Source organism: Lycium ferocissimum, chromosome 12 (genome assembly GCF_029784015.1).
Source record: "Lycium ferocissimum isolate CSIRO_LF1 chromosome 12, AGI_CSIRO_Lferr_CH_V1, whole genome shotgun sequence".
Taxonomy (NCBI): Eukaryota; Viridiplantae; Streptophyta; class Magnoliopsida; order Solanales; family Solanaceae; genus Lycium; species Lycium ferocissimum.
The window spans coordinates 43,146,091-43,218,179 of NC_081353.1; the positions used below are offsets into that span (position 1 = coordinate 43,146,091).

Sequence of the window (72,089 nt, forward strand, 5' to 3'; positions counted from 1 at the left end):
ATTACTTTTAAAATTATTTTTGTAACTTCCACTTGCCTTCAAGAGAGTGTGTACGCTTTCTATGCCACGTCAGCACTCAGGGTGGTGTTTAAAATAGTTTAGGGTGTAATAGGACCCTGGAAAAGGTAAGGTGTGTCGTAGCAACTTTGATCAAAATTGAGGGGGGGGGGGGGGTGATTGTGCCTTATTCCATTTAAAATTTTGAAAGTTTCTTATAGTAAACATTTTAAAATCTTTAATGCCTACACTCATATAGTTGGGGTGAAAAGGAGAAGAAAGGAATATGAAACTTGGTTACTAAGAGTTAAAGGCCCGCAAAAACTTTGCTTTCATTAAATAATAAAACTAGTCATTTGTACATGTTTGTAGTTGTGCATGAATGTCTGCTTTAGCACTTTGTAGGTCGGATTTTTACTCGCGGAACCGGAAGGTGGAAGTAAAGAAGGGGTACAACAAAATTAGGAACAATTTGATCAAAGAAGGATAACTTGTAGGAATGAAGGTGATTTGGAGTTGGTTAATGATGGTTTTATGAACCTGTCCTTCAAGATTTTAATTTGAATGCAAGAACCATTCAGACTTTTCTTTGTTTGGCTCATATTGTATCTCTCTTTTTGGATAGGCAAACACTTGAGAATTTCTGAATTCTTTTGCGGTACTAACTTTAATGTGTTTAGGCCTTTTTATGAGTTCTTTCTTTTGTTAGTTTACTGGACAATCACACTTCCAACTCCCAGAGAAGTATAAAGCATCTTTTTAGTTGTTCATAATGGGGTACGAAAGAATGACAGAGCCCGAAATATAAATGTCAAATGATCTAATTTTCGGTCTTTATTCGGAAATTACTTCTTTAATTACACTTCCTAGAATATAATTTATGTATTTAGAGGTCGTAGGAAACTGCTATATGTTCACGAGATATTTGGTGTGCTGACATTAAAACTATTTTTTACATTATCAAGTTTAATTGGCCTAAAACGATATGCAACTCTCCCTATCAAGTCTGATGTTGTAATACCAACAATATACCCAGTGTAATCCCACAAGTAGGGCAGTCTAATATGATAATCTAGAAAATAAAGTGACAAGATGAAATATCCGTTAAATTACATTGAAGTGTAAAAAAATTGCACGTATATATCTTAAATCTCTAATTTTATTGGATATGTAGTAATTGGCGGATACCCCAAGAATGTCTGTCGGGGATTGTGGTGGGATGTATAGAAAATGTCTGTCGGGGATTGTGGTGGGATGTATAGAAATTCTCGACCCTTGCCTAGAGGTCTGAAGTTTGATTTTTTGAAAATCAAAACGAACTAGTCGACCCCGAATAAGGTACCAAATACCAAGTGAAAACCAAAAAAAAAAAAAAAAAAAAATCATCCATGGATTGGCACTGGTTCATTATACACAATTTCGACTATATCGAGCATGAGTTATTGTTACTTCGTCAAAATATTCCCACATTCTACTATACTAATTTTCTAAAGCGGCAAGCTTTAATTTAGCTCTACTTGCAAAAAAGTGTGAGATCTATTAGGCCATGTTTGATTCTGATAGGGACTCAAATGATCTTTTCATTATGATTTTTAAAATATTTTAACGTCTGTTTACCATTCAGATTTTGTGATTAGTAGTCTTCTTGACGCGATTACGGAATATCTAAATTTTATTTTGAAAAATATATAAAATGGAAAATCAAATATATTTTGAAAATTAGATGTCTTTGACGAACCTTCGACCTGACCAGATACAGAGCATAAGCTCCTAAAATACCATTCTGCTAGTCTGAGATAGTTCTGAAATGCAAAAATTCAGAAATGGTTGGACTATAGCTATTATTTGTTCACATATATTATGAAAAAGATTGTCGAATGGATCCGTATTCTGATCAAAACTCGGTAGCATGAGGGACAAATAATTGGGTTCATAAAGCCTTCTTTATAAACCAAGGAGATTACACCACTAGTGAATGAAGTTAGATTTATAACTTCCCCATCACTACACCAGAAAACAAACACTACCACAAGAAGAAAAAAGAAAGAAAAAATAGAAGGAAAAAGAAAGAAGACAAGTTGGGTATGAATGAAAACAACTCTGTTAACTAGCTACATCTAAAATGTAGCACATTAATAATAACACATGTTTTCTAGCTACTTGTGCCTCTTTGCAAAAACACAATATTTTTATTTCCCCTAACTTTGACTCAGCTAATAATTCTTCAATATCAGAAATTGGGACCTGCAGCCAGTATCTCCTCAGTCAAATTGTTATCAGCTCCAATCTTGTAGTTTGCGAACACCTCAAAGTTCTTCCTAAATAAACCTCCCAGCTTCAAAAGAGTTTCCTTGTAGGCATCCTTGTCAGGCCACTAGAACCAAAAAAAAAAAAAAAAAATCAAATTTTACAAAGGCAACAATATTTCAAGAATTTAGCAATATAATAAAGATTTAATTAACATCTATCGACAAAGAGTATAAAATAATTTTTACATAAACATGGTCACCATAATCAGTAATATGAAACATATGGCATGTCACGTTCTATAACATGTTAAAATTGTGCGTACTGACAGTTTATATAAAAAGTATAACATGCTAACTTACAGTGTTCACTGGATCCAGAATTTCTGAAGGAACTCCCTCAAGTTCAGTTGGGATTTCCAGCCCAAACACCTCAGTTTTTGTGTATTTTGCATTCAAAAGTTCTCCTGAGTGGATCGCATCGATGATTTTCCTAGTGTATGCTAACTTAATACGGTTACCTGATCCATAGCTGCATGTAATGAAGAAAATTAATTAGCTAATCAAGTCTAATTACATAAGTAGAATTAAGGCAGAACAAATTGGGCCCGCCTGAACTTGACGATTTTTATTCAGTGCGCACTTGAAATTTGGGATAAAAATATGGAGTATATATTTACAACGTAAAGTTTAGGTATGCACCGAATAAAAGTAGTCAAGTTTAGTGGGGTCCCGATATATTATGCTTAGAATTAAGACATGTTGTGGTTAGTACTTATACCTTCCACCTGACCAGCCAGTGTTGACAAGCCACCCAGTAGCTCCTTGTTTCTGCATTTTTTCAGCTAGCATAGCTGCATATTTTGTAGGGTGAAGCATAATAAATGCTGCACCAAAGCATGCTGAAAATGTTGCTGTAGGCTCCTTAATTCCATCCTCTGTTCCTGCCACCTGTTTGAATTATCAAACATATAATTTTAACCTTTTTTCTTATAGGTAACCTACGAAGTAGAGTTTAACTTTTATAAACTGAATTATGTAAAAGAATTCTTCACACTATCAGGTCACCTAAAAAATAACTACAGACAACTTATGTTGCTCGCACACTCCAAAAATATTGTAGGGTGCGTGTCAAATCCTCAAAATAGTGCATGTTCGGAGGATTTGATTCAGGTACAACATCATTTATGGAGAGTCCGAGCAAAATAACATATAACCGTCCATAATAAGTGCTACCTACTACAAAGAGGCTAGGATGATATCATAAAAATTCTTTACACTGTCAGAATTATATTATAAGTTCTTGTGTCTATACCAAAGCTGTATAGCCACTAATAAAGTGGTACATTGTCTGAGCCAAGTTCAACTTGCTGACTGGAGGAAGTACACCAAAGGCATCACAAGCAAGAAGAATGACATTTTTAGGATGAGGTCCAACACATGGTATTTTAGCATTTGGGATGTATTCAATTGGATATGCTGCCCTGGTATTCTCTGCAACCACAGCAAATCCATTAATTCCATAAATCAACATTAGCTGATTCAATATATTGGATATGCTGGGATAAGGAATCTAAAAATGACTTCAGTTGAGACATAATTGATGTTAGAGACCAACATTTTGCGTAATTTTTTCGCATGAACAACATAGCTATAGTTTTACCTGTTACAGATTTATCCGTGTAGTCTACCTCTCGAGTATGTTCTTCAAAAACCACATTTTCCAACACTGCACAAAACATGGAAACATATTAACTACTGGCTGACACTTGCAACAACAACTACTACTACTACGCCTCAGTTCCAAACAAATTGGAGTCAGCTATATGAGTCTGAAACAACTGGCTGGCACTTGCAGTTTTCCACTAAATTAATAATGTGTACAATATGATCAGGTAGAATAAGAACAATACCAGTGCCAAACTTGATGGCATTCCAAATGTCAGGCTCTTTCTCCCTTGACAAATCAATGCATTTGGCATAACAACCACCCTCAATATTCGAAACACCATGATCACTCCAACAATGTTCATCATCTCCAATTAGGTACCTATTATGATCCGTAGACAACGTAGTCTTCCCGGTTCCTAAAATAAACATGTCCACAAAGTAAAAACATGTCCACAAAGATTAGAAAAAAAAAAACTCATTAATACTGTGAAGTTCTTTATACTGGCAGTGTATATAAGTTAATTTACCTGATAATCCGAAGAAGAGGGCGACATCTCCTTCTTTTCCCATATTGCAGCCAGAGTGTAAAGAGAGAATTTGACGTTTAGGCATTAAATAGTGCATTACACTGAAGAGGCCTTTCTTCATTTCCCCTGCATACTGTGTGCCAAGGATGACCATTTCTCTCCTAGCAAGATTAAGGTCTATGCTAGTGGAAGAAGTCATATAATGAGTGTAACGGTTACACGGGAATTTCCCAGCATTGTATATCGTGAAATCCGGAGTACCAAAATTCTCCAGCTCTTCAGGCGTGGGTCGGATACACCTGTCACCCACAAAAATTATTTGTTATGACTGTTAATGTATAAGTTAAATCTTGTTTATATTCATGATCAGGTTCTTACATGTTGTGCATGAACAAGGAGTGATAGGCTCTGGCAGATACAATTCTAACTTTGATACGATTGTTTGGATCCCAGTTGAGAAACTGATCATTCACGAAAACCTGAAATATTTATGTAAATTCTTTAACTTATTGGCAGTCTAGTAAGTTGCAAACTTTAAATTAGACAGAACAGTGTATTACACAAATGTTAAATTGATCTCACAGTGTCTGTGATATATATACTAAAATCTTGATACTAATATGGTGGTTTGATTTGTGTAATGACAGCTCAAGAGGTCTTTTGAGCATTTAAAATGATTATGAAAAAGAGATTTCAATGAAGTACAATCTAGTATATAATCATGTAAATACCTTCTCCAGTGAGCAAAGATAATCAACGGCTCTTTCTCTGTTGACTAAGAAAGTCTGTTCGTCCATCTCAATATTGGGTGATCCCCTTTTGAAAATCATAACACAACATGAAGTGAGAAAAATGCCTAATACCCATATTAGTAGGAAATAAGTCAAGAATAAGTTTTCGAATTCAGAGTGCCAGAAATGGAGCTAGGATTATGAGTTTATGAATTCTGAATTATAGAAAAGGTAGCTTATTGCATTCTGAATAAATTATTTATACAGTCAGACCTCTCTATAACAGTCATCCTCTATAAAAATCATGTTTTCTATGGAACCAATTTTTCATATTACGTTATATTATATGTTCTCTGTAGCAGCATTTTGCTATAGGAGCCAAATAATGTTGGAAGAAATGACGTTATAGAGGGATTTGATTGTATAGATTAAGTGGACTGTTCACAAATACAGGGTCTGAGCCAAAACTACTGAGTTCTGCCAAACTCATAAGCAGCACTGTAGTTTCGCCTTTGGAAGCGCGCCTTTATCCCTTACCACACCCAACCAGTTGGTCGGGACAGTAAATTTCAGATGCCGGTGCATAAAACCAAAGAAAGTATTAGAGCTGAAGGAAGAAACTGAGATGGACTTACTTTCCCCACCAAAGTTCATCAGATGTGGTGTCATCCTTAACAACGCGTTTATCTCTTGGAGAGCGGCCAGTTTTGGCACCAGAAAGTGTGGCCAAAGCACCACTTGAAGTGATGAATGAGCCTTTTTCATACTGGATTGCTTGCTCATACAGCTCTACAAATTAAAGGCACATCAGAGGTTATTGTGTATTCAAACTTTAATTAACTGTCAAAATAATGACTAGCCTTTTGACTAATTTCAGGTACAGAACATGAAGAATTGAAGTTAAAATACTTAGTTGCAAAATGGTAGAGAAGTGCTAGTCAAAATTAACATATATAATTGCTCTCGAGAAGCAAATGAAGAGGAGCAACAGCTATTAAAGCCCAAATGAAAAAGAAAAGGCTTGACCCTCTAAACAGTACTGTGCTAATATTACGTCAAATGAAAACAGAGATACAATATTGTAAAATGGGGGAACTAAACTTATTGATAGGGTAAAGTTTTTTTATATTATCAAAGTGTTTTACCTATTACAACAAGTTATTTATTTATTCTCCGAAGTGCTGAAAAATATATCATCTCTAACAGTTTAAAATTTTAAATAAGCTGATCATTCAATTCGATATGCATGATAGCGAAGCAGATAGTGATCCTGAAATTACACCCGTACATGAGAAGGTGAGTGTTAAGAATATAATAAAGTAAATACTAGTGGAATATATCTTAATGCATCTTAAACTTTTAGATGAATGGTGACTAAATTCAACATTTACCAACTTTTTTTCACAGGTTACCTTTAACATTAACCTGAGTAATCATATATAAAATATCTACGCTATCAGTATATAAAAGTTAAACTCGAACAGGAGGTAATAAATTACCAGCAGGGGAGAGATTGTAGAGGATGTGAGTAAACTTGAGGGAACTGTCACTAATGTTAAGGTTAGGAGCAGTGTGTTGATGAAATTGAGAGGCATGGGCCACCTTGGGTGTCTCGGACTGTTTAGAAGGGTCTCCTTTAACTACCTTTGGCCCAGTCTCCCTTGTCAACGATGCCAATGATGCACTGTTTTCATATGCCATGCAACAACAAACCGCAAAATTTTATTAGCATGATCATTTAAAATAAAATAAGTTTTAAGGTTTTTTTTTTTTAAGGCATTAGCAATGTAAAATAGGATGCATTGCACTAAATATCTCCATAATATGACTCAGTTACAGATATACAAATATATTTTAAATAGAATATTTCTACCCCTTATGTTAGGGAAATCATATACAAATATTAGCTAGAGTAATATTTCCATTTTAATTACTAAGGTGTCAACGAGTGAGGAAATAGGATATCTTGGCCTCTTACAATTTGAATAGAAAAAAATGTCTTTTTCAGTTCTCTTTTGTGTTTTTTCCAGATCTCTTATGTGTAAAAAATGAAGATCTCTTGTAAAAAAGTCATAAGATATTTTATTCTATTCAAATTGTAAGAGGCCAAGAGCTCCTATTTCCTCACAGGGAGAAATGGATTTTTGGCCACTTACAAACTTTTTTTAGTCTTATGACCTTTTTTTTAGTCTAAAAAAAATTTGTAAAGGGCCAAAAATTCATTTCTCCATTAAGTGTTTAGTTTTGAAAAACATGAGGTATATCCGTAACCAGAGAAATATTTGGAATTTATGAGTTCTGAACTTGTCACCAAACTGATAACTTATTGTACTTATACACAGTTAACGTATTTCCTAATATAAATACAGAGTCGCTACAAGAAAGTATAGAAATGGCAACAAAAAATTTAATATTTGGCAACAACTTATTTTTCTTATTGGCAAATGAACTTTTTTGTTGCCAAAGAATTTAATTTTGTTGTCATAGTATTGATTATTGTTGTAAAAAGTACTTTTGGCAACAACAAAAAAAGTTGTTGCACATTGTTGCAATAACAGCCTTTGGGAAAATTCTATGCAACATTTTTTTTTGGTTGCCAAAAGTACTTTTTGCAACAATAATCAATCTATGGCAACAAAAAAAAAAATTTTGTTGCCAAATATATTTTTTCTTGTAGTGAGTGTTAAGCAAAAGCTACTGGATTCCTACTATTATTATAGCTCTACCTCTGTCCCTAAATAAGTCTATTAAAATATAATCACTAAAATACAAATTAATTACAAGTAAAAAGTTCATATATTGGGCTAGTACTTTATTCTATGTCGAAGAGACATATTTTTCTTGAAAATTTTCATTCACATTTTTTATCGAAGAGAATAAATGTTTTTTAAAATATAGTATATCTCTCAAAAATTTCACTAAATAAGAAATGACCACATATTACTTGATTGGATATACCAATGTTACGACGTACTCTTAATTACTAAATAACTTATATAGGATTAATCTTACCTGATGGATTGGAGCTGTTGTTTATTTCTGTCAACTTCAGACCCAAAGGCTGTTTGATGATGGCCCTTGATAGGGGTATTGGGTCCTGATTTCTTCTTCTGTTGTAAGGAATGCAACTCATCCACTGTCTGAGCTTTCACTGGAGCTGAACTATCGTCGTGACATATCTCTTCTTTCATCTTTTGTGTCTCTATCTTTGCTAGTCCACTCGATGCCATTATATTCTTTAGTAATTACCTGCACATTGAGGCATATAAATATACTTTCTTTAAGGTATTAATTGTTTCCGTTCAAGGCACTATTATTAATCCTTTTTAGCGACAGATTAGCGTCTAGGGACGGATTTAATCCTTTTTAGCGACAGATTAGAGTCTAGGGACGGATTTTCACAAAAATTTGTTAGCTACAAGCAATTTAGCGGCTGATTAATGACGAAATTCATAGCTAATTCCAATCTTTTTTATAGTGTGGGGGCGGAGTTACATGTAATGAAGGGATTTAATCGATACAATGTAAGTAAGGTAAAAACGTTTTTTTCATTTTCATATATACATAAACTGTTGAATTAATTTACTTAACATAATTAGGAGAAGCTTATATAGCGATATTGAGGTAAATGTGATAGAAAATTGTTCTAGGTCATATGTTCAACTTTTCAGTTGTGAGTACACCTGTAGGATTTTTTTTTTTTGGTTTCACCATAGGACTACTATGAACGGTTATTGTTGGGAAATAACCATTAACCTTACAGGATACAAACAGAGCCTCAAAATTTATAAACCATACAGGATTGTTCTCTGTTTCTTTTTGTATGTCTTAATTTGATTAGGCATGGGGTTAAAAAAAGTAAGAATTTTTTTTTAATCTTATGATCTTAAACTAAAGATGTATGTAATGTATTAAAATACGCTTTGAATCTTGTGGTGTTAAATATATCATGGAGTATGTTGGATCTAAAGAATCACTAAATATAGAAAGTAAAATATCCTTTTTGAAACAGACTATGAAAGAAAGTAAGACACATAAAAGAGTACAACAAAACCTTCAAAAAATTTAGGCAGCAATTAGTGAAAATTTTCCGTCAAAACTTTGACTACAAAACAGATAGATTTAAGTACATATACAATGCATGTTATTGCATGCATATGGAAGAACTCAATTGTTGAATATACACAGAAAAGGGAATCTTGTGTTCCAATATAAATGAAAATGATGTAGATTATTCAAGAATCGCCGTCGATTTTCTATAAAAAGATGTGAAAGAAAACTAACCAGGATCAGTGAGGAAAGTACCTACAAGAAAACAAAAGAAATAAAAATGTCTGATCTTTAATTTGGGTAGTAGCTGAGCTCTAATTTATGGTCTTCACTCAAAAGTAGGCCTAAATCCTGGTCTAAGTAACAATAGTTAGCAGCTAAAAAAAAGGGAGTAGTTTTCAAATTAAGATGTCTTAAACCATAAAAAAAAAAAAAAAAAAATCGTAAAAATGAATGGAGAAGATTAATTAAAGGCCAAGTAATTAAGGCACACTTAATTTGAGATTATTATGGTAAAAGTGGATCTTAGTGGTAGCCAATGAAGCACTCCGTAACAGAACACAGATATTATAGCTTTAAAAATTAAATATATCATAAAAGATTAATTCACACAATGGAAACAGGAAGTAATTCGAAACGTGACATTTATTTCAGTCAATTAGATCAAGTGATGAAGATTGAGAATAGAGCATAATACATTTAGTAATGTGGTTAATAGGGTTTGATTTCTATTTAATAATTGTGTAGCATAATTATCACAGTATTGAGTCTTTTAAAAGGAATAGCTACTAGTAACTATTCATATAAAATAAGTGTAATTAATCATTTTGAAAGCAGGTAACTTGTTACAACAATATATAATTACAGTGTAAAATTCATTAGTATATAAGCTAAATCCGTGATTAATATTAACATCCTAAGCTCAACCTGGTATATGGCAGTGGGAAACACAGTGCCGTATCCCGTTACCTCGTGTACTTGACCAAATCATACTTATTTATCATAATTATATCATAAATTAAAGTAAAATTGGGCATCGATTAATTATGAATTTGTTATAAAGAGTAGTGTACGTATATGAAGACATATGTCATATATTCAATGGGTTGGTGTAATCATTGGTTAAGTATTTAAAGATGTACCTGCACTAAATATTTACACAAAATCATAAACCATCTATAAATTAAGTAGACAGTAATGGCCCGTGCCAGCACGGCCCAACATAACAAGTTGAAACTTTAAAGGGGAATTTTCACAAATGACTATTTTGGGATTTTTTTTAGGCATATCTATACTTTTACTAATTATATCTCGTAGCTACAGTAACATGTATTCAAATTCGGTCGTATTTCGCTGTATTTAATTCGAGTGTATTCAATTCGGATATATTCATTCATAGCAACTTTTACACTGTATTCAACTCATTGTATTTAAATTCAGTTGTATTCAAACAACATAAGTGCAAAAAAAATATAGGGATTCAGCTGTATTCAAATTCACTGTATTTATTTGTATACAAAAAAAAATCTCTTTTGAAATACAGGTGAAAAATACATAAAGAAACACTGCATTTTACACAAAAAATAACGAATTTACTGAAATACACTCAGATATGAGATACAAGAAAAAAAATACACTCACATCTGAGATATAAGAAAAAAAAATACATCTCAAGCAATAACAATGATAAGTACTCAGATTTGAGAAATACATTCAGATCTGCAAAATACACTTAGAGGCGGAAGTGGCGAAGATGGCGGAGGAGGAAGAGGCGGAAGTGGCGAAAATGATGGAAATTGTAGCATCGAAGTTGGATTCAACAAGCTCCAATACTTTCTCACTGCCGTCAATGGCGAACTTAGCCACCGCGATCAACGGTAATGACGCTGGAGCTAGGAGGAAGATAGAGACGGAGAGAAAAAGCATAGTATTATTTTTCATTGAATTGGAGCAGTTAGAGTGAAAATGAAGATGGTGGAGGAAGAGTTGCGATTAACTTAGGGAAGATGGGAAGAGGAATTTTCACAAAGATGATGGTTTAACGTAGATGTTGGTTTTCTTCACGGCTTTGTTGCTGTATTAGTTACCTTGTGTAATTGAAATATAACGTTTAGCTACTAGAAGTAATTAAAGTAAAGTGTAATTAATAGATGTAAATAGCCCTTATATGTTCTCTACTCCAAATAAATTCCCCAATTTTAAATTACCTTGGTTGATATGAAATTGTCACTAATAAAAATTAATACACAAGTGACTATCAAATTAATAAAAACAACATTGCATATGTTATGAATCCAATGTATTTGGTGGATGTCCATTCAATGAATGTTCTATTTATACATGAATGTAATCGATGTCCTAGTTAAGAAATGTAACTCTTGGGTAGTTCTTTCACCCTATAAAAGAGGCGTTCATCTTTTGATAGAATGTACACACAGAATAAAAGCCTCCTACTTCTCTCTCTCAATTCTTGTGTCAATAGTTTTGGGACTTTAGTTTATAATTGGTGCATTTATTTTAGGGAAAAGGGTTCAAAACACACTCTAACTTTGGCCGAAATTGCTCTAACACACTCCAACTTTGCGGGGGTCCTATGACCCCCCTGCACTATTTTTTTGTGTATTATTGAGGGTATTATCGGGTGACGTGGACAAGCAAGTGAGCACATGTTGGTTGAGCGCGCAAGGGTGGACTTAAAACTGAACATACCCGTCTCTATTTACCATGTTGAATTCCAAATAATCCTCCTTTATGTGCTCACTTTTTTGTCCATATCACCCGATAATACCCTCAATAATACACAAAAAAATAGTCCAGGGGGTCATAGGACCCCGCAAAGTTGAAGTGTGTTATAGCAATTTCGCCCAAAGTTGGAGTGTGTTTTGTAACCTTTTCCCTTTATTTTATAACACGTTATCAGCACGAGACTCTGCCATCTAAAGAAATTTTTGAAGGCTAAGGTACTATTTTTATTATCTCCATTTTATGGCTAACCTCACGAAACTTGAGTTTGTTGCCCTTGATATTTCAGGCAAGAACTACCTATCATGGGTGCTAGATGCTGAAATCCATCTGGATGCTATGGGTCTTGGAGACACCATTAAAGAGAAAAAATAAAGCTTCCAACCAAGAAAATGCCAAGGCTAAGATATTCTTGCGTCATCACCTTGATGAGGCCCTGAAGATTGAATATCTTACTATTAAGGATCCACTTGTTTAATGGAAAAACTTGAAAGAAAGGATGACCACCTGAAGATGGTCTTCCTCCCAAAATCACGGCACGAATGGATCAATCTAAGGCTACAAGATTTCAAGTCAACTGCGAAGTACAATTCTGAGATGTTCAGAATTACTTCTATATCGACACTATGCGGAGAGACGAATGGTGATTCTAGTAAGCTGGAAAAGATGTTCTCCACCTTTCATGCCTCGAATGCGCTCCTGCAGCAGCAATATCGAGAAAAAGATTTCACAAAGTATTGTGATTTGATGCTCATCTTCTTGTGGCTGAACAAAACAATGATTTGCTGATGAAAAATCATGAGAATCAGCCTACTGGGTTGCTGCACCATTTCCTGAAGTGAATGAGGTGTCAAGGAAGAAATTCTTCTTTTGGTGTTAATCATTCATCAAAGAAGAATCACTACCAAAGATGGAAAAAGAAGGATGATAGGCATGAATTGCCAGAAGCATGTGGCTCAGAAGATACATGCTATCGATGTGGTGAAAGTGGACACCGGTCACGTACCTGTCGTATGACGAAGCACTTGGTTGAGCTTTATCAGGCATTAATGAAAAGGAAAGAGAATAATCCCGAAGCTAATTTTATCTCTGACATCACACACTTGGATGTAGCAGATTTCTTTGAGCACCCTGAAGGAAAGATAGATCACTTGATTGGTGATGGATCTGTTGTTAAAGGTGACTGAGTAATTTTATTTTAATTTTTTCTAGTCGTAGTAACTAATGAATAAATGATCATGTAACAATAGTCATTTACATGAGTACTAGCTTTTCAATTAGCATTAATTAGTCTAGTCATATTATTAAAGTTAGTTATTAATGAAATTTGTTTATTCTGTTTTGATTATATAATGCTTGTTTTGGTGTTCTATTTCTGAATATTTTGTTGAAAAAAAAAAAGAGAGGAGGGTCACTGGTTAACTTCTTTGTTATTTATAGTATGAAGTATGAACTAGAAAAGAGTAATTTTCATTGAAAATGAGGAATTGGGTCCCACGTAATATTTGTGTTAAATTGTAATGCTGTAAACATTTGATTAGAAAAAAAATGGGGCATCATGTTCTGGTAGACTAAGAAAGGGACATGTATTGATTATTTAGAGTGTGAATTATGTATATTTTATTTACCAATAGTTAAGAATATGAAAAGAGTTCTATTACATGATGAAAACTTTTCTAGGCAGAGGACCTACTTCTCATTACATCACGTCTCATGTCATTGTTGTTCTTTCAAATACTACTCTTGAATTATTATATGTCTAATATTATCTAACTCATTAAATGACTTGTTTAATATTTGTGGTTCATATTAATTCGACTTAACTGTTATTTGATCAGTCTGCAACTAGTTTTAATAAGGAAATTAATGGGTATCACTGTAATGTAACATTAAATTATTACATTGACCTTGTAAATTAGACAATATGCCTACGTGATTATTGATTTGGATCATTAAATTGAAACGTTATATTTGAGTAAAGTTTCAGTTGTGTGTACAATATTATTGGTTTGTATTTATTTTTATTGGAAGCACTAATATTTGATAGAGTATTTATTTTACTTTGTGTATATCATTCCATTTGAAGATATGGATAACTCTCAGAGTAAGCTTATATTAAAATCCAGTTATGAAGACATCTGTTTGATTGATTCTGCTACTACACACATGATATTCAAAGACAAGAAATATTTTTCTCACTTACTTATGGGTAAGGCAAATGCTAATACTATTTCTGGTAGCACTAATTTAATTGAAGGCTCCAGAAGAGCCATCGTAATTTTGCCTAAGGGAACAAAACTTATTATACACGATGCTATGTTCTCTCCTAAGTCCCGAAGGAACTTATTAAGTTTTAAAGATATCCGTCAAAATGGATACCACATTAAAACAACGGATGAGATGAATCTTGAATATATTGGTACCATCAAGGATGTCTCTGGCCAGCAAGTTGCTACAGAAAAGTTTCCTGCTTTGTCTTCTGGCTTATATTGGACAAAAACTGATGTGATTGAGGCACACTCTGTCGTAAACCAAAAGTTTGCTGACTCCAATACATTTGTACTTTGGCATGATCGATTGGGACACCCTGGATTGATAATGATGAGAGGAATTATAGAAAATTCAAATGGGCATCCATTAAAGAACGTGAAGATTCTTTTAAATAATAAATTTTCTTGTCCTTCTTATTATCAAGGCAAGTTAATTATAAGGCCATCACCTATAAAGGTTGGGTTTGAATCCCCTGATTTTTTTTTTTAAGCAACCACTAAGTGAGTACTTAGTGGGTTATTTTATTAATAATAATAAAGTTGGTTCAGGCAAAATGCCCCAAACAAAAACAACAAAACGCAAATAAACAGACAATGCTCTAGAAGGTTCAAACAAGAGAAAATTAGGAAAGTAAAAAACTTGCAGCAGCAGCCGCCGTTCTTCAGCTTCACCGCCGCCGGAGAAGATGCTGATTTCTCCGATATGGAACAACTATTCGCATCCCTAAGCTCTCACCAGATGTCGTTTATCCATATCCACGGAGTTCAATCTCAGATCAATCAGAACTATTCCAACAAGGTAAACCTTTTTCCAATCTCTTGAGTGTCTTTCGAGTTAGTATTATCGTTGTGAACTTGTGAAGAGTAGCTGAACTATGTCATTTCCCCTTTTCTTGGATCGATATGGAGGTTGATTTTGCTGTACCTGTTCAACTCCTTTATCAATCTATTTCCTGTGCTCTTGTGTTGCTTATCTCGAGATTGATTTTGCTGTGAATATTCATCTGCTCTATCTTGCACTTTGCTCTTGTGATGCTTATCTGGCCTATGACTCCTTCCTTTTAATCCTCTGGCTCTATAAACTTGTATTGAATATTTAGCAACAATAATGCTAAATTCCTTCTACGATTTATTTAGCCTTAATAAGATTAGCAATGTTATTTCTCTTAAGAATCCACAAGAATGCTTAATGGCAGTATCTGAGCTTTATTTCTTAGTTATTGACACTTCCTCAATGGAATGAGCCTAAGGCTAATACCACCATTAGAGAATTTGTCAATATTTGAGCTATAAAGTCAAGCTTATGCATCATTATTTCCGGTATTCTTAGCATTTTTTATTCTAAGATTTGGTACCTGTGCCTTGTCCAGATTAAGAATTTTCCTCCCTACACTAGGCAATTTAGAAAAAGGTTGAAAAACTTGAAGTACCTGCAAAAACAAAAGCTAGGTTAGTTAAATAATCAGCTAGGGTATTCCCTTCCCTGAGCACATATTGTATTATCACATTGAATTGCTCCTTCATTGCTTTAAGACTTTCCACTTTAGTGATAATACACCATGGTGGCTTCCAAATACCATCTACAACCTTCTTCATTAATAGCAAATCAGTCTCCAGAATTAGAGATTGTAAATCATGTTCAACACAGTATTATAAACCTTGTAGCATAGCTCTAACTTCAGCTATCACATTTGTACTATTGCCCATCTCCTTACACTCTGCATACACAAGATCTCTTCTGCAGTCCCTCACACAAAATCCATAGGAACTAGGTCCAGGATTACCTCTAGAAGCTCCATTAGTGTTGCATTTAAACCACCTCTCATAAGGTAGCTTCCAGCAAACCACCTTAATGACTAAAATAGGCTTATAGTCTTCTAAGAATTTCACCAGATCAGGCCACAAAAAAGGAATATTCTTAAGCCATGGATACATCAGCTTAGCTAGGTAGTATAGATTATTGTTGATCTCATGTACTACTCTTTTAAAGCTCACCTTTCCTCCATGCTTTATAGTATTCCTTATTTTCCATAACTCCCAAGTGATCATACCTGGAACTGCATACAAAATAGGTTTGAACTTTTCAGCACAATCAATCTTCCACCATGTTCTGATTACCTGATGAATTTGCGCCAAGTTTATGTGTATCCCAACTGCATTTCTGAACACCTTCCAAACTTCTGCTGCAAAAGTACCTGTTAAAAACAGATGTTGTATTGTTTCTTGTTGTGGAATAGGGCAACAATAACAACCAGTATCACTGGGATCCTCCTGCTCATTAATTTATCAGTTGTGGGCAATTTAAATTTCCACAACCTCCATAGGAAAAAAGAAATCTTAAAAGGTACTCCTTTGATCCACAATTTCTCATAATCCTCTTCCTCTTGTTCTCTGTGCCTCAGAATATCCCAAGCACTATTCACTGTAAATGCACCAGTGCTAGTCGGCATCCACCATGGTCTATCCCAATTACCTTGCAAGTGACCAATATGAATTTCTGATTTAATGTGCTCAACAATCTCTGCTGGAAAAGTTTGTTATGGGAAATCCTCCTTCTAGTGTCCATCTTCTATCAAATCAGCTACATCTTCCAGATCTTCATTAAGAGGATAGCCAATTGGGACCACATAGCGTAAAGCTCCCAACTTGGTCCAGTTCTCATACCAAACATTTGGTGTTCCTCCTTTGATTTCCCACCAAATTTCATGTTCTATCTCTTCCCTCATTTGTAGCATCTTCTTCCACACTTGAGTCCCTCCTTTCCATTGTATCAATGAAGGAATCACTTTTTTGCAATATTTATTCCACATGTAATTTGCCCATAAGGTTGAAGTAGTTCTAAACCTCCACCACAATTTTGCAAACAAAGCATTAGATACATCAAACAAAGATTTAAAACCAAGTCCACCTTCTTGTGTTGGTAAGCATACAACAAGCCAAGTTGCCCAATGTTTACTCTTCCCCTCCTCCTTATTACTCCAAAAATATCTAGCAAAAATTCTATGTAATTCATTTATCACACACTTAGGAGGTGCCAGGACAGAGAGAAGATGAATGGGCATGCTCTGAAGAACACTTTTGATTAATACAGCCTTTCCACCAAAAGAAAGTAGCTTTTCTTTCCAAGAATGTAGTCTTCCTTTCACCTTCTTAATAAGATCATAATAAAAAGATTTCTTTTTCCTGGAATGAAAGATGGGACAACCTAGATAGGTAAAAAGAAACTGCCCCTTGGAAAACCCTTTAATCTCACTGACTGATTGTATAAGCCCATTACCAACATTTGAATGCATGAAGAAGGAGCTTTTTCGGATGTTGATTAATTGACCAGATGTCTGTTCATACCTTCTCAACACTTGCATTATGCAACTGTGAGAATATGAATCAGCAGAAGAAAAAATAATGGCATCATCAGCATAGGCTAAGTGATTTAGAGGATAAGACCACTTAGTCATTCCATACCCAACAAATCTACTATCTTCAAATAAGGAATTTAGAGCTCTTGATAACACTTCAGCTGAAAGTAGAAATAAAGCAGGGGATAGAGGATCCCCTTGCTTCACTCCTTTTGTAGATTGAAAGAACCCTGCAGGTTGCCTATTCAATATGACAGAATACCAATGATTAGAAATCAGATTTCTGATTAAATTAATCAGATGCTCAAAGAAAACCCATTTTCCTAAGCACATTCAAAAGATACTTCCAAGATAGTCTGTCATAAGCCTTAGCCATGTCCAGCTTAATCACAACATTAGCTGGTTTTCCTCTGATTCTGATATCTGATACTATCTCCTGTGTAAGCAAAATATTTTCAAAAATACTTTTTCCTTTCACAAAACCAGATTGATTTGAGGAAATCAAAGTTGGAATAATACTTTCCAATCTATCATGTACTACCCTGGAAATAACCTTGTTAATAAAATTGGACAGACTAATTGGTCTCATATCTGAAAAAGTTTGAACAGGTTGCTTTTTAGGTATGAGAACCAAATTAGTGTGAGTAATGGATTTTGGTAATTCAGCGCCATCAAAGAAGGCTAAGACTACTGCAAGCACATCATTCCCAACTATATCCCAACACTGCTGGTAAAATTTACCCGAAAACCCATATGGTCCACTTGCACTATCTACAATCAATGCAAAGACTGCTTTCTTGACTTCTTCCATTGAGGGATATGAGCACAAGATCATATTCTGCTCATGTGTCACCAAGCTAGGTACATGCTGAACTATTCCAAAGTCATCTGCTTCCCCTTCCTCAGTGAATTGTTTTTGAAAGAAATCTACTGCTTCTTCTGCTATAAGATCTTGAGATTCCAGCCACACATTATTGCCATCTTGAATTCTGTTCAGCTGTAGTTTCTTCCTCTTTCCAGTAACATAATTGTGACAGAAAGTAGTATTTCTATCACCGTCAGAGAACCAAGAAAAACCTGCTTTCTGCTTCCAACATTGTTCTTCCAAGCTCAGATATTTCTTTAATTCAGCTTGAGCTTTTTGAAGAATAATTCTGTTAATGATACTAGATTCTTCCTCAAATAGTTGTTCCTTCACTTTGACAATCTCCTCCCTTATTGCTAATTCCTTAAAGATAACCCCATAAGTCTCCTTACTCCAAACAACTAGTGCCCCCTTAAGATTCTTCAGTTTCTGCTTGAAAGTTAAGTAAGGAGATCCCACAAAATCAGTTTTCCAGTTCTGAATAACCAGGTTGTTGAATGACTCATGTTGAGTCCAGAAATTCAAAAACCTAAAAGACTTCTCGAATGTCAGGCGCCTCCTCCCCACAAGATGGGGTGCAAGAGTGAGCATGATCCGATCCTCGTTTCGAGAGCGCTCTACCTCTATTTGTGGGAATATCTTTTGAAAGGAACAGTTAACCACAATTCTATCCAATCTTTTGAATATACAATCATCAGCTGCTCTTCCATTCCACCAAGTAAATAAACTTCCTTTGAAACCCATATCAAACAATCCACATGAATTTATACAAAAGGCAAAATCTTCACATTCAGCTAATGTGACTGGCAAGACTCCCAATTTCTCCTCTTCAGATAGCACCACATTGAAGTCTCCTCCAACTAGCCATGGTAAATCCATAAGAGCTGCTAATTGATATAAATCATCCCACAGTTGTAGTTTATCCCTTTCATCACATTTAGCATAGACAATAGTTGCAACCATATCTTTACCAGTGTCTTGATGATGCAATTTCAAGGCAATTTATTGCTCTGAATTCATCAAAATATCCCATTGAACTGATGCATCAACAAAAACCCATATCTTTCCATTTAAGTTAGATATGGCTTATTCCATTCCTAACCTCCATGTATACTTCTGAATATGTCTACAGTTCTGAAAAGGCTCCATTAGAGCCACAATAAAACACTTCTGTTGATTTTGAATGTTGATAAGTCTCTGAAAAGCCTATTGTGTGTTAACAGACCTGATGTTCCAGATTAGAGGCTTAATCATCATTTAACCTTAGATGATCTTTTCCTCTTTGGTAGCACCCTTTTAGGTTGAGATGCTTCTTGATTTTTGTTCTTTTTCCCACTGATAGCTAGAGCCCTTGGAGATATATCTGCTTCCTTAGCAACTTTGTGAAAATTGTTTGATCTGTTCTGCATCTCTTTATCCTCCTCCAAGTGTTGTATCTCTTTTTTGGATTTTTTAATCACTGTATTAGTCACTTTGTGTGCAACTATATCTTGTAAGATAGCTTTGGATGATTGTTTTGGTACTGTTGATGTGTTTTCTAGTTGCTGTGAGTGCTCCTTCTCTCTTTGATCTAACTGTCCAACAACATCTACCAATTTATTGAGAATTGTTTCCTTAATTTCATCTATTTTAGGTATCTTATTAGGTGGATCAGTTTTTTAACACCCCGTACCTTTAACCTAAGTTTTGACCATGGTCCCAAACTTAGAAAACCCGATAAAGAATGTGGGAATTGGAAATTTCCTCTTCAGCTGTAAGATGGTGGTTTACGCCCATGAACAGTGATCGTATTTTAGTATATGGCCCGTATTTCAAGTCGTAAACTGGTACCAAAGATTTCTGAGCATTCTGAAATTTGACACTTAGAGGTTACATCGTTAAATATGGATCGTATTTTAAAATATGGCCCGTATTTCAAAACTTATTTGGAATTTGGAAAAACTTCCTTCATAAAAGTTGTAGAGCTTTGAAATACCTTTCCAACGGTATATTATGGGGGTCAAATGGAGATCTGTGCAAAGAGTTATGACCATTTTACTGAAGAGACGCAGTGCAGTCCATACGGAATACGGACCGTATTTCAAAATACGGCCCGTCTTTCAAAATACGGCCAGTATTTTGCTGGACGTAAAATTCAATTTTCCAAAACAGTAAATATTCATCCATATCAATTCAAATCATTATTTTTCATTCGTTCAAGCCTTAGAACGACCTCTTATCCTCCTCCATCATCAAGAACACCAAGGTAAGCCTACTCTAATTATTCCAACTCAATTCTAACATAAACTCTAATAATCTAAACAAGAAATCATCATTCCTTAACTAGGGTTTTCAAGAAAACCCATCTCAAGGTTCAAGAATTCAAGATTTTGGAAATCTTCTTCAAAGCTCAAGTCTTTAATTCAAGTTTTGGAGCGACTAAGGTATGTAGAGTTACTATCTACGTGCGGGAACATCATTGTTCTTCCCCACGCTATTATGATTCTCTACGAAAACTAGGATTTTCTATACCATGCTCATGACAACCCTAGGTCCATGTCCATGATTATATTATGTATGAATTGCTATTATTCTATCATTGTGTTCTTAATAATTTTATATGATTATTGAGAATCAGTCCGTAATCCATGAAAACTCATATCTTATATTCCATGGGTTTTTGCATGCATGTTTTTAACTAAAAATAATTATTTCATGAATATCCTACATGTCTACAAGTTTTCATGCAACTATATTATATAATTATTTTCATGCTATGATACAAGATACCTACATGCTAAATACAAGTTATTTCATGAAACCATGTTTACAAGTATTTCATGAAACCATGTTTACAAGTTATTTCGTGAAATCATGATTACAAGTCAAGTACAAGTTAATTCACGAAAATCATGGGCTTCTTAGCCAATTATATCATGTTCATGTTTTTGGGAGTTGCACGAATTACCGAGAAGGCTCAGATGTACTCGAAACTACGTAGCCACCGTAGGACAAGGATCGCTCCGCCCGCTTAGGACGATTCCTTAATTTCACACCGAACGGATCCATCGTGCACGTTACCACCTTATACCCTGGCAAGGTATGGGGGCTCTGCTGGTCCGGCGAGGTACCAGACTCCACGTACCCACGTGGTGATATTATATTTTCGGTTATGAAATGCTCTCCCTACCTACCATGTTTTACTCATGCTTTATATTATATATGTATTCATGTATCATATATATATATACTGTGTTTCGGTTTCACGTTTAGTTCTTATCTTTGTTACTTTATGTCCCATGTTATTTCATTCGGTTGCTTTACATACCAAAGACATTCAATGTGCCGACGTCCCTTTTATTGCCGGGGGCTCGCATTTCACGATGCGGGTCGATATACGACGACACACATTTGCTCGCAGGACAAAGATTCGTATCGGCTTATCGGTGAGCCCCATCTCATTCGGTTTAGTCAACTTTTATTTTATGATTAGTTATGCATCTAAGGTATGTTTCGGGCCTTGTCCAGATAAGTATGTTTTCCGTGTCGGACTCATAGTAGAGGTTTCATGACTAGACAAGTCAGTTATGTTATGTCAGACATTTGGAGTCGTATAGCCATTTTGGCTCATTCATGTTATTTCCGCACTCATGTTTAAACAAGTATTTTTATTAAGTATTATGACTTACTACGTTTTATAAAGGCTCATCATGCATTCACGTTATATTCCGCTCATGTTATGCCTCATGATGATTCAGTAAGCCATGTGGTTCGCTCGGTCACACGCAGTAAGGCACCGAGTGCCGTGTTTCGCCCAGGCGATGGTTCGGGGCGTGACAAAGCTTGGTATCAGAGCCTAGGTTCAAGTGTCTTAGGGAGTCTATGAAATCGTGTCCAGTGGGGTCACTTTTATATGTGTGTGCGCGCCACACATATAAACGGTTGACCACCAAGACATTTAAGATTGTCTCACTTCTTTCAACTCTAGATCGTGCAATAGAGCCGTGTTCTCGAAATCACTCCAACTCATGTGTTGTTTCCCATTTTACCGAATACGCCTAGTCTCGATGGATGAGGAAGATGTAAAGCTAGTCGTTATCGATGTGTTGCTTTCCGATGAGGCATCGAATTATTCTAACTCGTGCCATGAAGCTTAGAGCAGTAAATAACATTCTCTTTCCATCGAATTCTAAACGTATCGAATGCGTAAGCGGCGAGAAAGAAAATTCGATACCCAAGACTTACCAAATAGTGCATGGTGTGTTATTAGGTGATAATACCCTTTTAAAAACAAGTTTCGGCATGGCAGTACACATAGGTTATATACCTTACAGAATAAGTTTATTTGGATTATCTGACCATGGAGCTACAGTATAAGGATGATAGTTCTGATTTAAGACCCTACATAGTAACATGTTATGAAATTAGCTGCAGCAATCATAAATTGTCCACGGTAGTTTTGAGCAGAAATAGCCTAAGAGCCAACCACACTCGTAATACTAGAAAGTCTCGACATTTTTTTTATATATATATATATATATATATATTTGCCATATGATCTATGTACATGACTAGGAAGGGACCGATGCGATAAGAAAATCCATGAGCGACGATATTGAATTTTTTTGTAGGGTTAGTTTTAATTTATTTAAGCTTATTCGGATCGTACCTAGAGAGTATGATGTTAGTGAGTTACTACAAGAAGCGATATTACTATGAGATAAAAGATATGACAATTCCTCTTAGGTTATGTGATTAAGTATTTATCCCCGATATGTATAGTGTAATATAATTTTGAACTTGTATAGGGAGTTTGGGATTAGTTGTTCCAATTTCTCATTTGAGAATTTGAGACAGATAAAATTTCCCTAGGTGTGATCCGTGTCTATAGTTCAGAAAGATAGTATACAACCCCAGGATAGAGTCAGATAAGGAGGAAAAGTTAGAAATAACCTTATGCTTCACTTTAGTACTCGAGAGAAGAATTAGATAATGTGATGCTAGCAAGTGGTTAACGAAGCATAGTAAGTAAGTTTGAATAGATACGGAATTAGAAATTTCAGCAGTTAGTAGAAGTACGATTTGAGTACTTAGTCAAGTTAGCACTACTAAGGTAACTGTCTGAATACACCGAAGGCGTGTTAGAACCCAAAGGGTTTAAGTTAAATTTGAGGTATAGAAATTGGTGAAAGAATAAAACCATCTAAGCAGTAAGAGAGCAAGCTACAGAAGAAGAGTCTTTAAGAGTTATTAGAAAAGAGTTTTCCCCAAGATTGACAAAGTTAGTATGCCAGTTATGTACATTAGAAACCCGTTCATTTAAGTAATCCAGTTTTCCCAGTAAGTAAGACTTGCTTGAAGTAAGCGGAAGAAATGAGTTGTCAGTATTTTAGAGAAAATTAGCAGAGCCACTAGATGACCATTTATCGCTAACTCAAAAGGATCCACAGTTTTAAATGTCGGCTTTTGAACTAAAGGGGGAGATCGTGCGGTAAGGTGCTGATATAGATCATGTGTTTCGTAAGTTAATAGGTGTTAAGGAGATTATGTTAGAGGATCATAGTCTCATGTATCCAAGATAAGATGCGTAAAATGTGATTTTTTTCATGCTGTTGAGATCAAGTACTAGGTAATTATGTTATGAGATAAAGTTTTAGATTGAATAGCGGGTTTTAAGGGTATAATGGTTCGAATTCCAGAGTAATTCATGTACTATGTGGTACTAATGCCCAGACGTACTTTACTCGTGCCTTTCGTACCCATATCATGCCCATGTTAGAGATGGATACTCCACATTTAAGATACAAGAATTAAGACTTCATACGATAGTAAGTTATGCAAGGGAATGTCCTTTCATGTCCGGGCACTTCGGTGTGCTCATGTCTAAAGTTAAAAACCACATTCAGTGTCTCACGTATCTATCATGCTTTTATACTCATGTCCATGTTCTAGCATCTAAGTGCTTTTCAACTCGATGATGATATTCCACCCCTATGATTATGTTATCCATGTTACCACATACTCGTGCCCCAATTCATTTCGCTATGCATTCCACTTATAAATGTATCGTAACAATGATTTTGTGAGATAATAATGAAGGTGAACCAAGATGGATGTCCTACCCATGATTCTATGTAATTCGTGCTTATGTTCCTTTAGCTAATGTTTTACGATCATGATGACATGATTCCTTTTTCCTTTCGCTAAGTATCTAGGCCTCGTTATGTTCAAGGTGACTTTCTACCCATGTCTTAGATGCTCGAGGAACGAGTTATACATGCCTATAATCCATTCTTTCATGTGCCTTATTTATAACAAGGGCGTTTACTCACGGTGATAAGAGTAAGCTATGTTGAACCATGTCCTTTTCTTTCGGTATATCTAAATTCTAAAGGTAATGTTTTATCCATGCCTTACGTCTCTGAGTACCCAAGAGTTAGCCTGCAACTTGTGCTCTATGCAAGTCAGACTAATGCCTTAGTCTTACTTCAATACTCATGAACTCAAGTCCATACGCCCTGGTATGTAGGTACTCATATAAACGCCATATTTTTCATGGTCCCATGCCCCATGTCATGCTATTCACGTTTCATGCCATATGAATCACGTTCCCATGTACGCATGTTCCATGTTACGTCCTCCATGTACAATGCACCATGTCATGTCTGTTCTCTAAAGCAAAGTATCTTATATGAATAGTACTAATAATTCTTTTTCTCTCAGTCCTCTATAATTCGCTCTCGAGAATGAGCAAGATGAGCTAAGGTATTCATAATCATGATTAACAGCTAGCAAGATAATCAGAAGTAAGGTGCATTCCTATATTCAAATAGATATCTTTTCATGTACCCTATGGTACTTATCTCGGTAGTATTCTACTCAGATTCGACGTATTCATGTCATGCCTATGCTAGAGATTTATGAACATCTATGTTAGGATCATATTCTTGTTATATGACTCAAGTCTGTCGCACTCACATCGAGTTGCGCTTACATTTAAAGCCTAAGTCATACTCCTATCTCATATTACCATGGTGACATACGAACGTCTGTGATTAACTCTCTAAGTATCCAAATCCTACCCGCACTTAGTATTCAACCCTCATATTGTAACAATCATGTTTTCGACATTCAGATCCCATGTTACGATATCCATGTTTACACGTATTCGTATCTCATGACAGTTAGCACTCATGTATTCATGTCATCCAGTCTTCGTGTATTTATGTCCCACATTATGCGTCTCACGCCCAGGTAATCATGTCATGTTCGTGCCTATTTCCAGTACTCATGTCATTCGTGCCTACACATTTCTTCCAAACCCCATGTATAGTAATCATGTAATCATTCAGCCAATATCCGTGTGTTCAAGCCAGCTCAGTATTTATGTTAGATACATTCAAGATTCAGTAATCACGTTATGTCACATCATGTGTATTAAGATGCTATGTGAGTTGTGTGTTGGTACTTTAGTTAGTTGGCAGGCGTTTGAGAAATGTCGTGAGGGTCCGAATTATGAAGTAAGTCCTACCATAAATTTTGTAGATTCCAGAGTTAGTAACGATTCTTAACCACTAGTCATAAGTCGAGGACAAATGTTTCATGATTCTCATTCATGTAGGCGCTACTCAGTTTCATGTTCCCCATGTACATGTTTCCATGTAATCACGTATTTAGTTCTCATGATCCATGACCATGTTCCCACGTAACCATGTCAAGCTCTTATGTTTTACGTCATGTTTCTTTCATGTTCATGTATTCAAGCCATGTCCAGCCATGTTTTTAACCATGACCCATCATTCGAGGACGAATGATCCCAAGGGGGAGATATTGTAACACCCCGTACCTTTAACCTAAGCTTTGACCATGATCCCAAACTTAGAAAACCCGATAAAGAATGTGGGAATTGAAAATTTCCTCTTCAGTTGTAAGATGGTGGTTTACGCCCATGAACAAAGGATCGTATTTCAATATACAGCCCGTATTTCAAGTCATAAACTAATACCAAAGATTTCTGAGCATTCTGGAACTTGACACTTAGAGGTTACATCGTTAAATACGGATCATATTTCAAAATACGGCCCATATTTCAAAACTTATTTGGAATTTGGGAAAACTTCCTTGATGAAAGTTGTAAAGCTTTGAAATACCTTTCCAATGGTATATTATGGGGGTCAAACGGACATCTGTGCAAAGAGTTATGACCATTTTACTGAAGAGACGCAGTGCAGTCCATACGGAATACGGACCGTATTTCAAAATACGGCCCGTCTTTCAAAATACGGCCAGTATTTTGCTGGACGTAAAATTCAATTTTCCAGAACAGTATATATTCGTCCATATCAGTTCAAATCATTATTTTTCATTCCTTCAAGCCCTAGAACGACCTCCTACCCTCCTCCATCATCAAGAACACCAAGGTAAGCCTACTCTAATTATTCCAACTCAATTCTAACATATACTCTAATAATCTAAACAAGAAACATCATTCCTTAACTAGGGTTTTCAAGAAAACCCATCTCAAGGTTCAAGATTCAAGATTTTAAAAATCTTCTTCAAAGTTCAAGTCTTTAATTCAAGTTTTGGAGCGACTAAGGTATGTAGAGTTACTATCTATGTGTGGGAACATCATTGTTCTTCCCCACGCCTCATAATTCATAAATTATGATTCTCTATGAAAACTAGTGTTTTCTATACCATGCTCGTGATAACCCTAGGTCCATGTTCATGATTATATTATGTATGAATTGCTATTATTCTATCATTGTGTTCTTAATAATTCCATATGATTATTGAGAATCAGTCCGTAATCCATGAAAACTCATATCTTGTATTCCATGGGTTTTTGCATGCATGTTTTTAACTAAAAATGATTATTTCATGAATATCCTATATGTCTACAAGTTTTCATGCAACTATATTATATAATTATTTACATGCTATGATACAAGATATATACATGCTAAATACAAGTTATTTCATGAAACCATGTTTACAAGTTATTTCATGAAACCATGTTTACAAGTTATTTCATGAAACCATGTTTACAAGTTATTTCGTGAAATCATGATTACAAGTCAAGTACAAGTTAATTCATGAAAATCGTGGGCTTCTTAGCCAATTATATCATGTTCATGTTTTTGAGAGTTGCACGAATTACCGAGAAGGCTCAGATAGCCTGAAATTACATAGCCACCGTAGGACAAGGATCGCTCCGCCCAGTTAGGACGATTCCTTAATTTCACACTGAATGGATCCATCAGACACGTTACCACCTTATACCCTCGCAAGGTATGGGGAGCTCACGTCCCATGAGGTACCGTACTCCACGCACCCACGCGTGGTGATATTATATTGTCGGTTATGAAATGCTCTCCCTACCTACCATATATATATATATATATATATATATATATATATATATATATATATATATATATATATATATATATATATATATATATATGCTCATAACGAGTGTTTCATGTCGATTTCACGTTTAGTTCTTATCTTTTATTACTTTATGTCCCATGTTATTTCATTCAGTTGCTTTACATACCAAGATCTTCAATGTGCGACGTCCCTTTTATTGCCGGGGGCTGCATTTCACGATGCAAAATTGATATGACGGACGACACAATTCGCTCGCAGGACGTACGCATTCGTATCGACTTATCGGTAGCCCCATCTCGTTATTTCGGGTTTAGTCAACTTTTATTTTATGATTAGTTATGCATCTAAGGTCTGCTGGGGGCCTTGTCCCAGTAAGTATGTTTTCCAGTCAGACTCATGGTAGAGGTTTCATAGACTAGACAAGTCAGTTATGTTATGTCGGACATTCAGAGTCGTATAGCCATTTTGACTCATTCATGTTATTTCCGCACTCATGTTTAAACAAGTATTTTTATTAAGTATTATGACTTACTACGTTTTATAAAGGCTCATCATGCATTCACGTTATATTCCGCTCATGTTATACCTCATGATGATTCAATGAAGCCATGTGGTTCGCTCAGTCACATGCAGTAAGGCACTGAGTGCCGTGTTTCGCCTAGGCCATGGTTCGGGACGTGACAAGTTTCCAATTCTGAATCCTCCATCCATACTGTTTGTTGTTGGTTCTCCATAGTAAGACTATCTGCAGTATCTCCATCTTGGTCTGCTTCACCACCTGCTGTATCCCCACCCTGATTAGATGAATCAGATTTCAAGCCTGAATTTTCTATCAACACTTCATGTTGTTGCTTCTCTATGGTTAGACTATCTGCAGTCTCTTTTCTTCCCTCATCTTGACATGCTACACTATTTAAATCATCTTTTGTATCCCCACCATGATGAGTTTTTGTTGCTTCATAAGAATTAGTCAATATTTGCATTGATGATCCTTGGCTCACTGCTACTGCATAATCTGATTCTTCAACTTCATCTACACTTTCTCCCCAGCTTCTATTGACACTAGAGTCAGCATCTTGTATCAATTCTCTTTCCTGATTCAGCCTTGTATGTTGCATGTTTTTTCCTTCTTCTGCCTTATTGCATTTCCCAAAGGAGGATTTCACCCAAGGCTTTGAACTTTCCTATACTTTCTCCAGTTGATGTGCTTGCATTTTCCCCTTATCAACTTCTATGGTGGGAAATGTATTGTTGACTTGTATCTCTATAACTTCCTTTGCGTTTTCATCAACCCTTTGTGTTACAACTTTATCAGTAAGTTGTTTTCTTACTTCTTTACTGCACTGTTGGATTCATCATTCTTACCTGATTGTTCCTTCACATTATGTCCATCCACCTTTTTAACTTGTTGATCTTCCTTGTATGATACCAGGTCCTCTGCCTGATCATTCTCTGACAAAGCAACAAACTGATTACTGATCTGCACAACATTGTCTGTATTCTCCGGACTCTTGCTTATATCACCCGATCCGGGATTTGTGTTATTTGCCTCAGTATTATTATTCACCCTGTTATCTTTAATAGGATTCCAATGACCAGAATTGCCAATCATCCTGCTACTAGAGAGCATTCTAGCTGAATTATGGTATCCTCTATGCCTTTCCTTTTCATAATTATTTTGTTTTCCCCTGAATTTTTGGAAGGTATACATGGAGATATTTGTGGACCTATTCACCCACCTAGTGGATAATTATGGTCCTAATAGATGTTTCTTCTAGATGGTCTCACGTGTGCCTACTGTTATCTCGCAACTTGGCGTTTGTGAAATTATTGGCACAAATAATTCGATTACGGGCACAGTTTCCTGATAATCCGATAAAGTCTATTCGCCTTGATAATGCTGCAGAGTTTTCATCCCACGCATTTAATGATTATTGTTTATCAATCGGGATAAGAGTTGAACATCTTGTAGCTCGTGTTCACACTCAAAATGGCCTTGCAGAGTCATTAATTAAACGTCTGCAGTTGATTACAAGACCATTACTTATGAAAACAAGGTTGCCCACGTCTGTTTGGGGTCACGCTATTTTGCATGCAGCAATACTTGTTCGTTTAGGACCGACAAATTATCATAAATTTTGTCCGTTGCAACTGGTTTTGGGTCAAGAACCTAATATATCCCATCTAAGAATTTTTGGATGTGTCGTATATGTGCCTGCAACACTACCACATCACACCAAGATGGGTCCCCAAAGAAGATTAGGAATATATGTTGGTTTTGAATCGCCCTCCATTAGTCGCTAGCTTGAACCATTAACAGGAGATTTGTTCACTGCTCGATTTGCAGATTGTCGGTTTGATGAGACAATTTTCCCAAAATTAGGGGGAGAGAATAATGAAATAAAAAGGGAAATTTTGTGGAATAATCCATCATTGTCTCATCTTGATCCACGTGCTTCTATTTGTGAGCAAGAGGTCCAAAAGATTATTCACTTGCAGAAAATAGCAAATCAAATGCCAGACGCATTTATAGATTTGAAAAGAATTACCAAATCACATATCCCTGCAGAGAATGTCCCAATTCGCATTAATATCCCTGTAGGACCATCTACTAGTGTCATAGCAAGTAAGTCCAAAGCACACACAAGCGTGGTAGACCATTGGGTTCTAAGGATCGAAATCCTAGAAAAAGAAAAAAATAAATGGTCAAGATGACACTACGAAAGAACCTCATAAAGAAATTCAAGATTTGAACAATTCTGATATTCTAGAAGAAATCAATGAGCCTGAGACTCAAGAAAATGAGGAAATACCAATTAATCCAATTGATGTTGGGACTAATTTGAATCGATTGGAAATAAATGTGGATTATGTCTTTGCTAATAATATTGCAACAAGAATTATGCAAGATAGTGAGGATCTTGAACCCCAATACATAAAGAATGCCGAGAAAGAGGTGATTGGCCAAAGTGGCAAGAGGCAATTCAATCGAGTTAAACTCGCTTACCAAACGGGAAGTTTTTGGACCTGTAGTCCAAACACCTAAGGGTATTAAACCTGTTGGTTATAAATGGGTTTTTGTGTGAAAAATAAATGAGAAAAATGAGATACAAAGATATAAGGCACGACTTGTTGCACAAGGATTGTCATAAAGGCCTGGTGTCGATTATGAAGAGACGTACTCACCCGTTATGGATGCAATAACGTTACGTTATCTCATTAGTTTCACTGTCCATGAGAGACTTGAGATGCATTTGATGGATGTGGTTGCAGTACTATCTCTATGGATCACTTGAAAATGAAATATACATGAAAATCCACGAAGGATTTAAGATGCCTGAAGCATGTAGCTCAAAGACTCGAGAAATGTATTCAATCAGATTGCAAAGATCATTGTATGGTCTGAAGAAATCCGGACGCATGTAGTATAACCGTCTTAGTGAGTATTTGTTGAAGGAAGACTATACAAATGATGCCATTTGCCCATGTGTTTTTATAAAGAAAACAACATCGGAGTTTGTTGTACTTTTCTTGTATATGTTGACGACATAAATCTTATCGAACTCCGAGAGCTCAAAAAGGCAATTGATTATTTAAAGAAAGAATTTGAGATGAAAGATCTTGGAAAGACAAAATTATGCCTTGGTTTACAAATTGAACATTTGACAAATGGTATCTTTGTCCATTAATCTGCCTATACAGAGAAAGTGTTGAAACTATTTTATATGGATGAAGCACATCCATTAAGTACTCCCATGGTTGTTCGATCACTTGATGTGAATAAAGATCCATTCCGGCCTCAAGAAAATAATGAGGAAACTCTTGATCCTGAAGTACCATATCTTAGTGCAATTGGTGCGCTAATGTATCTTGCCAATAAAACAAGGCCGGATATATCATTTTCAGTTAATGTGTTAGCAAGATATAGTTGTGCTCCTACAAGGAGACACTGGAACGGAATTAAACACATATTGAGGTATCTAAAAGGGACAATCGATTTAGGCTTATTTTATTCTAACCAGAAATATCCGATCTTGTTGTTATGCCGACGCGAGGTATTTATCGACCCACACAAGCTAGATCTCAAACAGGCTATGTGTTTATATGTTGGGGTGCTGTCATATCTTGGCGATCTACAAAGCAGTCTATTGTAGCTACCTCATCAAATCATGCTGAGATAATAGCAATTCATGAAGCAAGCCGAGAAGTTGTGGCTGAGGTCAATGATATATCTCATTCGAGAAAAATGTGGTTTAAAATGTGACAAAATACCCACAATCTTACATGAAGATAATGCAGCATGCATTGCTCAATTGATGGGAGGATTCATCAAAGGAGATAGGACAAAACACATTTCACCAAAATTGTTCTTCGCACACGAGCTCCGAAACAATGGTGATATCAATGTGCAACAGATTCGTTCAAGTGATAATATGGCTGATTTGTTCACTAAGTCTTTACCAACTGCAACTTTCGAGAAGATGATGCACAATATTGGAATGCGTCGTCTCCGAGATATCAAGTAAAGTTTCTATCAGGGGGAGCAAATACGCGCTGTACTCTTTTTCCCTTAACTAAAGTTTTGTCCCAATTGGGTTTTCCTGGTAAGGTTTTTAATAAGGCAAAGACTAATGCGTATTACAAGATGTGTGTACTCTTTTTCCTTCACTAAGAATTTTTCCCACTGGGTTTTTCCTAGTAAGGTTTTAACGAACACACTATCTATGGACATCCAAGGGGGAGTGTTATGAATCCAATGTATTTGGTGGATGTCCATTCAATGAATGTTCTACTTATACATGAATGTAATTGATGTCCTAGTTAAGAAATGTAACTTTTGGGCTGTTCTTTCACCCTATAAAAGAGGCGTTCATCTTTTGATAGAATGTACACACAGAATAAAAGCCTCCTACTTCTCTCTCTCAATTCTTGTGTCAATAGTTTTGGCGCTTTAGTTTATAATTGGTGCATTTCTTTTACAACAACATATTAATTGTCAGATGTTATTTTACATACATTTTGAAATTACATATCCACTCTTGGATTTGTATGATTGTCAAATGAGACGTGGATGTAGTCGGTATTTTTATTGTGGAGTACAAATTTATGTAAAATCCACTAAAATTGCAACAACTAGTAAAGTTTGTCCTCATAATTTTTAGAATATAATCGGTTCAATGCTAATAACCTGAAAGATTGAACTTACAGCTTTTAAATTTTGGAACTGCCTGGAACAATAATGTGAACTAACATTGTGATTCTTTTCCTCTAATGTCTACGCTTCATTGAAATAAGCTCAGTAGAAATCCAAGAGCATAGACAATGACATAGAAAATCTTGGCATGATCACCTCTAATTGCTCAGATAAACACCCCTTCAGGTCAGTGCTACCATTTTTGTTGGAAATTTTTTCCCTAATAACAATAATAATCATACTCATATACACTGGAGTCTGGACACCATTTCAACAATGCAACTCCTCTCTACTTTATTTTTATTCTTCTGATAAGGAAATAACAATAAGCATCACTTGCAGATTCCAAAAAGGATGGCAGTAGACAACACTATTTAATCTGAAATTGAGTTGGCCGGAATACAGCCTTTTGCAACAAACCAAATAATATGTTGCAATATCTTCCCTTTTTCTTTATTCAATATCCTGGGACATTGTATAGACTTGGAGCTTCAATCTGCAATGCTTGTTCTCCCTTCTCTTTTCACTTCTAGTAACTAATTAGCCCCTTGATCTCAAGTAATCTAAACCATACGTGTGACAGTAAGGTAAGATGTATTGGAGCTTTCGACAACTAGGTTTCACCAAAGGTGAAAAATACATTTATTCAGAGAGTAATACCAGCTAATTCCACACACGGAATCAAACTAAAACTTGGTCTTAAGTACCACGGTAAAATTTCAATAAGCAATGCGCTCTCTCTAAACTAGTACTCTTTAGAGGAGAACTGAGTGCTCTACACAGATACGTTCCCGTTGAACTCACATATAAATAGTCTTTCTATCATATATGATACAGAGCTTAGAGGACATAAATTATGGAAAAATGACCAAAAGAACAATGAGGTAAAGTATCTACAGGAGACGCACTTCCAGGACCAACACCTGGTCACTGTAAATGCTATAATAAGGGCTCCTAGTTTTTGAGCTGTTCACCCTTTTCCCATTTCTTTCTTACCAAATATTGCTGGACGGACAGCATTAACCATGGGTAAATAGTGGCTAATTCCTGCTCCGATACTTTCCCATAGCCTTTGGGGCTGCATATGAATGTAAAAAAGTTAGTGGCAAAGCATCTTGGTCATCCAACTGAAATTGTGAAGGCAAAAGGAAACAAAGAGGAAAGAAGCAATATTGATCAGTTGTATGCTCTAATGCAATAGTTGGGGCAGTTGAAACTTGCAAGCAAGACTAGAAATGCAAGTAGATTCGCAGAAACATATACAGTGTTTGAACACATTCATGATTCCATACCAAATTCGTTATTAGCCTGCCCAATTATTAGCATGCAAAAGTGTAGCATTAGCTACGGGGACTTTTAAAGTCAATTGGATCCAAGAGAGGCACTAATCCAGGCTGCTGGGCCTAAGTAACAAACTGTGCCTATTCTTAGAGTCATCCAACCTTGCACATTCCAGTTTCTTTCATGGATAACTGACATATAGACACTCCCCATGATGTAGCCTAAATTGAGCCGCCTTCAAAACTATGCAACATTTTTAGATTTGTATTTTATCTTTTTCTTTTTGGTTTCTCAAATCGACACCCTTACCTCATGCTTCCCATCCTTCACGTGTGCCCTACAAAGCATGTCCACATGATTCCCCTCAGAATCCCAGCCTAGCTTGAACTTCTGTAACTTTTTCAGTGTCAATGAAAGAAATAGGTAATCCTTGAAGAATCCAGATTAACACTACAGCGGAAGGTGTTGCATATATGTAGCATCACTGATGTCAAAAAGAAAGATTGATGCAATATCTTGTCATCAATCATGTTCGTTAACACATCACCATCGAACATCGAAACATGCAAGGATGTGCTTGCTTCATAGTTTCATCTACATCTTATTGACAACCTGCTTCCTTCACAAGGTTTAAGCAATTTGCGCTTACTTAGAAGAAACAAGATAGGTAAACAAATTGGCAGATGCATACAGAAGGTAGTTTCCTTATGCAAGTGATTCTGTTCACCATAAGATTCCTTAAACGGATGGAATATCATATTAATTCAGTTAAAATCCATGATATAAAGCTGCCATGACAAACAATCCAACACCTCAAGTAGTTTCTTCCACATCCTGGTATGAGATATTATTCAGGTCACTTTTCCTTTTTACAGCTTAGCACTTCATTAAGATTCATTGAAATCATCCACAGAAATTGAAATGCTAGAAAACCCAATACTATATCTCTGTGTTTCATCTATATTCTGTTATGTTTCCAAGTTGATATGTTTGGTAAAAGACAATTTTAGTTCAAAAACATGTGAAAAACAGTGGGAAGGGGACCAAGGATGAAAAGGGAAGTCCCTTTTACATTTCAAACAAGTAGATCAAGTGGTCTAGTATTCATGGTAGTTTCAAGAGAAGAGATCCACTAACCCAGACCGATAGCGTCTGAACTTTTCATGATTCTCAGTCTCATACAGGTATCAATGAACATCCTGCAAGATGCCAATTAAAAAATTAAAAGCATGGCCACTATAAAAATTTAATCACACAAAATATATATTTAAATAAGATTCAGTTGCAAAGAGTTTACTATCATAAATATCATATGCCATAAGTGTAATGTGCTAAATCTAAACACAACCTCGAAACAGTTTACATGAATGTGTTGATTAAAAGCTTCCATGCACTAACTATAAGGACAAATTTATGCAGAACTAAAGGAAGTCCCAGAGAGAGATAAAAGAGAATGCAAGAGCTTACTCCCAAGGCACATCACCAACAAGCATCCAGTCCCCATCCTTATCCTCATAAGAGAGTACATACTCAGATCCATGAAGCAAATCCTTCAATTTGCTCTCATTTAACAACTCCTTCCCTACAGCTTCATGAGATCCATATTGATCTAACACAAAATGGAAATAGCTGTAATGAACCATGCAGAAATGTTGAACGTAAAATGTTTCTAATTTGGGTTAACTATTATGTATATTTACTGGTTGAAATATGGAAATAGCTCACCAAGGGAAAAACTGAACATATTTTTGAGAGCAGAAGAGAGCTCCTGGTATGCAGAATAGGTTCTCAGGTCCACTTTCCTCAAATAAGGAGCACCATCCATGCTGACCTTAATGAAAAGGACAGTAGATCCACTTTTTCCATCCAGTTCGTGATTGTTCTTAGAAGTAGAAGCCAGATTATTCTTTCTAAAAGATCGAATTGGTGGCCAACCCACAACCTGTGCCCTGAAATTAGTGAACGATCATAATTATACAGAACATTTCATATAATCAAGTCCACCTCAATTCTTCTTCCTTTTAAGACAGACTTACTTGGTAGCAGCACGGTTTGAAGAACTCTCATTCACAGCACAAGGCCTCTCTTGAACTGCATTTTGTGTTATTGCCTCTTTTTTAGGCGGTTGAGCATCTGATGTCTCCTTTCGAGAACCTACTTTCGCACCTGAACTGGGGATAAATTTTCCCTGCAGACCAGATCAGGAAACTTTCAGTTAAACCCTTCGCTTAAAATAGTCAGTTTCCTCAAGTCAAGACTAAGATTTTCACCTCTGGGAATCCATCCATAGCATCAGAAAACACTCGTTTGTTTCCAGTTAGATCTTTGGCTGGGTGCAAGGGATAAGGCAGCCTCTCGTCAAGCTTTGATGAGCCCAAAGGGCAAGGCTCGGTAATTCTCTCAGGAGACCGTGACCCAGGGAGCCCAAGCCTGAGCTCTGTTGCCTTTAGATTTAATCCACAGCCATTATTGTCATTTGATGTGGAAACGGTAGAGCTATCTACTGAAGAACAATCAGAAAGCTCCATATAGTTTCGCTCTTTAAGTTCCGATTGTTTCTGGCATATGCTTTCTGAGAAGGCCGAAGAAGCCAATAGAGTAACATTACTCTGGCTTTCCTCCTCCCTATCACCATGCAGTGGTGGAGTCATAACTTGAGAATTACACTCCATACTTTTGCATAACACTGCTCATTTAGAAAAATAAGGGGGCGGGGAATGAAAAAGAAAGAAATCATAAGCTTTTGACTGTTGCATGCATATACAAAATATTAAAGCAGACATTATCTACAAGCATAAGCCTTGAAGAATGAACCCTCATATTGGAAATGAGCTCCTTACTTAATTTCTTGTAACTTCTTTATGTTCTTTTTTCTGAAAAACTCTTCTTACTTGATGCATTTAGATACCATGACTGGTATTCAAGTTCAACACTCACTCCATTCTAAAGATGAAACAAATGGAAAAGAGTTTCAAGTTTCATAAACTGATGATATAGAACATATTTTCACAATCAAGTCAACACAAAAGTTCGCTCAAAAACATTTGTAGGTAACCATCTACTTAATATCAACAGCTAACCTGGAACAGAGTGTGGCCAATCTGTTGGAGGCTGGAGCCATTGTACAAAACTTATTAACTTAATTGACATAGTCTACAATCGTAGCGAATAACGGATCTAAATCCTTTTTCTTAACTGTCGTGTCCGAGCCAAAGATAATGGACTAATTTTTTTTATTTTTATTTTTTTAATAACTGTGCTATCTGGGCTGTTGGAAATCTTAAGGAAAATATTTGATCACGAACACTATAGGAATTCTTGAAAGCTTGAGGCATGTCAATTAAGACACTGTCTTTAAAGGATATTTCACCTGGTATAGGTGTATCCCCAAGATTCAACAAGCTCTTCTAGTATAAAACTAGGAGCCAAAATCTAACAAAGATTAACCAAAAGAAAAACTAGAGCAAAAGGTGGAAGAATTTGTATTCATCTCTTCTCACAGTAAAAAGCGATAGACTATATATAAGTAGAGGATCCAGATAAATGGGTATAGAAAGACCTCTTAGTAACGCTCTGGCAGAGGTGGAGCCAGAATTCGAAGCTTATGGGTTTGGGGTTCTAATTCTTTAAAGTTACTGGGTTCTAAATTAATAATTTATACATATTTGACAAAAGATTTAATACAAATATATGGTTCGGACCAAAGTTACTGCGTTCGGCTGAACCCACGCCCGAAGGGTTACTCCGCCCCTGCGTTCTGGTAGACAGCCATAATAATGTTATTCAATTGCACTAATGTAAGAAATTATCAATGCTATGAAAAGAAATTATCAATGCTATGAAAAACTCCAACGGTAAGAAGATTAATGACAATAATGAAGAATCAATGCTAATAATAAGCAAATTGAAGGGTCTGTTACACAAAGTAATATTGGAATTATTGAGAGTATAAAATATAGTAAAGACCCATTAAGAAATATAATGAACCTAGACAAGAATATGAGTACTTCTTTTTGAGATATTTTAATTATTTTTTCAACATGGACCAGCAATATCAATAAACAACTAAACAAGGTACAATAGCAAGTATCAACACTGCAGTAGCTGCATGCAGGATACTGAATATTCTCTTCAAGCAGCTCTTTTTCACACAAGAAATTCCCCAAACTAAAGTAAAAAAGAAGCTATTTAGCAAAACACAGAAAGGAAGACGCCAAAAAAAAAAAAGAAAGAAAGAAATTCCCCATTGCAATGGAAGCACCAAGAACAAAACTTTTACACTATACCCTAAACAATATTTCATAATTGTAGAAAACCCCAGTTTTCTGTTTTCTGTTGATAAGCCATCCTTAAAAAAAAACAAAAAGTGAAAGATTAGGTACCCAAAAGTCTCTTTATCTACAACAACTCTATGCAGCTAAACATATACAGCTGATGCTAATACAAAATGATTGAGACTCTTTTGAAAAGAAAAAAAAAAAGATTCAGAGTCAAATGAAAGAGAAGACATCTTGCTCTAAAAAAAAATGCTACTAATTATTCCATATGAAGAAAAAGAAAGGAAATTAGAGGAACATGCATTGTGGAAGTTAAAGTAGAAGTAAAGTGAAAGAGGAAAGTTTATAGCTAAGTTAAGCAGTTTAAAGGAAGACAAAATGTAGAAACTGAAGCTTGTTAGTATGAAATTTACTTGTAAACTGAAGAAAAAGATGAAGATGATGGAGCTGAGTATTTTCGGTTGCAGAGAGAGAGAAGCAGAACTCCTTTTGATAGAGAGTGGAGTAACAAACTAAAGGTTTTTTTTTTTTTTTTTTTTTTTTTTTGCCTACCATAAGTAAGATATATGAATATTGTCCAATACATTGCTAATCACCATTTATTTTTGTCCTGTTTATGTCAATACTATAAAATGTAGTTACGTTGTACCCTCTTGTTCATTTTTACGTTGTCAGATTTCGTTTCTTCAAAGTCAGATTATATTTGATTTTAACCAACATATTAAAATGTATTTTTTATCATATTAATATAAGGTTTGTGTCGGTGGTGGAGGAGCCACAACCCAACAAAGGAACCCCTTTCACTGAAAAATATTATACTGTATAGACACGTCAATTATTATATTATATATATATATATTATTTCTTCAAAGTTTGAACACCCTTGACAAATATTTTGGCTCCGCCACTCGTTTGCGTATATCCTACCCTCCTCAGACCCACTTGTCGGATTACACTAGGTATGCCGTTGTTGTTGTAGTAATATGAGAAGAATTGCAACTTATAATATTTTTTGTATAGGTTTTAATATCTAAACTTTAAATTTAAAATATTGAATTAATCTAATTCAATTTAGCTTCGAAGAATAGTCAAATTGAGTCTCCAGAAGCGAAACGTGAGAAGTAAAAGTGAACGGAGGAGTATTTCTCAACATGTTTTATCAGGACAAAATTTAATCGGAAGCCACTTCTGTGGTGGCCGAGTTGGTTGGCAGGGGATCTCCCAAATGGAAAATCCCGGATTCGATGCCACCTGCATGCTTTTGTAGGTCGAGCTCGTCGCATGGGGTTTGCCTAGTGCGCTTTACATCTCTTGTTTGGTTTGCGGACTATTACCTTGGAGCGGCGTTTATCCAGAACACACTCAAAGAGTAGCGGCTACAGGTTCCTGTTAAAAAAGAAAAAAAAACATATAGAGGTTATTGGCATAAAACATGGCTAGTTAAAAAGTCACAACTAAAATTTTCATTAATTTATAATAATTTCTAATTGATAACTAAAAATGTAAATCACAATCAAGTAAATGTTAAAAATGATAGTGATAAGCTTGATCAAATGATCCTTTAATTTTAACAAATTGTCTGAGGGTGTGTTTGGTATGACGGAAAATGTTTTTCAAGATTATAGCTTCTTGAAAAATAAGTGATTTTTCTACTCATTTTCATGTGTTTGGTACACAAGTTTGAAAATGTCATTTTAAGAGGATTTGCATATACTCAAAACAAAATAATTATGAAAATTTTGAATTCGATCGCAACTTTTGGCGGTGCGGTTGGAAGGTACGTGGTTGGGGGGGGGGGGGTGGTGTTGCAAAAACCCCAAAAATAAAAATAAAATAAAATAAATAAAAATGAAAAACTTTTTGAAAAAAAAAATGAAAAACTTTTTTGGAGGGTGGTTGGGTCGCGGAGGTTTTTGTGGGGGTGGGGGGGGGGGGGGTAAAATAACAAAAAAAAAAAAATTGGAGGGGTGGGAGAATTTTTTTTTTCATTTTTTATAATTTTTTTTTTATAAAAGTAAACAAAATATATGAAAAAGAAATTGGAGGGAGGGGTGGTGAAGGTATGGTGGGTGAGATGGGGGGGGGTGTGGGGGTTGTGGGGTGGGGCTTGGGGGTGGGTGGAGTGGGGTGGTGGTGGAGGAGGTGGTGTTGTGTTTGTGGGTGTTGAGGGTGGTGGTGGGGGTGGAGCGTGCGGCGTGCGGGTTGGTTTGGGAATGTGCTAGTGTGTTTCTATTAATCCGGAAAGCTTTTTTTCTCAATTTTTTATGGAAAATATTTTTCATAGGAAAATATTTTCTCCTATTTTGAGAAAATATTCTGGATGTGCCTCTAACTAATTGTAATGTATTAGCTAGTGTTTACTGAGTAAGCTATGTCCCTGATTCCAAGATCATAAGTGCTACCAAACAAGAGAAAATAGAAAAACATTTTCGGTCATACCAAACACCTTAGTGTTTGTATCAAAGTGGCCCAATCTTTCAACTAGAATAAAATCATAATTATAGCAATTCTAGTCAACATTTTCCCTCATATTTGTTCAAATTAATTCTATCACATAGTTTGGGCTCCTAGAATGACACTTTTTGGGGCTTTCTATTTGATTGTATCGAAGATCCAATGAATTGAGATTTCCCTACACAAGTCCTGTTGTTATAATTTTTAGAATGCAAAAGGGCTCAAAGGGGAAAAAACTACACAAATTTCTTTTTTCTTTTCCGTTTTAGCCTTTTCTACATCCAGTAAACTAACAAGTGAAGAATAAAGTCGAACTTTTAATTAAAATGAAAACATAAATATATCTCTCAAAATTGCAAAATCATGTGTCCTTATATGTGGGGTTTCAGGATAGCTCCACATGATGTGAGTCCCTCGTTCTACACCATGTGGTAAGTGATCGAAATATATCTATATAAATAATATCCTTTCCATTCTCTTGAAAAATAATAAAAAATGTACTCTAACGTACAAATTTTCGTCTAAAAATGAAAAAAAAATCAGGCAATCTAAATAATTTTCTCTAACAGGTCGACCACTAGAAGTTATTTTTCGAAGAATCAAATAAAGGAGTCCCATGTACAAATAGAATTTGACATGACAAAAGTAAATTCACGTGTGATGAAGATGGATGATGGATATTCAAGAAAATATCAAAAGACTTTGACAGGACAAAACTACCCTTCCCCACCCCCATAGTTAAGTTTCATGTTTCATGTTTCATGTTTCATGTTTTGTCTAATTATAGAGCCATCCAAATCAATTGAAAGAAAAAAAAGCAAACAAGAAAAATTTGAGTTAGAAAAATTACCTAAATTCATGATGGTTGATCCTCCATTGTCCATATTCACTCCCCTCTCCTGTGATAATCTAACAAATGTACTTAGCTTTTGAAGCGTCTCACCTTTTTATTTTTCCATTTAAAAGACCTTTTGCCGCTTGTGAAACTCATTTTTGCCAAAGCGAAGACTATTCCTTTTTAACCGCGAATGATGAAAAAAAATTCAGGTAAAAAAGTTCATAAATTTTGAAAAATTTGAGACAGAAGAGTATGGTGGCGAAAAGAAATGTTGAAACAGTTATGACCGAACTCCGATTTCTCATTGTATCTACCTGAGAATTAGGAGAAAAAACTTATTCAATATGACAATTTGCTTTTACATTTTCTATTACACCGATTTCTCATTTTATCTACCTGAGAATTAGCATAAAAAACTTACTCAATATGATAATTTGCTTTTACATTTTCTATTACATCGGGGATAAGGTCTAGTATTCCCAACCATGTTATGCAATACATTAAGCTCCTCACCAAGATCAACCAGCAAATCAATAGAACATAGAGAAACTTTGTTTGGGGAACCACTGCTGAAAAGAAGAAACTGCACCTTGTGGGTTGGCATATTATCACCAGACCAAAAAAGGAGGAAGGTTTGGGTATCCGAAAAACTGAAGTTAAGAACAAAACCACCCTGACTAGTCTCACCTGGAGACTTCTTAAAAAACCAGACTCCCTTTGGGCTTCTATACTCATAGCAATAAATTGTAGACCCAGCCTTAGTAGACACCACTCTAGGACTTGGAACAATGTACTAAAGGTTACAAACATTGTAGACAAGTTACTCAATGGTTTGCTAACAAAAGAACCACCGTCAGTTTTTGGAATGATAGGTGGATTCCTCATAGCCCTAGCCTAAGAGAGATGATGGTAAGACCTCTAAACAAAAATGAAGAACTTCATAAAGTTTGTGACGTAAGACACAATGGAGTGTGGAAGTTCGAAAACCTCTCTTTTGTTCTCCACAACTCTGTCAAGGACATCATTAACAACACCTACCACTACTATAATTCAAATGAGGATGATTACCACTATTGGAAACTTTCTAGCAATGGCTAGTTTAGGTCAAGCTCGGCCTACTCTTTCCTAGTTACTAAACCACCTGATAGTCCTCAAGCTCATATCATGAACTTCAACTGGATTTGAAAACTAAAAGCCTCTAACAAAATCAAATTCTTCTTCTGGCTCTTAAATCATAATAGGCTTCCCACAGTTGCTTTTCTTCATTCTATTGGCATCAATATTAATCTGTTTGTCCATCCTGTAGTCACCACAAAGAAGACACCAATCATATCTTCTTTGAGTGTTATATAAGCAAACAATTTTGGGCAAGTCTTATCCATCAATGCAATTCACCTGCCATTACCAATTCCTCCTTCACTAACATTGATAGTTGGATCAGTACTTGGAACAAACTGAGAAAAGAAGACTTTGATTATTTCATACATTGGGCTAGCCTAATGTCTTTTTGTTTCTGGGAATTTGGTTGAACAGGAATATTAAACTCTTTAATGGAAAACACGACTATCCCTCCTTCCCAAATATCTACAGTCAAGCACTCAAGCCATAGAGTACACCAAAGTATGCACCCATACCATAACTCCCAATGCTAGAACCATCATCTCCATCAAATGGGAACCCCCAGAACCACACTCCTACAAGCTTAACACAGATGGATCCTGCTAAGGGAATCTGGGGGTGGGAGGGATAGGCTGTGTAATTAGAGACAATAGGTGCAGTTGGGTCCTAGGCTACATGAAAGGACTTCCACACACCACCAATAATTTTACTGAACTAACAACTATTGTGCAGGGACTCAGAATTGCATTGGAACACAGTCTCATGACTCTCAACACAGATTCAACCGAGGTAATAACGAACAATGATTAACGAGGGACACTTGTCTTATAAGTTTATCATTTCATAATGCACGTGCTTAATGAGAGAGCTGGGACATCCGATGCTAAGGCATAGTTATCGAGAGCAGAACAAGGTGGCAGATCTTTTGGCGAAGGAAGGTGGAAAGCAAAGACTTTTTGAAAGGGTAATGATCCTAGCAGTTCATCCAATGTTTGTAACTAGTGTATTTTGGGCCGACATGCTTGGAACTGCGTACGAAAGAAATATTTTGTTATGTAATGCCCAAGTGGGTGGCAACCCTGAACAACTCAACGTCTCAAATGCCATAAACTCTAATGTAGTTTTTGTAGACAGGGGCGGATCTACTTGGGGGTCAGGGTGTTCACCCGAACACCCTCGGCAAAAAATTACAGTGTATATATAGGTAAATTTCCTGTGTTTATATGCATATATTAACTTTTGAACACCCTCGGCAAAAAATGACAGTGTATATTTAGCTTTTTTTTCTTTTCCGAACACCCCGAATGAAAATCCTGGATCCGCCACCGTTTGTAGATATATGTTAAATATACAGTAGTGGCTATTTTACCAACAAAAAAAAAAAAATCTGAATCCGTACTTATTATTTAGGGAATTTTATCTATATTACTAAAATCTAAGATTTGGTGGTCCGAGATATACCATGTGTACTCAATTAAAGTAAGTTATTACTATCTAAAGTAGGTAAATTCGTCTTAAATTTGGAGCAACCTTATAATGGTCGACAAAGAAAAACATGCCTTGCTTTTCAATCCAATAATAATCAAGCAGTCCACTCATTAGTTTCTTACTATCCCATTCATTAATGTTTGCTTAGTAATCACAAGCATGACCAAAGGAAAAGTCCCTACATAAATTGCTGCCAAATGATGTGCGGTCCCACCAGCTTGTTTATCACATATGAAGGGCAGTAAAGGAAATACACCTATCTAGTGTACCCCGTGAATGTAAAATCAAGAATTTTAGCACCAGTTGATTGCACATTACATTTACTTAGCTCCCGTCATAAATTTTGGGAGCATATTTTCAAAAAAAGTCTTTGTTTGGTCATAAAATTTTAACAAATTTTGGAAACAAATCCTCAAATTCCAAATTCTGACTCAAACCTGTTTTGAATCAAAATCTATCAATTGGCCTTTTCGAAATTTTAAAAAATTAGCCGAAACTTTTATATTTTGTAAGAAATCCCCCATCTATTTATGACCTAACTAATCTATATCTACCATGTTTCTCCCATTAATCAAGCATACTTCAAAACCTAAGAGTTATTTGAAGGCTTGAAGCTATCTCCTAAGCAATCACTATGTTTTAATCCCAAAAATTATGTCACTGCTTGTAATGTCAATAACTAATTACTGAGTCACCATATCCGAAGACGTCTCAAAATTGCACAAATTGAAATGCAGAAAACAACAAGATTTAACAAAAAAAAAAAAATACACAAATTGAGATGGATTCAAAAAGAAAATTACAAAATTTGTAAAATAAAAGTATTGAAACCAAATTCAACAACAAATTAAAACACATAAGAATAATTTGGGATTGACAAGTATGTTTGTTTGGTACGGTTGGATATTCTTGATAGTTTTTAGAATTTATGGGTACAAGTCATGTTTCATGTTTTTTTTTTTTTAAAAAAAAAAATTAAAATATGTTTTGAAAAACTATGACCAAACACATTTTCAAAATTTGAAAAACTTCACCCAAAATAAAAAAAAATTTAAAAAAAAAAGAAAATCGGAAATCTATGGCCAAACGCCAGCTTATAAGTTATTTGGTTAATGTATCTGTACGTGGAAATAATTATATAAGAATTATATCTATGGTTGATGATGATAAAAAGATTGTTATACGGTGAATGACAATACAATATTTTATGCAAAAAAGTAAAAAATATATATAAGGATAATATATTAGAAGAGAATTTGGTCTAATTTTTATTTAGGCATTGCTGTTCACCGGTATCAGATAATAGACAAACTTTTGCATAACTTGATGGGTGTTTATATTCCTAAAATCAATTAAATGTTATATTAGTTGATCAATAATGCTAGTCTAATTACAACATTGAAAAACATAGATATTTTTCTATAAGACCTCGAGGCCTAGAAGGATGATTTTGTTCAAAAGTGCAGATATTTCGGGATATTTTGCCAAGGCATTGTGATTTGTGCCCCATACCTCAGAGGCCATAATATCTTCCCTAGGATAGCTGATGATGTACCATAAAAATAATTACCACGGTTAATTTTTGTGTTTGACTGTCGAAAAAAAAAATTACATAAATTGGGAGAAAGAGAGTATTATTTAAAGACTTAACACTCTTTTCTTTGTCCATAATGTTTTCCAATATTTTAAAATACTCTATTTTAAAAATAATGAAGTATAAATTACAAATATTTTATCTTTTAAGCAACCAAATTTTACTAAAAAAATGAGCAGGGCAAGGAATTAAGATATCACGGGAACAAAAAAAAAAAAAAAAAAGTAATTAATATATCTATGTCGATGTATCTTGATTACATCCCCACAACCAAAGGAGCACATTTGGTTACAAGATTCATTCTTATTTAGAACAAGAAGAACTTCCAATTTGTAAAAGTTTATAAACGAGAGATACACAAAGTCAGTCGAATTTACTAGTTACTTTTCCTAGTCAATAAATTTAATTTATACATTGAGTATGTTTAGTTTATGCGATTGAGTGGATGACTATTTCGATATTTAGCATGAAGAAGAATATGATTCTCTTATATTCTTCTTTATACTAATCAAGGCTTAGGGATGGCCAAACTGGTCCACCTATGCTGATAATTTGAAAGCTCAACTTGGGAAATTAATCATGGCTAAGATGAAATTTTTCAGGATTTGGTAGTTTGGACCAACCTTTCAAATGTCCCACATAGACCCCTTTAATTCTGTTGTCACAGGAGTATGTCTTTTGAGGTTTCATTACATTTTCTCCATTATATTACTAACATGTGATTCTTGCTTTTAAAACGTAAAAAGAAAACAAATGATTGAATCAATTCAATAATGCTATTTTATACTACGTACCATGGTTTTAACTTAATTTTGTCGACGCTCTCCTAATGCACAATAATGAATAATCACCTATTACCAATGTGAAATAGTCCAAAATACTAATTTGGGTATTAGCTAGCACATGTGAGAAGTGTACATTCGTTTGGAGCTAATGGGGCTCTAGAATTGGAGATTAATTTGGAACGACACCTTTAATTTGGACTCATTAAATTAAATACAATAGATTATCACAAGAGTTTGTGTTAGTGACAAAGTCGATATTTTCACTAAGTGAATTCAAAATATGAAGAAATAAAACACATGAAAAAGTCAACGATATTCAACTCTTATATATAAGGTTACGCATAGATAGTATTCAACTCTCCTCCTTTTTTATTTTATTTTTTGATATAATTCCTACGTCGAGCGAAAAAGGTATAAAAATACGCGGTATAAACCAAAAGGGGCGGCCAAAAATTTACATACCAAAAGGGTATAACGTGGATCAAATTACGTTATACCCCAATTTTTTTTTGTCGGACCATTGAAGCCGTAAAAAAAAAAAAAACAATTTTTTAATAAAACGTGAATCCCTCCACGTTTTACAAATTATATTTGTAAAACGTGGAGGGATCCACGTTTGCAAATTATACATAATTTGTAAAACGTGGAGGGATCCACGTTTTACAAACATAATTTGTAAAACGTGGATCCCTCCACGTTTTACAAACATAACTTTTTTCCGCACGGTTTAGGGTTTAATTTGTAAGACGTTGCCTCTATTTAAATCATATTCGGCTATGTTTTTAATAAAAAAAAATTATTGATTTTTTTAATTTTTAAAGCATATAGTTAATTTTAGTGAATAACTCAAATAAATATTTTAATACATGCAATAATTAAATATGTGTTATATATGCGAACAGAAATAAAAAATAAAATATAAGTTAAATAAACGTCACACATTAACTTATTAATAAATGTTAAATTACATGATAACTATTAAACGGCACAAGACATGTTTTATTTTTTAAGATTTTGATTTAAACGTGTTATTTTTTAATCAAGACATAACTTTATTTTGAATATAAATCTAAGTCTAAAAAATATAAGGTGAAAAACTAGTTGTAAAGTGGTCAAACTTTAGATGGTCATAACTTTGCGCTCGGACATCCGTTTTACGCGTTTTTTTTTTTTGAACTTGCGTATTTTTTCGAGATCTATGCGGACAAACCGCCGCTCGGCGGTTTGGCCGAGCCGATTTTTAAAAAAACACCTTTTATCCCATTCAATTTCAATTTTTCCCCAAATTGGCCTGAAATTTTCAGTTTTAGTTACTTATAAGATGATGATATGCAATAGATTTCAATGTAAAAATCACGGGGTAATGTAGCTGTGAATGTCAATTTCACTTACATGATTTTAATTTTTTGAAAATAAAGGCGACTAATTTTCTCGACATATAAAGTTGACTAAAATAACCTTACGAGTCAAACACTAAGTTTTTTCAAACAAATTTAATTATTGAAATTAACTATATGCTTTAAAAATGGAAAAAATCAATAATTTTTTTTTATTAAAAAATAAACGCGTAAAACGGATGTCCGAGCGCAAAATTATGACCATCTAAAGTTTGACCACTTTACAACTAGTTTTTCACCTTATATTTTTTAGACTTAGATTTATATTCAAAATAAAGTTATGTCTTGATTAAAAAATAACACGTTTAAATCAAAATCTTAAAAAATAAAACATGTCTTGTGCCATTTAATAGTTATCATGTAATTTAACATTTATTAATAAGTTAATGTGTGACGTTTATTTAACTTATATTTTATTTTTTATTTCGTATCGCATATATAACACATATTTAATTATTGCATGTATTAAAATATTTATTTGAGTTATTCACTAAAATTAACTATATGCTTTAAAAATTAAAAAAATCAATAATTTTTTTTTATTAAAAACATAGCCGAATATGATTTAAATAGAGGCAACGTCTTACAAATTAAACCCTAAACCGTGCGGGAAAAAAGTTATGTTTGTAAAACGTGGAGGGATCCACGTTTTACAAATTATGTTTGCAAAACGTGGATCCCTCCACGTTTTACAAATATAATTTGTAAAACGTGGAGGGATTCACGTTTTATTAAAAAATTGTTTTTTTTTTTTACGGCTTCAATGGTCTGACAATTAAAAAAAAAAATTGGGGTATAACGTGGGCTGATCCACGTTATACCCCTTTTGGTATGTAAATTTTTGGCCGCCCCCCCCTTTTGGTTTATCTTTTGTGTATTTTTATACCCTTTTGGCTCCGAACCCTAATTCCTCTAGACTAACATAATTATCAATTTACACATTGATATAATTCCCAAATTCTACCAAATTGATATAATTTCCAATCTCAAAATTTGATTTTACATGCTTGGTTTTGAGTTGGAATTTGATCATTCATCGGATTACATTGTTTTGACCCATTTTTGCTCCATATTTTGACGTGTTATTATTAGAGTTCGATCCAATGGGTCAAGTCAATAACAAATCATAACATAACTTGTTAAAAATTGGGTAAATTAGACGAATTATAAATAAATGAGTTGGTTTTGCCACCTCTATAAAAGTCAGTCGGCTAGTCATCTAAAGACAAATTATGAATATCTTGACTTTACAAATGAAGCCCAAATGTTAAGCCATAATATAGAAGTATATGAAGCATTGAACAGTGTGTGAGCTAAAATAATGAACAAAAAGGCTATTCTAAAATCTAAATAAAGATTTCTCTGTTTCTAATTAAAATATGAGGAGAATATCATCCAATTAAATAACACAATGAGAGAGCAACTTTAAAATTATTTTACTTCAAGCATTTATAGCTATACAAACATTTCTGACTTGATTTAGATCACAAGTTTCAAAAGTCTTTCTTTCTTAAACTCTACACTGATCAACATGAGGTCACATGAAATGAAATGAAGGAAATACATATTAATATGAGAATATAAATCACTTAATCACGATTAATTTTAAAAAAATTATATACATATACAACACATATTTTACATTAATTAATTTAATGTAAACGCCAAGCTAATGCAGGTAAGCATTTTCCATCTTTACCTTGCCCGAAAAACCTTATATAAGACATAAAAGGGTCCACAATCCAAATATAAGTATGAATATTAAAGACAAGAAATAAACAAATTAACATAATATATTTCATTTGGTTCTGAAGCTATTACATAAAAATATATACTATATATTTAGTCTATACAAGTGTTTCAAGTTGGAGAGTGCACTGATAGGGAGCGAGCAAAGCCACAAACTTTGGAATATCATCTCCCGGCATCAATATAGTCAAGCTCTCACCAATCTTCTGCTCCTTCACCTAAAACAAAACCCCATGTATGAGAAATTGTATCGGCAATGACAAATTCAGAATTTAAACATCGTCAAATTTAGATTAAAAATAAATTAAGTTTGAAATATATATTTAACTCTACCTTATTAGCTATATATATAGTTCGATTCAAAAGTCGTGTTTGTTGACCCCGACCCCTATACTACTTGTTACAACTCCCCATGTCCCCCTCTTGGGATAATTAAGTCGCCAAAGATGCTCTAAAAAAGGCATGATTCATATATATAGTTTTTACTTTTTTTCATGTACCATTATGAGACTTTATTCGTATAGTCAATAATTCACCGAGATTCATGGGCTAACCCAAAGATTCATATTGTGCCACCTATATTACCCGAATATTTAACATCATCAAAACCCATAGATTTCTTTTGTGTATATGTCTCTGAGCTACGGGTAAAACTGCAGTAATAAATCGGCCAGCGCAGATGGTCAATGACAGTAAGTCAAGCCCCATGTCATCACTCAGTACAAAGATACTCTTAACATAATGTGATATTGATTAATTTTGACCCAAGCCCATAAGGTTTTCCAAAAGCCCTCATGCCATTAGTGTTTACTACAGCTTGTATAGGGCAATTCACAAGATTGCCCTTCTTTTGGGGTGGTCTTTATTTGTTGCCCCTCAAATTCCTGGTCTTTAATTTTTGCCCTTCGCGGTTGTGACCCTGAGCTTCGCGTAGAAATCATGAGGTTTTGGGTTCGAACCCCCGCTCATATTTTCGCAAGGCAAGGCTTGGGCGCGGCCGGCATACACTTCTTAAGGAATAACTAAAGTTATACCAGACCCGGCATAACTATAACTTCCGTCCTATAAGGAAAAGTTTATACCTTAAGGAAAAGTTCCGCCTTAAGGGCATACTTTTAATTATACCTTAACTAAAAGTCTGCCCCATAAGGCATAACTAAAAGCATGCCCCATAAGGCAGAACTTTTTCTTAAGCCATAACTAAAAATTTGCCTTATATGGAAAAGTCTATGTCTTAAGGAAAAATTCTGCCTTATGGGGCATACTTTTAGCCATGACTTAACTAAAAGTCTGTCCCATAAGGTATACTAAACTATGCCTTAAGGAAAAGTTCTGCCTTATGGGACAGACTTTTAGTTATGCTTTAACTAAAAGTCTGCCCTATAAGGCATAAGTATGCCGGGTCCGGCATACCTTTAGTTATTCCTTAAGAGGTGTATGCCGAATCCGGCATACACGCGCCCAGGCCTTGCATTGCGAAAATATTTTTTTATTTTATGCCTGAGCGGGGGTTCGAACCCAGAACCTCAGTATTCGTCCACATTTTCAAGCGAAAGACAAAACTTAAAGACCACACATATGAGGGGCAACATTTAAAGACCACCCCAAAAGAAGGACGATCCACGCAAATTTTTTTACCTACTCCTAATTCTTTTCTTTACGGCCACCATTAAGAATATTACTACACATTACATATACTAATATTTTTTCCCAGATACCAATATGGTACATTATTCGTGCATCACACGCCCCAAAGGATTAAACAAAAAAAAATAAAAAATAAAGAGGATGTATTAACAATACCTGGATAGTTTTAGAATTGGCTGAAACTATTGATCCATCAAATGAGGATTGATCATCTTCATCAAGATGATCATCATGAGAAGAAGTTGAAGAACAAAGAAGGGATCGAAGCTTATTCCAATGGTAGAAACAAGAAAATAAGCCAGTCATACAAACAAGTACTAGGACAAGAAGAGCTAGACCTAAAGGAAAAGCTATATTAGGCCGTGAAGAAGAAGAAGAAGATTCTGAATTATTCAACATTGAGCTAGCTAGCAACTAACTTTTATAAGGATATACAAATCTAATTTGCATATTTAATGGTGGAGATTATTAAAGGATACCATTTGAAGAAAGATATATAAAATTGCAAAGTTGAGTTGTTTCCACTACCATATATGGAGTAGTGGGAAATTAAAGGACGAGGAAATGGAAAGTACATGAAACCGTACAGTATAATCTGTCGTTTGAGATGTATATATGATGAAGCACTACTTTTTTTAATTAATTAAATAAATCAAAAGTAAACGTAGTAGGGGTTAGGTAAGCACCCAAGCTAAATATAAAATAAATTAATTAGTAAACCAAGGAAATCAGAGGATATAAATTTTTGCTTCCAAAATATGGTGAAAAATGATAAGTTAAAATTTATTCTTACGTGTGATTTGATTACAAGATGCTTGCCTATAATGGGAGGCTTATATATGTTGGGTTTCTAGTGAGGATGGGATTCGAATTCATGATCTTTGAGTTGTGCTGCAAATGAGAATGCACTTCAACATATCAATTGGCACGGTCTCATGAGGTTCACCTATTCATTGGCTATAAATACAAACACCTTGCCTAGGATATTTTCATCGATTTTAATTCTTATTTTCTTCTATTTTCTGCATTTATTTGCAAATGGAAGTGTGATTTATTCCCTTTTTTGCATTCGAAGTATCTTGGAATTTGAAGTGCTACTATTCCAACAAGGTGACTCTGTTCTATCCAAGGAGAAAATTACTCAATATCTCAAATACCGTGAGGAAATTAAATTAAATTCCTTAAAAAAATAAAATGAATTTTGTGGGCTCGAAATATTTTTTGTTTCGAACACAATGACAAAAAACTTCCTCCCTTCCATCTTGTATACAAAGAGCTTCACAAAAAGGTAATATACACGTAGTTAACAGAACTTTATAAGACACAACACTATCTATTGTTGGCATTATTAATAACAAAATGAATCTTTGTTGGTCTTAGCCTGAAAATTGGGATGTTATCTTGATTAATTTTCAATATTAATTTTATTGTCATAAAGAGGTAGCTTCCTCAAATATAACGCGATCTTTCATTTTTCCCTCAGATTGGCTAGTTGCAAAAAGCATACTGCCCTCTGCCCCTCTCTATAGGTATTGGCAAAAATAAAATAAAATTATCACTATTTAAACGTTTACCAAAATGATCAACGACATTTTTGACCTGCCAAGGTGCCCTTATTTTATTGTTAATTATATTAAGTCCGTTATCAATTGGGAACCATTTTCTACTATCACACAATTGAAAAAAAAAAAAAAAACTCCCAAAAGTACGCAATTTCGTTCCCCGTAACAATATGAAGAAATATAAAATTGTAGATTAGAATTGTTTCCACTACCATATGGAGTAGTGGGAAATTAAAGGGATAGAGGAAAATGAAAAGTACATGAAACCGTACCATTATCTGTTGTTTAATTAAGATGATATGATGGCACACCAACTTTTGAGAAGAATAAATTTGTGTAATGGAAAAATCACTAGTTCTTTCATTGGGTCTAAAAATGTGAAATCATTAGCCACTGATCAATAAATAATTTATTCAGGTCAAACATGAAAAACTTACCCACATTTATATCAAACTAATAGATGCGTGTGATATGTATTGCATATGAATTTTTCTCACTTAACTATTGTGTTTGCACATGACTTTTTTTTCTCATTTATACTAAATCAACAGATGCATAAAAGTGAATGCACTCTTTATGCCACGTGTTATTTGAAGGTAATATTGATTCAAGTTTAAACACGCATAAGAATGTAACCCTTGCAAATTACATGTGTGTAACATTTCAATTGCCAGACGAAACTGCACTTTCTTTTGTGAAATTTGGCTAACATTATCTCAACATCATCAAAGACCCAAATCAAATTATAAAACAAAAAAAGTCGAATCAGCAAACCATCTTTAAGTGGACTATACATGAGCAATATAGATTGTCTGCTAGTCGTAGCTGTAAAAAAGAATACTCATAATAAATACACTTTTTTTTAGGTTTTTAAAAAACAAATGATATTTTTTCTATAATTTGAAACAATTTCATTTTATCCACACAAATAAAATTATTTTACACCACAAATTTCATAATACTTTCTTTCATTCTTAAAGTTTACCCGTAGTCAAACAAAGCCACCTAAAATGGGACGAAAGAATTGCATATTAATTAACCATGATTAACTTTTAAAACTTTATATAATACATTATATGTATTGCATTACATGATTTGGTACAAATATCGAGCTAAAGTAAGTCTTTTCCATTTTTACCTTGCCTTATAACCTTATCCAGATATAGATCATACATCAAAGAGAAGAAATTAAGCCATTAAAGGGTCCACAATCCAATACAACGTTAAATTGGATTTTAAAGCCAAGAAGTAAACAAATTGTCTATTTTTTGGTAAGATTTATACTTAAATTCTGTGCTGCTTATAAGCTATATATACACATATTTCATTTGATTCTGAAGCTATCAATTACATGAAAATCTGTACTACAGTCTATACTAGAGCATTGAGTTGGAGTGTACACCCACGAGGAGTAGGCAAAGCCACAAACTTTGGAACATCATCTCCCGGCATCAATATTATTGTCAAGCTCTCCCCATTTTTCTGCTCCTTCCCCTAAAATAAACCAAGTTCAAGGTAATTAAGACTACTGATAATTTAAGAGGGATCCGGAAGAAAACACGCCAAGTTTAGGAGGGTTTTTAGAAGCTATGTTTCCCGAAGCCCGACTCCTATACTACTTCTTAATGGATCTCCCTGTCCCTTGTCATCACCCATAAACCACGTTGGAATAAATAATCCAAAGATATTCTAATATGGTATATACATATGGCATCAATGTTTTGTAACTAGAATTTAAAACTATCACACAAGCCAGAAATATTTCTTTTTAACATGTATATATACATAGTTTTCCCCATTTTTTTGGGTCATTGACACTTTTGTCCCTCTTTTGTGTTGGTCATTAACTTTTGTCCCTCGTAACATACAACTTTTTCGCGAGACATAAATTTATATTTTCGCATCATAATATCTCATTACGTATGCCTCAAGTTATGTCCTTAAATAACTTATGCACCAGCACTAGGCATAAGATTGATCGCCAAAGGGCCAAAAATTAAAGATCAGCCTTTGAAGGATAATTTGTGCAATTTGTTCCATCTTTTTCTTAAAGTCTCACATTATTAATAGTATAGTCATACCATTTATATGTAACTTTTTTTTTTCCAGCTAACTATGTTCACACACCTAACAATTTCTTCTCAAACTTATAAGTTTCGCATGCTACCACCAAGATTCATGGGTTAATTTATTAATTCATCGTGTGCCACCCATATCATCAGGTATTTTTATGGCCACAAAAGCCCATAGGTTTCTTTTGTGTATTCAACAAGCTATGGGAAAAGTAGTACTCGCAATTTATGTGGTACAATTTGGATCTCGAGAGTAAAACAGTTTAATTTTGATCATGAATTCGGACATAGAACTATTAGATTTTTTGAAATAAATTTATATATTTGGAAACTAAGTAAAAAGTACTTAAGTTGCAATAATTTACAATTCAAAATATTTAAAAGATATGTGAAAAAATTACGGTAAAAAAAAAAAAACTTGTTCGAATCTCAAATTTCAAAACGTTCCACATAAACTGGGACCGAGTGAGTACTAGTAATAAACAGGCTTATAGACGGGCAAAGGGATCAAGTTGGGTCCCGTGACATCACTCTGTCATCATACTCAGTCTCATATTGCTGAACTATTGACTTTAATATCAGTTATTAGGTTACGACACTTCATCCGTTTTGAACTAATTAAGCCTGCAGGAATTTCTCAATAGGCCTTTGTACCATTAAAGGTATGCCTAATTATACATAGCTTCCTTTTTTTTTTTCTTTTTTTTTTTTTTCCTTGTTCACACCACAACAACCCCCATGGGATTACAAATTAATAAAAACAAGAAAATGAAGAGGAAGCAATAAATAGTACCTGAATAGATTTAGAACTAGCTGAAACATTTGATCCATCTGATGAGGATTGATCATCATGAGCAGAAGTTGAATAGCAAAGAAAGGATCGAAGCTTATCCCAATGGTAACAACATGAAAATATACCAATCATACAAACAAGGACAAGAACAAGAAGGGCTAAGCCTAGAGGAAAAGATAAATTAGGCCGTGAAGAAGATGACATTCAGCTAGGTAGCAACTAAATTCTACAAGGATATACAAATCTATTTTGGAGAATTGTGGGGATTATTGTTAAAGGATTCCATATAAATAAAGATAAATTTATAAAGTACACTTGTTCCCACTACTATATGGATGGAGCTAGTGTGAATTAAAGGACTATAGAGGAAAATATTGAGAAGTACATGAAACCGTACCATTAATGTGTGGTTAGAGATGATGTGATGGGGCACTAAACGTTGAGACGTTTAATTTGTTGGAAGGAATATATTGGTTCTACTATAAAGTCCAATTACAAAAAGGAACCATCGTTGAACCTTCGTTCTATAAGGTCCAATTCCTAGCCACTCACCAATAATTAATGTAATCACAGGTGAAACATTAAAAACTTACTCACATTTACTGATCTACTCCCTTCGGATCTAATAAGTGTTCAATTAGCCTTTTTATTTTTAAAATAAGTGTCTACTTACATAACCAAGAGGGAATTGATTATTTTTTTTACAGATTACCCTTATTTAGATGAGTGTTTTTTTATGTAATCGAGAAATTATATTAATTAAGGAGTATTCAATTAAGAACAAGTTTAGTCAAAATACTTATTTGGAACCAAAGGGAGTATTGTATTTGCATATGAATTTTGTATCATTTACATCAAATCAATAGAACATGAACGTTAATGCACTCTTTCTACCATGAGGCATTTGAAGGTGATTTTAATTCCAGTTTAAACAAGCACTTTAAGAGTGTGCAAAGTGCATGTGCAACTTTTTATTCGATAATGACAATCACTTTCTTTCGTGATAATTTGGTTAACATAATCTCAACATCAGCAGGAGACCCAAATCAAATTATAAAACCAAAAAAAGTAGAATCAGCAAACCATATCACCTTTATAGTGGTGCAAACCATATCACCTTTATAGTGGAGTGTGGACTATATACACAAGTAGTATAGGTTGTCTCCTAGTCGTCACTGCAAAAATGAATAAGCAAAACAAAGTGCGATAAACATAAAACGTTCTTAAATGAGACGTGCAGGAAAAAAGGTCAATTAATGAGATGCCTTCTTCTTAGTGCACTTTTAAATCTATAAGTAACTTCAAACTTTTAATTTGCTTAATTAGGTAATTGTCCTTTCTGGGCACATGAATAATTCTACTCTCCTAGGCCCCAGCTAGCTAATCCACTTTCGAATTATACCCTTTTTCGTATCTCATTTTCCGACATGACATAAGAATTAATACAATGAAGAGAATATACCACATCGATGACATATGCGAATTTTGGGCTTATTATAAGACTTGGACAATGCTCATTATAAGACTTGGACAATCTTTCTCCTTTTGAGCTATCTTTTTGGGGTGTGAGTTAGTCCAATGCCTAATTTGACATAAAACAATATCGTAACATTATGGATTTAAAATTTAAAATTGTGAACCAATTGCAAGAAAATAGAATAACATGCTCAGAAGTTCATCTGCTTTTCTTGATGCAGCTCGTAAACCTTTGATTAAAGGCTATATTTACTCGCCTGATGCATAGTTCTCCTCTTAAGAAATTATACTGCAACAATCATGAACGTTATATCTATTAATTCGAGGTATACAATCGCAAAATATGGGGTTAAGTTATACAACGTGTGAATGTCCCCAAAAGGTATATAACGTAATATTTTTAAAATAGACATTTTAACGTAATTTTTTGACAACCTAAGCACAGAGTCCGCAACTTAAATGACTCAAAAAATGGTCGGAGGTATCAAAATACCCTATTAAGAAAAAGACATAAATACCCTTTGCGCACTAATTTAGTGCGCAATAGAGGTATACCAAACGACCCACCATATTCCCAACTGATTGGTCCCCCCTTTCCCTTTACAAAAAAAAAAATGCCATTAAAATTCAACACCAGAGGTCCCACATTCCAAATACGTCATTTTCGTATTTTTTTTTTTAACCCGAAACTCAATATTCTTGGTATATTTAAGGCAAGGAACAAGTTTCAAAGCTTTGATTTTTGAATAAAGCGGCGTAGAACTCGATTTCAAAAACTAAAAACAACCTTTAATCTAGGTATTTCACTATGAATTTTCTATTACATTGCTAAATATATTATTATCCTAAGCATGATTATTGTGTAATAATTGCGGATTTCGAAAAAAAATATTATGCATTTTTTTTTTTTTGCGCAAATGGGGGCTGTCCACTGCCCCTTTTTTAGTTATTTTTTTATTAATTAATTTTTAATTGTTTGTTAGGTAATTATTTATTTGTTAATTTTTTATTAATTAATTGTTAATTATTTGTTAGCTAATTGTTTATTTGTTGATTATTTATTTAGTATTTGTTAATTATCGGATTAGCTATTGTTTATTTTTTTAATTATCTATTAATTATTTGTTAATAGTTTGATTAGTTAATTATTTATTTGTTAATTATTTTCTAATTGTTTGCTAGCTTATTGTTAATTATTTGATAATGAATTGTTAATATTTATATTTTTGTTTGTGAAAGATTTGTTAATTGTTTGATTAGCTAATTGTTTATTGTTTGATAATGAATTACTAATCTTTATATATTTATTTGTTAATTTATTTAATTGTTAATTGTTTGATTAATGCTATTAGTAATTGAACATCCTTAGTTTAGGATTGAACATCCTTAGTTTAGGTTTGAATATCCTTAATTTAGGATTGAACATCTTTAGTTTAGAATTGAACATCCTTAGTATAATTTTTCGATAAAAGATTACATAATTAATATTACATGTTAATGATTAATTAAAAATGCGTAAAACAAATACGACACCTCCATGGATCCTGAACCCCTTCATCTGAGGTCCTTCGAGCCAGAAGTACTTCATCTACAGTAGCATCATAGGTCCCAGCTAGTATGGGATGCATATATAGATACCGGCCGCTTGTTCCGTCCCGGGTTGATGGAACAAGCATGAGATATTTCATACGCTCGGCCCTCACATCATCGCATCTTAGATATACTATATCAGGGCGGTTTCTACCGTTGTGTTGCTGCTGGCCGGGTACAGCATGATAGGGCTCTTGTGATGGCCATGATTGAGCGATGGTGACCGGAGACCCATACATTTCATCTCCGCACTGGTGAGGCCACTATCACCCTTCAGGATGTGGAGGTCATTTACGGTCTTTAGGTAGATGGACGTGTGTTGTATATTGAGGAGCCTTAGGAGATACCGTCGTATCGGGAGGAGTTGATTAGACTCACTGGTTTCGTGCCTCAGGAGGGTGATATATGGGGACAGACTCGAGTGTCGATACATTCCCTTGGTACTCACTTGCGCCTCGTAAACCTCGAGCATCTGATTACAGAGGACACACCTCAGGTGGATGTTGACCAACGTGCTCGTTTGTACCTTCTCACCATATTCGGGGGCATTCTATTCCCGAACACATCAGGTTTCCATATGAGCTTGAGGTATCTGTCGTTTATGCAACATCTGGGCGAATTGGGATGTTACAGTTGGGGCGCTGTTGTTCTGGCTTACATGTATCGAGGCTTCTATCGAGCGTCTATGGGCTCGAGGACCGATGTCGCTGCTTTTTTCCCGCTCCTCCAGGTAATATATTTAAGTGTGTGTAATTTTATTCTAAATCTAGCTTTTTGAAACGACGAATAATAAGCATTTTTTTAATGACCCTTTCAGATATGGGTGTAGACTAGGATGAGACCTTTTCAGCTCACAGCTGCTCACCCTCCGCTTGATTGTATTGTTCGGGCGGTGCCCTACGCGTGGAGATAGACGGGAGGCGTAATCTGAGATGTGGATACGCACCACAGAGTTCTCCCGCTCAGGGATAAGCTAGATCGTGTGACGGCGGACACGGTAAGTTTTTTTTATTTAACATTAGTATGTCATTTTATTTTTACTATTTTAGTCTTTTATTGTTATCTAATTCAATTCTTTTTACAGGCTTTTATATGGACCTCGTATGATCAGATTTTGGATCAGCTGCGCCGTTTTGTAGGGCTGGTAGGCACACGTGGAGGTCGCGGTGTCCATTCATACATATGGATATCGTTGAGGGTCATGCGCCCGATCGCGTCTTACTACAGTTCTGTCACTACCCAAACCGATAAGTCGTGACGAGTGCCTGACCTCTATTGACCAAGCGCCCCTACACTCGTACCTGAACATCACTGAATAACTGGGTGGCCCATATCTGACTCGTATCCAACTGTGTGTGTATATATATATATATATATATATATATATATATATATATATATATATATATATATATATATATGTGTGTGTGTGTGTGTGTGTGTGTGTGTGTGTGTGTGTGTGTGTGTATATATCCAAAATACTGAAATAGCGGTGCAAGACAACTAGGCTGCTATATATGCTGTACACAAAAAGATAGGAGCCGACAAGGCTACATCACATCAAACTGTACATAAATGTTTACAGACCTCCAAAGAGTGCAAAGCTAACACATCTATATCATTTATGCATATATATCTCAAAATGGCATATGCCCATATAAATGTACATATAGCCGAATGGAGGTCCCGCCGACAAGGCTATCAAAATAATATCCCAAAATATAGAGCCGAATAATGTACAAAGGCACAAGAATAACATATCTAGAGACCATAAAAGCTACACAATGCATCTACGAGCCTACATAAGAAGAATACGTCATATCATAACATATGGGTCACGGACAGACGAGTACCGCCGTGCCCATAAATATGTACACAAAAGAATCTATATCATCAAATCTCATTGCAACAACATATCTATATCATCATTAACAACGAGCTCGTACAAATGTATAGTCCCTATCAAGAAATATCCCAAAATATATATAGGATCAACACATCTAACCATATACACGTGTCTACGAGCCTCTAAGTCTCCCCTCTAAGAAGGGTACGTCATATCATAACATATGGGCGGGACGGCCACCAAAAGCCGTAGCTCCGAATGAAGTGGAGCGGGTATGACGGATTGAGCCGTCCACAAACAAAAGGACGATGCGTACGAAGAAAGGACGTGTACCGAGTATGTAAAGCATGATCAATATCAATATGAAAGCATAATAATCAACATATGAAATAACATAGGATGAGAGATAATAGCATCATCATCATAGCACTTACTTGCTTTCCATAGGGACGTTCCATTTCTATTGCGTATTCACGTACATACATTCATATCCGTACTCATTTACCTTTCGTATTCATTTTCGTATTCGTATTCGTATTTCCTTTCATACTCATGCTCATATCATATACATTGCATATACATAGCCTTTACTAGGCATTTACATAACCTTAACATATTCGTACTCTTATCGATGTCATATACATAGCTTATTCGTACTTATATAGATGTCATATATATAGCTTTTATATAGCATACCCGACCACGAAGGTTCGGTGTTTCACATACCTGGCCCTACCAAGGCTCGTGTCATACCTACCCCCTACCAAGGCTCGTGGTTGTTCGTACCCAATATATATATGCGCGCGCGTTCATATATAGATATATATATATACATATTCACTATATTCTACCCGGCCATATAAGCTCGGGGTTCACAATAGCCACTCATGGGCACACATACATATAAGCTCATATCTATCTTTAGCCTTTTTACTATCGTCATTCATTATATTCTATCCTTAGAGGATTACTCGTCGTATAAGAGACTTAGTACAATCGTATCATCTTGAGCATCATAAGCTTAGTAGCTTCTAGAGATAGGATCGTTAGAGAATATCATAGACTCGTAGAAGGATAATATTTGGCCAAAGAACCATGCCTTATGAAAGAAGGGTTAGCCTTACATACCTTTCCGTGCAACTATTCTATCACTTGTACGTTCTTCTTCAAGGCTCACGTTCTACCTTCATTGAAGTTATACTAACATTAGAGAATGGATAGCTTAGCATTCATGACTAATTCTAGAGAAAATCGGACAAAGCATCTCCTTTATTTATACGACTTCCTCCACATCATATATCAACTCCCAAACATCAATAATAACATTTACAATATCATCACTATAGTCTTTATTCAACTACGCTATCCTTACTTCACGATTCACTTCAATTCATCCATATCCATGGTCATATCACATAATTCTGTTCATTCATATTCAAGGTCTATTCCATGTTCTCAACATCATTTATAACATGATTATATTCATAATGTATCAAGAATCATAACTCATTCCAAACATTTACTCAAAAGTGGCACTATTGCACATTCATGACCCATTTCTTATATTCTTTTGCAATCCAAGTGTTTCAACTTCCAAATACTTTAAACAACATGGAAACATCATAAAACTTACCTTAGAAGGTGTAGGATTGAACCTTGGTGCAATTACCTCACTTGAGCAAAACCCTAGTTTTTCCTTCACTTGATTCTTGCTTTGGATGAACTTTAATGGGTTTCTTATTTTGATTCACTTGGTTTGATGAAGTTGAACACTAATTCTCTTGAAAACTTGTTCATGAGAAATGTGAGAGATGTTTTAGAGAGAAGGGGAGTGAAAGAGTGAAATGAAATAAAATGAAACTTGATCCTTTATTAAATACACAAATTCCCGACCGAACATACGGACCAACATACGGTCCGTATATTTTTCATCGGCCGTATGTCCGGACCGTATGTTTGGTCCAGCCAGGTATGCCATTCTCGGGCTGAACCTACGGCTGGACATACGGTCCGTATATTTTATACGGCCGTGATGTCCGGCCGTATAATGTCCAAAGGGTTCCGATCTTGTTCTCGTCGACTCGTTTGATCTCCAATCCTTATGGAACCTTCTTGGCACTTGTCTAACACCTCAATACCAATCTAAGAGACGTTATAACTCTTCTTCATAATATCTTTAAGTCACCATTAACTCATTACTCATAAATTCTTTCCTATACTTATCGTAAGCTTTGCCTTCTCTTGGCAATCTTTCTCGTCTAACATCGAATGTCTTCCAAATCTTATTTAGAATCATCAAATGCTACTTCTTACTTATCGAGACATCATATACTTCGTGCTCTTCATTAGCCTATTCACTGTGCATCAACGAAAAATTTTTTTTTCGGTGTAACATTCTTCCCCCTTAAGAACATTCGTCCTCGAATGTTAAGCACTCGAATTCTACAAAAATTTCGCCGTAGTTTCCCCTATAATATGGCACTACCATCCCGTCACAACAACCCATAATAACAATGCCTCACAAGGGCCACAACATAATAGCAATATAATTTGGCCACACACGACCCAAATGCATAAAAGGAAAACATACATACCTTATGATCTTGACGTCTCATCTTGGCCCTCTTCCGGGCCGAAATAAGTGCGGATATTTGGATTTCATGATTTCTTCCGCTTCCCATGTCATCTCTTCTCGATTATTATTTCTCCACAAAACTTTAATCGAGGCCACTTCTTTGTTTCTAAGCCTCCGTACTTGCCTATCTAATATGGCAATGGGTTTTTCATCATAAGCTAACTTTTCTCGTCACTTGAACATCATTTACCGGGACGATCCTAGTAGATCTCCAACACATTTACGAAGCATCGAGACATGGAAAACTCGGATGAACCGACTCCAAATCGGAGGTAGATCTAATTCGTAAGCTACTTTGCCTACTCGCGCACAATCTCATAAGGCCCAATGTACCGGGACTAACTTCCCCTTTTTGCCAAATCTCATAACGCCCTTCATTGGCGACACTTTCAAGAATACCCAATCTTTAACTTGAACTCTAAGTCCCTTCGACGATTATCCGCGTAGGACTTTTGACGACTTTGGGCTGCTAACAACCGATCTTGTATGAGCTTAACTTTCTCTATGGCTTGTTGGACCAAGTCCGGCCCTATCAATTTAGCCTCTCCTGTTTCAAACCACCCAATTGGGGATCTACACTTTCGCCCATATAAAGCTTCATACGGTGCCATTTGAATGCTAGAATGATAACTATTATTGTAAGCAAATTCAATGAGTGGCAAATGATCATCCCAATTACCTCCAAAATCTAACATACATGCCCGTAACATATCCTCAAGAGTCTGAATGGTACGTTCAACTTGTCCATCAGTCTGTGGATGAAATGCCGTGCTAAGGCTCACATGAGTCCCCAAACCCTCTTGGAAGGACTTCCGTAAATTAGCCGTAAACCGAGTACCTCTATCGGAGATAATAGATACCGGAACACCATGAAGTCGCACTATCTCTTTAACATAGAGCTTTGCATAATCTTCTCGCTACATACGTCGTTCGACCGGTAAGAAATGAGCTGACTTAGTGAGTCTATCCACAATCACCCATATGGAATCATACTTACGTCGAGAACGGGGTAAGCCCGTAATAAAGTCCATGTTAATTACTTCCCACTTCCAAGTTGGGATTTCTATAGCTTGCAACAATCCGCCCGGCTTTTGGTGCTCGATTTTCACTTGTTGACAATTGGGACATTGAGCTACAAATTCCGCTATATCTTTCTTCATCCCATTCCACCAATACATGGATTTAAGATCATTATACATTTTCGTTGCTCCGGGTGGATAGAATAACGGGAACAATGAGCTTCTCTCAATATTTGGTGGCGTAACCCGCCACATTAGGAACACATAATCCGCTTCGACATCGGAGAACTCCGTCTCCGTAATCTCAAATGATGACTCCTCTTTCGAGGGAGTGTATCTCTCGTAATGCACTAGCATGGATCTTCGTATTGTCGCTCTTTCACTTCCACTACTAGCGACGAAACCGCCGAATTCCGAATGGTAGTTCCCCCGCTACCCGAGTCCACTACTCGAACTCCTAGGCTAGCTAACCGCCGGAGCTCACGAGTCATTTCTCTTTTCTCTGGTTGTACATCACATAAACTTCCCATAGATCTGCGGCTAAGAGCGTCAGCCACAATATTTGCCTTTCCGGGGTGATATAGAATGTCAACATCATAATCTTTTAGCAATTCCAACCATCGTCGTTGCCGCAAATTCAACTCTTTCTGCTTGAAGATATACTGAAGGCTTTTATGATCTGTGTAAATATCTACATGAACACCATATAAATAATGTCTCCATATCTTTAATGCATGAATCACTGCAGCCAATTCAAGATCATGGGTTGGATAATTCTTTTCATGTTTTCGTAATTGCCTTGAAGCATATGCAATCACCTTGCCATGTTGCATCAATACACAACCTAGCCCAACGCCTGAAGCATCGCAATAAACAACATAACCTTCCAATCCCTCTGGAAGTGTCGGACCGGTGCGAAGTCAATCTATCTTTTAGCTCTTGGAAACTACGTTCACAAGCATCCGTCCATTGAAACTTAGCCGATTTCTCGGGTCAACTTTGTGAGTGGTGCGTAAATAGAAGAGAAACCTTCAACAAATCTCCTGTAATAACCTGCTAAACCCAGAAAGCTACGAACCTCCGTAGGAGTCGTGGGCCTTGGCCAAGTCTTTACGGCCTCAATCTTTTGGCTATCTACCCGAATACCATCGGCTGAAACAATGTGCCCCAGAAATGTCACTGAGTTCAACCAAAACTCACACTTAGAAAATTTTGCAAACAACTCTCGAGTTTGAAGAACTCTAAGGACAGTACGCAAATGATCCGCATGTTCTTCCTCGGATCTAGAATACACCAAGATATCGTCGATGAATACAATCACAAACAAATCTAGAAAAGGCCTGAACACATCATTCATCAAATCCATAAACACTGCCGGTGCATTAGTTAGCCCAAATGACATTACCCGGAACTCAAAATGGCCATATCTCGTTCTGAAGGTCGTCTTAGGGATATCTTTCTCCCTAACTCTCACTTGATGATACCCGATCTCAAATCTATCTTTGAAAACCATTTGGCACCTTGTAATTGATCAAATAAGTCATCAATCCTCGGAAGAGGATATTTATTCTTAATCGTCACCTTATTCAGTTGCCGATAATCAATGCACATTCTCAAGGAGCCATCTTTCTTTCGACAAACAATACGGGTGCTCCCCACGGGGATGAACTAGGCCTAATAAAGCCTTTCTCAAGCAAGTCTTTCAATTGCTCCTTCAACTCTTTCAATTTTTCGAGAGCCATTCTATAAGGAGGAATAGATATAGGCTTAGTGTCTGGCAACACATCAATAGCAAAATAAATCTCCCGCTCGGGAGGGAGGCCTGGAAGCTCTTCCGGAATACATCCGAAAATTCATTCACTACGGGGATCGATCGAAGAGTCGGCGGTTCAACTTCTACATCTTGAACCCGCACTAGATGATAAATGCAACCTTTTGTAATCATTTTCCTTGCCTTTAGATAGGAAATAAACCTACCCTTTGGTGACGCCGTATTTCCTTTCCATTCTAAAACTGGTTCTCCCGGAAATTGGAAACGAACCATTTTCATTCTACAATCAACATTGGCGTAGCAAGAAGCCAACCAATCCATGCCCATAATGACATCAAAATCCACCATTTTTAACTCATGCAAGTCAATCATAGTACGGCGATCACAAATCACAATTACACAATTTCTATATACTCGGCTAGCTATTACCGATTCACCAACGGGTGTAGACACCTCAAAAGGTTTAATCGACTCCGGTTTGATTCTAAACCGACCCGCAATATACGGAGTAACATATGACAACGTGGAGCCAGGATCTATCAAAGCATATACATCATGAGAAAATACCGATAATATACCTGTGACAACATCGTGAGAGAGACTCAAGATCTTGGCGTCCACCAAAGCATAAATACGGTGCCGAGGACCGCTAGAACCGGGGACTCTCCCCCCCCTCTACCATGGCCGACCGGCGCATGTGAACCCGGCCCCATAGGGGCGTATAGATGCCGAAGATCCGGCCACGACCCCGAAGGCCGGGTCCTACCTCTCGCCACTAACCGAGGGGCAATCTCGCATAATATGGCCGGCCGACCACATGAATAGCAAACCTCGAACCCAATCTCTACGCACCGACCCCAATGTAACTTCCCACACCGGGAGCATCGTGGTACGGTGGCCTCGCCTGACCCGAATCACCTCTAAACTGGGATCCCGAAAAGCTCTGACTCGGCCCGGGATGAGTAGATCTATCAAATCTCTGGCCTGAATACCGTGGAGGCGCACTAGTCATAGAATAGCCCGAATGTCTAGAAGACTGCTGTCTGTGCCTGCCTCTATACTCACTCATCGGACCCGAAGATCTAGCCCTCTTTCTATGCCCTCTATCATGCTCACGCTCACTTCTTTGTTGTTGTAAGCTTTCTTCTAAATTTTGAGCATGGGCTTGGATGCGTGCAATATCCATATTGTCCTGAAGGGACGCGGTCAAGCATCTATCCATCAAATGTGGCCCTAGGCCTTTCACAAACCGGTGCACTCGGTCACCCATATCCGCTACCATGGCCGAAGCATACCTAGCCAAGGAATTGAAGCGGAGACTATACTCTAGAGCACTCATGCTCCCTCTGTCTCAAATTTAGAACTTATCGGCTCTAGCTCGCCGAACTTCTCGGAGGCAAATAATGTCAGAGAAATGCATCTACAAATTCTTGCCATACCGGAGGAGGTGCATTGGCTCCCCGTGAAGCCATCCAAACCGTGTACCAATGAACCGCGACATCCCTCAATCTATAGGACGCTAGCTCCACCGATTCGGTGTCCGAAGCATGTATCAACCGAAGCGTCCTCAACATACCATCAATGAAATTCTGAGGGTCCTCATCCGGCTTTGATCCAAAGAATTCCGGAGGGTTCAAACTAATGAAATCACGGGCTCTTGCACTAACAGCCCTATCACCTTGCCCTGTGCTTTGCCTCTGAGTCTGGGCAGCAACCAATTGAGTCAGCAAATTAATGGCCTCTTTTACATCTTGGCCTGAAGCATCCGGTGGAGGAGCCGGAGGTGCTGGAGCTGGGGCTGAGGCTCCCTCACGCTCCTCTAATATAGGCACTGAACGGGAGGACTGAGATTGAGCCGCACTTTGGGACTCACTTTCTTCTACTACCGGTGGCGGTGCTCTTTCAGCCCGCTTTTCTGCCACCGTCTTGCCCTTTTGGGCTACTGTAGCCTTTCCCTGTACAAGCATTTCTGAAATACACAACACATGGTTAAGAAACAAGAAGTTCTTACATCATAGCTCTATCGCACGATTTCTTATGAAGAAAGAAGGTCATTCATTCCTAAAATGTCCGTAGCTTCTTGTTTATAAGTGTGGCGCGCAACACACCCATAACCAAGACTCTACTAGACACGGCTCGTAGACACACCCTAGGACTGAACTCGGCTCGATACCACTTTTGTCACGACCCAACCGGAGGGCCGCGAAGAGCACCCGGTGCTATCCCACCAGGGCACCCCTTAACATACTTCACATCACATCTAGGTGAGCCACATAGTTAAATCATGCTTTTCATTCATCATCATTCTAATCTCATTGGGCAACAACACATCTATATCATCATTAACAACTATGCCCATATAAATGTACATAAGCCGACAAGGCTATCAAAATAATATCCCAAAATATATATAGGCCGACAAGGCCAAACATATCTAACCATATACACATGTCTACGAGCCTCTAAGAAGAATACGTCATATCATAACATATGGGCGGGACAGGACCCCGCCGTGCCCATAAATATGTACACAAAAGAATCTATACCAAAAGTTGTAGCTCCGAATGAAATGGAGCTCCGCTATGTAGTCCCTGAGAAATATAGCTATGGATCAAGTCCGTCTCCCCGGCACACTCGCGGCATGACGCAACGTCCACAAACAAAAGGACGTCGCACGAAGAATGTACTGAGTATGTAAAGCATGATCAATATCAATATGAAAGCATAATAGATAACATATGAAATAACATAGGATGGGAGATAATAGCATCATCGTCATAGCACTTACTTGCTTTCCATAGGGACGTTCCATTTCTATTGCGTATTCGCGTACATACATTCATATCCGTACTCATTTACCTTTCGTATCCATTTCGTATTCGTATTCGTATTCATATTTCCTTTCATACTCATGTTCATATCATATACATTGCATATACATAGCCTTTACTTGGCATTTACATATTCTTAACATATTCGTACTCATATTGATGTCATATACATAGCATTTATATAGCATACCCGACCACGAAGGTTCGGTGTTTCACATACTGGCCCTACCAAGGCTCGGTATCATACATATATATATATATACCAAGGCTATATATATTATATATATACCCATATATATATATATATATGCGCGCGCATATATATATATATATATATATATATACATATTCACTATATTCTACCCGGCCATATAAGCTCGGGGTTCACAATAGCCACTCATGGGCACATATACATATAAGCTCATATTTATCTTTAGCCTTTTTACTATCGTCATTCATTACATTCTATCCTTAGAGGATTACTCGTCGTATAGGAACTTAGTACGATCGTATCATATCTGAGCATCATAAGCTTAGTAGCTTTTAGAGATAGGATCATTGGAGAATATCGTAGAACTCGTAGAAGGATAAATATTTGGCCAAAGAACCATGCCTTATGAAAGAAGGGTTAGCCTTACATACCTTTCCGTGCAACTATTCTATCACTTGTACGTTCTTCTTCAAGGCTCACGTTCTACCTTCATTGAAGTGCATACTAATATTAGATAATGGATAGCTTAGCATTCATGACTAATTCTAGAGAAAATCGGACAATATCTCCTTTATTTATACGACTTCCTCCATAGTATATATCAACTCCCAAACATCAATAATAACATTCACAATATCATCACAATAGCCTTTATTCAACTACATTGTCCTTACTTCACAATTCACTTCAATTCATCCATATTCATGGTCATATCACATAATTCCGTTCATTCATATTCAAGGTCTATTCCATGTTCTCAACATCATTTATAACATGATTATATTCATAATGTATCAAGAATCATAACTCATTCCAAACATCTATTCAAAAGTGGCACTATTGCACATTCATGACCCATTTCTTATATTCTTTTGCAATCCAAGTGTTTCAACTTCCAAATACTTTAAACAACATGGAAACATCATAAAACTTACCTTAGAAGGTGTAGGAATGAACCTTGGGTGCAAATACCTCACTTGAGCAAAACCCTAGTTTTTCCTTCACTTGGATTCTTGCTTTGGATGAACTTTAATGGGTTTCTTATGCTTGATTCACTTGGTTTGATGAAGTTGAACACTAATTCTCTTGAAAACTTGTGGGAGAAATGTGGAGAGATGTTTTAGAGAGAAGGGAGTGAAAGGGAAATGAAATAAATGAAACTTGAATCCCATATTAAATACACAACATTTCTCCGACTCGGAACATACGGACCAACATACGGTCCGTATAACATAGGCCGTATGTCCGGACCGTATGTTTGGTCCAGCCAGGTGTGCCATTCTCGGGCTGAACCTACGGCTGGACATACGGTCCGTATATTTTATACGGCCGTGGATGTCATGGCCGTATAATGTCCATAAGGTTCCGAACTTGTTCTCGTCGACTCGTTTGATCTCCAATCCTTATGGAACCTTCTTGGCACTTGTCTAACACCTCATACCAATCTAAGGGACGTTATAACTCTTCTCCAAAATATCTTTAAGTCACCATTAACTCGCTACTCATAAATCCTTTCCGATACTTATCGTATACATTGCCTTCTCTTGGCAATCTTTCTCGTCTAACATCGAATGTCTTTAAAATCTTATTTAGAATCATCAAATGCTATTTCTACTTATTGAAACATCACTATCCGTACATAATAGTGCCGAGGAACGTACGGCCTGATGCATATATAATAGTGCCGAGGAACATACGGCCCAATCCGTATATAATAGTGCCGAGGAACGTACGGCCCGATCCTTATATAATAGTATAGAGAAACGTACGGCCCGATCCGTATATCATAGTGCCGAGAAACGTACGGCCCGATCCATATATAATATAATATAATATACTCGTAGGTAACGCCTTCTGGTCAAGGGTCAATGTGCATATGTATAACGAATGCAATGCATAAGCATAATGAGTAACTAGAACTCCCGGAGTGACCTAAGGTCGTACCACCTCCGATAGACATCTTTTGAGCTAACATCATCAATATATGAAATCTCATGACCCAAGAACAGAAGGAACAATCATAACAAGGAGTATAGGATCATCAAAAGACTGAGGTACTCCTAGTGCTTCTAAGAGTAGAGTAATATAGAAGCTCGATCGTTTACACGTTTGTTCGTTCATATCATAAGATAATACCAAAATGAAAGAAAGGACAGCCTTAACATACCTTGAAGCGTGTCTAGTCGTCCAACGTCTACTTCACAAACTCGTAAGTCTATAATTAAGGTAACATATGCCACCATTAGTCCATTTACCTCACTTACTAACCAATTTAAGTACGAAAAGAGCTTAACAAATTGCGGACAACATCTCCCGTGTAAACCTAATAATCCTTCAACTTTCAATTCAATCCAACATCAACAACAATACCAACAACAACACTATCAACGCTTACATACCAAAATATAATCAAATCTATCCCAAATCATCCCTCAAAACAGCCCTTAACCTTAACTTTAACCTTATTCAACTTACCACTTCCTTAACTATATTTCATTTACTTAAAACCACTAAAACTCTTGATAATTAACTTAAACATGAAGGTAGGAACCATAAACATACCTTGGGGGGGGGGGGGCTATAATACCAAGAGTCAACTTTAACTCCAACTTCCAAGCTTCACAACTTCAATG

At 35.8% G+C, this 72,089-nt stretch overlaps 3 protein-coding genes and 1 long non-coding RNA gene across 12 annotated transcripts; 1 reads left to right on the forward strand and 3 right to left on the reverse strand.

Annotated features, from left to right (window-relative positions):
• Positions 1–1,909: 1,909 nt before the first annotated feature.
• On the reverse strand, positions 1,910–9,598 carry LOC132040036 (phosphoenolpyruvate carboxykinase (ATP) 1-like). 2 transcript variants are annotated; one of them, XM_059430642.1, is made up of 13 exons: positions 9,457–9,598; positions 8,185–8,421; positions 6,672–6,856; positions 5,808–5,961; positions 5,173–5,257; positions 4,820–4,920; positions 4,442–4,740; positions 4,157–4,330; positions 3,907–3,972; positions 3,559–3,737; positions 3,025–3,194; positions 2,607–2,775; positions 1,910–2,371 (listed from the first exon to the last, which is right to left on the reverse strand). In XM_059430642.1, exons 2-13 carry the CDS (start codon positions 8,400–8,402, stop codon positions 2,228–2,230), a joined length of 1,944 nt encoding a protein of 647 aa, XP_059286625.1. In that variant the 5' UTR covers positions 8,403–8,421; positions 9,457–9,598; the 3' UTR covers positions 1,910–2,227. The 2 variants fall into 2 exon arrangements, with proteins under 2 accessions (XP_059286625.1, XP_059286626.1); XM_059430643.1 differs by lacking the exon at positions 9,457–9,598 and adding an exon at positions 9,227–9,428.
• Positions 9,599–14,729: 5,131 nt separating this feature from the next.
• On the forward strand, positions 14,730–29,517 carry LOC132040534 (uncharacterized). 2 transcript variants are annotated; one of them, XR_009410706.1, is made up of 3 exons: positions 14,730–15,033; positions 29,260–29,319; positions 29,412–29,517. It is a non-coding gene; the product is annotated as an uncharacterized LOC132040534 (long non-coding RNA). The 2 variants fall into 2 exon arrangements; XR_009410705.1 differs by lacking the exon at positions 14,730–15,033 and adding an exon at positions 28,549–28,688.
• A 3,375-nt stretch (positions 29,518–32,892) lies between these two features.
• Positions 32,893–39,098, reverse strand: LOC132040254 (auxin-responsive protein IAA9-like). 5 transcript variants are annotated; one of them, XR_009410646.1, is made up of 8 exons: positions 38,993–39,098; positions 36,573–36,988; positions 36,339–36,490; positions 36,028–36,251; positions 35,770–35,911; positions 35,440–35,501; positions 34,612–34,692; positions 33,973–34,099 (listed from the first exon to the last, which is right to left on the reverse strand). XR_009410646.1 is itself a non-coding variant. In XM_059430882.1 (7 exons), coding segments are annotated over exons 1-7 (1,035 nt in total). In that variant the 5' UTR covers positions 38,994–39,098; the 3' UTR covers positions 32,893–34,061. The 5 variants fall into 5 exon arrangements, 4 of the variants coding, with proteins under 4 accessions (XP_059286865.1, XP_059286863.1, XP_059286864.1 ...); XM_059430882.1 differs by lacking the exon at positions 34,612–34,692 and having other exon boundaries at positions 32,893–34,099; XM_059430883.1 differs by having other exon boundaries at positions 33,964–34,692.
• Positions 39,099–49,857: 10,759 nt separating this feature from the next.
• On the reverse strand, positions 49,858–56,519 carry LOC132040533 (uncharacterized protein At5g65660-like). 3 transcript variants are annotated; one of them, XR_009410704.1, is made up of 3 exons: positions 56,078–56,519; positions 51,807–54,706; positions 49,858–50,215 (listed from the first exon to the last, which is right to left on the reverse strand). XR_009410704.1 is itself a non-coding variant. In XM_059431187.1 (2 exons), the coding sequence occupies exons 1-2, from the start codon at positions 56,279–56,281 to the stop codon at positions 50,102–50,104; spliced, it is 318 nt and encodes a 105-aa protein (XP_059287170.1). In that variant the 5' UTR covers positions 56,282–56,511; the 3' UTR covers positions 49,858–50,101. The 3 variants fall into 3 exon arrangements, 2 of the variants coding, with proteins under 2 accessions (XP_059287170.1, XP_059287169.1); XM_059431187.1 differs by lacking the exon at positions 51,807–54,706 and having other exon boundaries at positions 56,078–56,511; XM_059431186.1 differs by lacking the exon at positions 49,858–50,215 and having other exon boundaries at positions 54,415–54,706; positions 56,078–56,482.
• Between the last annotated feature and the right edge of the window lie 15,570 nt (positions 56,520–72,089).

Coding starts and splice junctions, on each gene's coding strand:
- LOC132040036 (XM_059430642.1), bottom strand. CDS start 8,402: ATGGCATCGAGTGGACTAGCAAAGATAGAGACACAAAAGATGAAAGAA. Junction 2,776..3,024: donor ACTGGCTGGTCAGGTGGAAG/GTATAAGTACTA, acceptor CATTACATGCAG/CTATGGATCAGGTAACCGTA. Junction 2,372..2,606: donor TTCTGGATCCAGTGAACACT/GTAAGTTAGCAT, acceptor TTTTGGTTCTAG/TGGCCTGACAAGGATGCCTA.
- LOC132040254 (XM_059430880.1), bottom strand. Junction 36,491..36,572: donor CTATGGATGGATTCCCAGAG/GTGAAAATCTTA, acceptor TCTGGTCTGCAG/GGAAAATTTATCCCCAGTTC. Junction 35,912..36,027: donor TATGTTCAGTTTTTCCCTTG/GTGAGCTATTTC, acceptor ATTTTGTGTTAG/ATCAATATGGATCTCATGAA.
- LOC132040533 (XM_059431186.1), bottom strand. CDS start 56,281: ATGTCATCTTCTTCACGGCCTAATTTATCTTTTCCTCTAGGCTTAGCC. Junction 54,707..56,077: donor CTAGTTCTAAATCTATTCAG/GTACTATTTATT, acceptor GGTTTATTTTAG/GGGAAGGAGCAGAAAAATGG.